This window comes from Chelonoidis abingdonii, unplaced genomic scaffold (assembly GCF_003597395.2).
Source record: "Chelonoidis abingdonii isolate Lonesome George unplaced genomic scaffold, CheloAbing_2.0 scaffold0617, whole genome shotgun sequence".
NCBI classification, from domain to species: domain Eukaryota; kingdom Metazoa; phylum Chordata; order Testudines; family Testudinidae; genus Chelonoidis; species Chelonoidis abingdonii.
Window position 1 is genome coordinate 25,844 of NW_027424878.1, and position 72,089 is coordinate 97,932.

At 44.3% G+C, this 72,089-nt stretch overlaps 1 protein-coding gene across 1 annotated transcript; it reads right to left on the reverse strand.

The window, feature by feature from the left end:
- Positions 1-16,225: 16,225 nt before the first annotated feature.
- LOC116832157 (cytosolic phospholipase A2 gamma-like) lies at positions 16,226-50,030 on the reverse strand (the record flags this gene model as incomplete). The annotated part of the gene is made up of 13 exons (XM_075061418.1): positions 16,226-19,585; positions 26,772-26,943; positions 28,002-28,156; positions 29,807-29,902; positions 33,666-33,791; positions 34,187-34,309; positions 37,776-37,835; positions 39,441-39,494; positions 43,577-43,601; positions 46,244-46,442; positions 48,059-48,201; positions 49,519-49,635; positions 49,956-50,030. Coding segments are annotated over 13 exons (1,509 nt in total), but the record flags the coding sequence as incomplete, so codon positions are not given.
- Positions 50,031-72,089: the final 22,059 nt, after the last annotated feature.

The following is a 72,089-nucleotide window of genomic DNA, read 5'->3' on the forward strand; positions in this document are numbered from 1 at the left end:
CTTGAGACCATTGCTCCTTTTTCTGTCACCTGCCACCACCGAGAACAGCTGAGCTCCATCCTTTTTGGAACCCCCCTTCAGGTAGTTGAAGTCTGCTATCAAATCCCCCCTCACTCTTCTATTCTGCAGACTAAATAAGCCCAGTTCCCTAACCATCTCCTCATAAGTCATGTGCCTCAGCTCCCTGATCATTTTGTCGCCCTCCGTTGGCCTGTCTCCAGTTTGTGCACACCGTTTCTATAGTGGGGGGGCCAAAAACTGGATGCAATACTCCAGATGTGGCCTCACCAGTACCAAATAGAGGGGAATAATCACTCCCTTCGATCTGCTGGCAATGCTCCTACTAATGCAGCCCAATATGTCATTGGCCTTCTTGGCAACAAGGGCACACTGCTGTCTCATATCCAGCTTCCCAACCCTGTAATCCCCAAGTCCTTTTCTTCAGAACTGCTGCTTAGCCAGTCGGTCCCCAGCCTGTAGAGGTGCATGGAATTCTTCCATCCTAAATGCAGGAATCTTCACTTGTCCTTGTTGAACCTCATCAGATTTCTTTTGACCCAATCCTCCAATTTGTCTAGGTCACTCTGGACTCTATCCCTACCCTCCAGCATATCTACCTCTCCCCACAGCTTAGTGTCATCTGTGAACTTGGTGAGGGTGCAACCCTTCCCATCATCCAGATCATTAATGACGATGTTGAAAAACCATCCCCAGGACTGATCCCTGGGGCACTCTGCTTGATACCAGCTGCTAACTAGATATCGAGACATGTCCTGTGTCTCTTCATTCCATTAAAAACTCCCATACTCCTAGACCTCTTCTCTTCTAGCATGCCTCCTTGCACCACTGTAAGAGATTGAGCAATGCATGATAGACCTTTTCAGTCCTGACCAGTGATTTTCAGTGCCTCAATTTCTGAGTGTTCTGGTTGAGACCCATTAAAATGTCCTGGTTTTCAGAGGGTGGCCAATAAGAACTTTCTGAAAATGTGCCTCAAGTTGGGCACCCAAAACAACAAGGAACCTGAAACCAGACTGAAAATTTAGGATCTACTATAATATTAGTAGAGTGGCAGCTGTGGTAGAATTAAAGTGGAGACACTTGCTGTTTAATAGATTACCGGCATACTTTCTTGGATTGTCTTGAAAATTGCTTTGTCTCATGAATGGCCAGTGTAGGGTTAGTGAGCCAAATGTGAGGTCACTTAAACAAGGGGTTCTTGAGATAATTACTCCCTAATAAATAATGTCATCGATTTTTTTTCTGATTCTTCCAACTTTGTTTGGTCCATGCTTGGGGCTAAATCCCTTAGTTTTTTTTTACTATTTTTCAGTTTGCATCACCTTTACTCTGCATCACCTGGTTTTCAGAGAGTTAAGTTTAGCCACTTTAATCATTCTGGAAGGACATGAGTAAGTCCTGGGCAATTACTTCTGTTTTAAGGAAGTTTGGGGCAGTTAATACATAAAATAGGTAAAAGAGATGTGGGTAAATATCTAGATACATTTGTGGCTGAACTAAGATGGTGTCATTTTATCTAAGTCCATCACACTACATTGCTTTCCACCAGTTGAAGAGCTGAAATATAATTAAGTGACAAATGCAGAAAATTACAATTATCATGGCATTTGTCAAACATCACTCTGACCATTCTGCATGGATGTTGTTGTTGCAGTGGCACTCTTTGTGAGTGGAAGGATCAGAAGCTAGTCCTAGAAAAAATGGGGCCAGTTTCAAAATTCAGATCTCTATCTAGATAAGGATTGGGAAGGCGTGAATTTTCCAGTCTTTTTTTTTTTCTGGATCCAGGAAACAGCCATGAAATTAGAGCTAACTTGGAGGGAATCCTTGAGAAAAGAAAGTTCACCAAAACCTGCAGGTTTTCTGGAAAATAAAATAAAATATAAATATAAAAAACAAAAGATTATATTTTGACATTTTTTAAATGAAACATTTTGATTTTTGCTTCAAGCTTTACTTAAATTTTATTTTAAAAAGATTTAAAAATTCAAAAATGAAATAAAATTTGACCCAACATGAATATGTTAATCAGTTTGCTGAAAAAATAAATAAAAACATTGTTTCAGGTTGAACTGAGCCATCCTCCTTCACCTTCCACCCCACCCAGTTTGACCAGTGAACCAGAAAATCAGTTACTCACATGGCGGCAGCTGAAATCCACACCAAGATCACTTTCAGACTGAGAAATGTCCCCTATATCACACATATTATGGTGGTGCCTTTGGCGGTTCCATGTTTCAGGTTGCATGGTGATATGATTTTCATTTAAAACAGGTGCTAAAACCCTTCAGATAAGTGACTATACCTAGTCACTTAACTGCAAATGCACAGCAGTACAGGGACTTAAATTACTGAGAGATATTACTGGGCCTAGATTCTGCCTCCAATAAAGCCAATGGTAAGCTCGAATACATTTCAATGGGGCAGAACAAGGTACAGGAAGAACAAATATGTACTATTTTTATAGGATCCTTTTAAAAACTCTCTTTAGTGAGCAATTCCTGGACATTGTTTATAAGACTGCTCTCAACAAACTACAGGCCTAAATCACCACTGGGTCACCATAATTTTCCACCCATCTAGATCCACTAAATCCAGGTCCAATAGCTAGCAGAATTTCATAGGTTCATAGAGTCAGAGACTAAAAGGGACCATTTTGATCATCTAGTATGACCTCCTGGACAACATAGGCGAGAGAACTACCCCCAAATAATTCCTAGAACAGATCTTTTAGGAAAACACCCTAAAATTAAATTAGTCCTAATTTAAAATTGTCCATTATGAACCTTGGTAAATTGTCACAATGTTTAATTACCCTCACTGTTAAATATTTATTTCCAGTCTGTAATTGTCCAGGTTCAACTTCCAGCCATTGGAGCGTGTTAGACCTTTCTTTGCTAGATTGAAGAGCTCATTATTAAATATTTGTTCCCATGTATGTACTGTGACAAAGTCCCTCCTCTACCTTGGTGGGTCTTGCGCTTATTGGCAGATGTGCTCACCTCAGTGATCTTCCCCACAGTTTGAGACAACGTCCTCTGTGTCTGATCAGGAGTTAGGAGGTTTGGGGGGAACCCGGGCCCACCCTCTACTCTGGGTTCCAGCCCAGGGCCCTGTGGATTGCAGCTGTTTATAGTGCCTCCTGTAACAGCTGCACGACAGCTACAATTCCCTGGGCTATTTCCCTATGGCCTCCTCCAAACACCTTCTTTATCCTCACCACAGGACCTCCTGTACTCCTCAGTCCTCCAGCAGCACACCCTCTCACTTTCAGCTCCTTGCGCCTCTTGCTCCCAGCTCCTCACAGGAACAGGGTGAGGGGGAAAAGGGCAAGCTGGGAATAGGGTAGAGGGACCACGGGGATAGCTGCAGGGCTGGGCAGGACTATCAGGGCTGCAGAGGGAAATAGGTGGGGCGGACAAATGTGGCAAAGGGAAGGGGTCAGTCCAGGGGGAGGGAGGAGGTGGTGCACTCACAGGCACTTGTGCAAAAGTCAATGCTTGGCTGCTGCTGCTGCAGGTCCAAATGGTGGAAGTGGGCGTGGTGAGCCGGGCGAGCAGCTCAGTCCCAGAGGCAGGAGTCCGAAGCAGAAGGAAAACAGCCAGCGGGGGTGGTGGAGGGGGCAACAATGGTGGTAGGGGTGAAGGGGAACACAGATGGACCGGGGGCAGGCTCCACACCACACCCCCGGTGTCCCAACAGACTCAGTACAAACCTCCACCACAAGAGCACAGCTTGAAAAAGACTCAGTCCAGAAATGCCCCTTCCACAGCATTACACACATGATCTTCCAGCAGCAGGCGTTCCTCTTCTCCTTCTGCTCCTCCCTCTCCTCGGGGCACCAACAGTTCCCCAGCAACAGCCACAGTACCCCCAGCAGCTCCAGGTGGTGGTGGTGGTCTGGTGTCCAGGCAGGAGGGACCCTGCTCAGAAGATAGTGGTAGTGGTGGAGGCGTCCTCAGTAGCAAGGGCTGGAGCTGGGGCCCCTCACCCCCCTCCTCGGGGGAGCAGGCCAGCAGCTCCCCCGCAAAGAGGCTGTAGGTGGAGTAACAGCAGTAACTGAAGTTGGGGGGAACCACTAGCCAGTCAGCAAACAGCTAGCAGAGAAAGGGGTGGGTGCTGGTGTCTAGCCCAGCCAGGGGAGCAGCAGGAGCAGGAACAGCAGCAGCAGCGAGGGCCCAGCGCCCAGCAGGAACAGCAACAGCAGCAGCCCTCTCCCTTCTTCCTCTACAGCAGAGCGGTCCTATTGGTATCCAGGGAGGGTCGCTGGGCAAAGCCCGCCCACTTCTAAAGGACCTCCCCCCAGCCTAAGGGGAGCACCCACAGGTCTGGGACACCAAGCAATTACGTGAGACAACTAATGAAAAAACAGGATTGGGAGTGAGGTCATAGGGCTAAACTAAGGGAGCCTGATGGGGACACCAAGCAGAGAACCCAGACAACGCCCACTTCTCCTCGAAGGCGTCAAGGGAGCCAGTGGACGCCGCCCAGAGGAACTCTGCCCTGATGCGTGAACGGACGGAGGAACGGAAATAGGCCCCACAGTCGCAGGAAATCCCGTCGGCCAACCTCATCTCCCTGGTGGTGTAGATGGCTGGTTTGTCCAGGGCTAAGAGGAGGTTGACAAGGAGATCCTGCAACTTCATGGGGCCACGGATGGGAAGTGTGTAGATAAAAAGGTGAGAGGAAAAGTGCAACCAAAAATGCAATAAGATATTCAAGAGGAGCCGGAACAGGGGCTGCAACCTGGCGCACTCCAAATAAATGTGCGCCAAGGTCTCCTTCTCGCCACAGAAAGGGCAGGTGCTGGGACAGGGGTGAACTGCACCAAGTACATGCCCGTGCTCACGGCCCCGTGAAGAAGCCGACAACTGACATCCCCGGGGGCCTCGGGACCAGGGCAGAGTACAAGCTGGCCCACCGGGGCTTCTCACCCTCGAGAGGTGGCAGGAGGTCCCGCCATTTGGTATCAGGGCGGGACGCGACGGTGAGGTAGTGAAGGGTGTGGAGCACGAGCGTCTGCAGATGTTTCTGTGGTGCAGCCTGGAACAGAACCGGCTGCAGATCGTGCAGCCAGCTCGCAGTGAAAGGGTGAGGAGGCCAATTGGGTCCACGGGGCAGGGGCCCTATAAAAATGTTCACGGGGCCTGGAGTGGAGGGTAGGCGGGGCGTGCCAGGAGAAGCGGGAGGAGCTCCGGGCCCTCCTCCGCCCAGGTCAACTGGGTCAAGAGCTCTGGCCTGGTGGTCGTAAGCCTGAGCAGCAGGCAGTAAAGCGGCCTTCACCTCCTGAAGTACACGCTGGGGTGTACGAGGTTGTGACGATGTGATTCTGGCGGGACCCAACTGAGAGTGCCAAATCAGGACCAATTGCTCAAACAGGGCAGTCACAGCCCAAGGCTGGGGTTTTTCCACCTCTAAGGCAAACCAAACCAGCCAGACAAAAAGGACTTCGGTTTCACCCCACTGGCTAACCACAAGTCACACAAGCAATTTCCTTAGGACACTTTCAGTCTCCCAGTATCACCACCAGTGCCACACGTCTGGGATGAATGGTTATGAAAACCACAACCCCGAGTAAAAGAAAAAGGTTCTCTCGATCCAAAGGCCAAGCCCCAGACCAGGTCAACATACACATCAGATTCTTTACCACAATCACGCTTGTTGCCAATCCTTTAGAATCTAAAATCCTAAATGGTTTATTCTAAAAGGAAAGATAGAGGTGCAGCGCTAGATTGGTTAAATTTGCTCAATTACATACAGTAATGGCAAAGTCCTTAGTTCAGGCTTGTAGCAGTGAATGAAGTTAACTGCAGGATTAAATCCAGTCTCTGGAGGACATCCCCGCTTTGGATGAGGTCATTCAGGTCCTTGTGTTTAGAGCTTCAGCTTGTAGCAAAGTCCTCCAGAGGTAGAAGCAGGATTGAAGACAAAATGGAGATGAGAGCTCTGCCCTATATCGGACTTTTCCGGCTGTAAGAACATCCTTTGTTCCTACTGTGGATAAAGTTACAGCAAATGGAGATTTGCAGTCACCATGGGCAGTTTTGCTCACTCCGCTAGAGTCACAGGGTTGTCTCCGCCTTCTCTTGAGTGGTGTCAATTGTGTAGGTGATGGTCCTTAATGGGCCATCAAGCAGGCTAAGCAGAGCTGACACCAGCCTGTCTGGGACTTTTTCCAGTAACACAGAACAAGTTTGAAATACAGACAATACACAGCCAATATTCATAATTTCAACTACAGAAATGATACAGACATATAGACAGCATAATCATAACCAGTAACCCATAACCTGGTCTTAGTCACCTTATATGACCCCCTTTACATAGCATTTGGTGCCACTACAGAACCTTGGTTGCAACTCATGTTCTATATGGTCCCAGTTTATATCAATAACATCACAGAGGTCTAAAGAGCCCCATGCGCTGAGCGAGCGTCAGGGGATCCAGCCAGTCTCCCCGGTCGACGCTGTGCTGGGCCACCTGCTGCACCTCCGGGTCCGCATGGAGGGGCTTGTGTTTAATCTTGTCAACGTTTACGCCCCGACATCGGGCCCGGAGAAGTTGTGTTTTTATCAACAGGCGACCGCCTTCCTCGGCTCCCTGGATCCTCGTGAGTGCCTGGTCCTGGGAGGGAACTTTAACACCACCCTCGAGGAATGGGACCTCTCGGGGACCGAGCGGTGCCCGGCAGCTGCAGGCGTCCTCCAGGAGATCATCGAACGCCACTCCCTGGTGGACTTCTGGCACGACCACCACCTGAACGTCTCGACGTTCATCTTCGTCCGGGTGGAGGCCCATCAGTCGCGCCACTCCCGGCTGGACCGCATTTACCTGTCGCGTTTCCACCTTTCCCGGGTCTGCTCCTCCAGCGTTCGGCCGGCCCCCTTTTCGGATCACCACCTTGCCACCGTGACGGCCTCTCTTTGTGTGGAGAGTCCGGGACCGGTCTATTGGCACTTTAATAATAGCTTGCTGGAGGATACAGGCTCCGTGGCATCCTTCCAGGAGTTCTGGCTGACCTGGCGAGGGCAGAGGCGTGCCTTTCCCTCGCTGCGGCAGTGATGGGATCTGGCGAAGGTGCGCACCCAGTTCTTCTGCCGTGACTACACCCGGGGCACCAGCCAACAGAGGGATGCGGTGATAGGGCAGTTGGAGCGGGAGGTCTTGGAGATGGAGAGGTGTCTGGCCGCCAGCCCCAAGTATCCATCCCTCTGCGGAGCATGCCGAGAGAAGCGGGAGGAGCTCCGGGCCCTTGAAGACCATTGGGCCCGGGGTGCTTTTGTTTGATCCCGCATCCACCTCCTTTGGGACATGGATCACAGCTCCCGCTTCTTCTACACCCTGGAGAAAAGGAGGGAGGCCAAGAAGCATGTCACCCACCTCCTGGTGGAGGACGGCAACTCCCTCACTGATCTGGCGGAGATGTGCGAGAGGGCCAGGGCCTTCTACGCCACTCTTTTCTCCCCGGATCCGACCAATCCTAATGCTTGCAGAGTGCTCTGGGACGGACTCCCAATGGTCAGCATGGGTGACCTGCACCGGCTAGAGCTGCCTCTCACTCTGGCTGAGTTCTCGGAAGCCCTCCGTCACATGCCCACCAATAAATCTCCGGGCATGGATGGGCTGACCGTGGAGTTCTACCACGTGTTCTGGTCACCATCTGGGCCGAGTCTTTGCAGAGCAGGGTCCTCCCTCTCTCGTGCAGGTGAGCCGTGCTCTCCTTATTGCCAAAGAGGGGGGACCTGGTCACCATCTGGGCCGAGTCTTTGCAGAGCAGGGTCCTCCCTCTCTCGTGCAGGTGAGCCGTGCTCTCCTTATTGCCAAAGAGGGGGGACCTCCCGCGGACTTACGGAATTTGGCGTCGTTTTCTCGCTCCTCGCACGGAGTATAAAACAGTTTGCGAAGGCCCATCTCGATTGGCTGGAGTCCGTGCGGCCGATATGGTTGCAATCCCAGACAAGACGCTACACCTCCTGGGCTGCTGTATCTTTAATAACTTGTATCTGGTCCAGGACCTTCTGAATAGGGTTTGCAGGGATGGTCTGTCATTCGCTCCTCTTGTCCCATGGATCAGAGAGCGGTCGACAGGGTGGATCACGCGGTATCTCCTGAGCACTCCTGCGAGAGCATTCCGACTTCGGACCCCAGTTTGTGGGGTTTCCTCTCAGGTGATCGTACGCTTTCTGCGGAGTGTCTGGTCGGGCTTCAACTGGACTCCCGACTGAGCCGGTCCTATTCGGTCGAGGTTACCGGGGGTGCCCCCTCTCGGGCCAGCTGTACGCTCTGGCGATTGAGCCCTTCCTCTGTTTCCTCCGCAGGAGGCTGACAGAGTTGGTGCTTCGGGAGCCGGACCTGTGGCTGGTCCTGTCGGCGTACGCTGACGATGTGCTCCTCGTGGTCCAGGACCCGGGCGATTTGGCGCAGGTGGAGGCTTGCCAGGCTGTGTACTCGGGAGCCTCCTCCTCCTGAGTCAACTGGGTCACTATCTATGTATCATAACCTATTGTATATGAATCTATCTATCATCACAAACTATTGTGTATGAATCTATCTAGCTACATCATCATTATCTACTGTATATCTGCTTATTTGTCTAATAATTATCATGTATGATCTATCTAGGAACATTTTACCAAATTAAACATCCCATTGCAGGGCTACATTCAAAAAAGGACTTGGCTCCTAGCTACCATATTACACACCAGAAGTCCAGAATCAGGCCCCACTAGGAGTCATCAAATCCCCACTTAACTGTTCCTGAATCCTGAAAATGCCTTATCTCAGTCTACACCATGTTTTGGCAGTAAGAGTTCCCTAGGTGCCTCTTGGCATGCACACAGTTGCCCTCCTCTAGGCATACAGATGCCTAAACCCCACAGCAGTGCACAAACTGGGGGAAGACAGGCATTCTACTGCATAGCTCACCTGTGGGACCCACTGCTGCAGGCTGTAAAGCTGCGGACTGGAGCCTGGGTCTGTGAACTCAGAGGGGAGTACTGTAGCCATAATGCTTCTCACTCTTGTTCTGTATCTCTTTCTGGCCAAATTTCCCTTTAATTAGCAGTGGAAAAGCTTCAACAGGAGGATTGAAGCTGACACCCCTGCACTATGACACTATCCCACTGCCCAGTGATGAGGGCCCTCGCCTCAGAGGTAGCAGATGTCTCTTCAAATCCCTTCTCCTTCTGAGGCAGTGAGGGGACTTGACCTGGGGTCTCCTCCATGCTAGCTGACTACGCTGACTAGTGGGCTAACAATTCTCAGGGAGGACATCTTCCTCCTTCTCGCACCAAGGCTCAGGCTCCACAGGTGAGGTAGATAGAGGAATAGCTGTCTTTCCCAGGTTGGGAATCACTCTGGGGCTTAGGCATCTGGACACCATGATGGTAGTTTCAGTGCACATGCCCCAGAACTGAAACATAGACACCCAGGGAAATTTTACTGAAACACTTTGGTGCTGAGGGAGTTTAGGTGTTACAGTGTTCTGCATCAGCTGAACAAGAGTTTTGTGAATCCCAGCGGTGTCTAACTCTAGGACTCAGGCACTTACAGGGAAGTTAGATTCACAAAGGAATTTAGGCACCTAACACAAGGAAACTAATCCCTCCCTGCTGCAAAAAGTTCTAACTGGTCACAATGAACAGCCTTGCTGGAAATGTGCAAGTCAGAGCCAGGCAATGTCTTCTGCCATTCATGAGTATGAGCCAAACAGTGATGTGGTTTTAAAACTCCTTGGTGTAGGAGGACACAGTCTGCTGGATCTCCTTCAGAATCCTCTCCTTGTTGCTGGATACGTTCATCTTCATTCTACTGAGAAGTTCTTTGATATCGTCCTTTGGGTAGGACAAATTAGAGGTGAAAAACTAGTCTCTAAAATGCTCTATTTCACCTAGAAATAAAAGAGGTGAGTAAGTGCCAAAGAGAGGAAAACAATGGTACTGCTTTTACACTTTGACTGCTCCCAGAAGCATAAAATCCAGGTACCTAAAGAGGTAGAGGAACAACATGGCCAACTCCTGAGATTTTCATAGAATCACAGAAATGTGCGGCTCAAAGGGACCTCAACGCATCACTAAGTCCAACTTCCTGTGCTGAGGCAGTATCAAGTGAACTTAGACCAACCATGACATGTGTTTGTCCAAGCTGTTCCTAAAATCTTCAGATGAGGATTCCACTAAGTACCTTGGAAACCTATTCCAGAGTGTAACTCCTCTGAGAGTTAGAAAGTTTTTTCCCAGTTTTTCTCCCCACAAAAAAATAACATGTGACCAGATGACTAGCAACATAGACAATAAAGGAGAAGGGGTGCAGATCTGATAAGTAAAGCACATATCACAGATTTTCTGAACAATTTGAATGAATTCAAATTAGTAGGGCCTGATGCTATTCACCTGACATTACTGAAGGAATTAGCTAAAGAAATCTCGGAGTCACTGGCAGGAGAGGTCCTGGAAGGCTGGAGACAAGCTCATCTTTAAAAAGAGGGGGAAGGGAGAGCCAGGGAACTTGAGAACCTACTAGAACAATGGCTAAAACATTAAATTTACAAATACCTGGAAGACAAAGAGGTGATCACTAGCAGCCAGCATGGATTTACCTTGAATAAATCACGCCAAACCAGCTTGATTTCCTTTTTTGACAGTGTAACTGATTTGCTGGATAGGGGGAATGCAGTGGGCATAATATAGCTTCAGCAAGAGTTTTGACACAGTCTCATATGGCATTTTCATAAGTAAGCTGGAGAAATGCGGACTCGGTAGGACAACCACTAAGTGGATATATAATTGGTTAAACAACCTCAAAGAAAGAGTAACTATTAATGGAATGATGTCAGATTGGAGGGAGGTCTCAAGTGGGGTTCCACGGGGATCTGTTCTGTGTTCAACATCTCTATTAATGACCTGGATGTAGGAATAGAGAATATACTGATCAAGTTTGCAGATGACACAAAGCTAGAGTGGTTTCCAACACTTTGGAGGATAGAGCTAAAATTCAAAGGGATCGTCATAAATTGGAGCACTGGGCTGAAGACAACAAAATGAAATTCAACAAAAACAAATGTAAAGTTCTGCACTTAGGGAAGAAAAACCAAATGCACAAATACAGAATGGGGGGTAATTGGCTTGGCAGCAGCACTTCTGAGAAAGATGTGGGAGTTGTGGTGGTTCATGACCCCAATATGAGTCAGCAATGAGATGCCTTTGCAAAGAAAGCAAATGCAATTTAGGCTGCATTAACAAAGGCATAGTATGCAAGTCACGGAACCTAATTTTAGACCCCTAGAAAGTCACTGGGATTCACAACTGCTGAGTTAGGCACCCAAGATCCTGTGCAATGAATGAAGAGAGACAGGCTCCTGGGAAAGTGATCCACAAACACTAACACACTAGGCTGGGAAACACCTAAGCTAGCCCAAGAGAGATGACCAGGAGAGGGGTCAGAGCTAAGCACTGAGGGAGTTCAGCATCCAAGTCCAGGCTGGAAGGATGCACTTGTCTCTGCTTGGGGTTCTCAGCTGTGACGACAGACACTCTATAGCCTGGTGGTTATGGCACTTACATGGGTTGTTGGGGGCCCAGCATCCAGTCCCCCTGCTCCGCTGACTCTCCAATTATTTATCCAAAGTGGAACAGGGGATACTGAGGGATTCCCACATCACAATATCCCCTTGTCCAGTGGTTTTGGCATTCGCCTGAGAGACGGCACATCCCTCTTCAAATCCCTTCTGCTCAGGCAGAGGGAGACCTTGACCGGCCACCCCATCCCAGGTGAGTAACATACAGGGCCGGCTCCAGGCACCAGCTTAGCAAGCAGGTGCTTGGGGCGTCCACTCCAGAGAGGGGCGGCATGGCCAGGTATTTGGTGGCAATTTGGAGGAGGGTCCGTCACTCCCACTCGGAGCGAAGGACCTCCTGCTGAATTGCCGCAGATCGTGATCGCGGCTTTTTTTTTTTTTTGCCTGCTTGGGTCGGCAAAACCCCTGGAGCCGGCCCTGGTGCCATAAACTCTGGGCTAAAAATGATGAGGGAGGGCACTTGGGGGGCCTGATCCTGCATGCCACACCTCAGCACATCTGCCACAGCCAAGTGAGGCAGAGAAACACCTCTCTGCATGCATCTGGAAGCCTGGGATGGGGCAGCAGTGGTCATGCCCAGAGACAAAAACACAGACACTGAGAGAAATTTTCTGCAAATCTTAGGCCCTGAGCAAGTGTAGGTTCCTAAAGTCTGGTGGCAGCTGAGCAGGGGTTTTGTGAATCCCAGTGAGGCCTGATTCTAACATTTCATTGGCTAAACCAGCAATGAGGCACCAAAGTCCCTTTGTGAATCTAGCCCATAGAGTTTTAGAAGAAGTGTACAATTAAGTTACCTGGACAATTTTTGTTGTTGAAGAGCGGGAAATGCATGATGGTCGGAAGACCTTTTCCTTTGAAGATGTAGCAGTCAGAGGGGTTATCAATGTCCTTAATCTCTTCTGGGTTTATTTTGGGAAATGGGATGCTATTTCTCTTACAGTACTCAGCAGTTTTCTTGATGGTCTGGGAAGAAGGGAAAAGGGATTTTAAAATAAATAAATAAATAAATAAATAAATAAATAAATGACCATGTCCACTAATAAAACATGATGCCACTAATATGGCCAGGCTAGAGAGTTCAAAATACCCCTAACCGACCGTGTAGAAACATTCCAAGGAGTCTCTAAGGAACCGACCAATCAAGGGCCTCCATGGAAACCAGACATGACCCCGTTTCTATATCTGTGTAGCCAGAATCTTTGTATAACAATGCATATACTGTGGCTGAGGTTTTCAAAAGCTCCTAAGGGATGTGGATGCCCAATTCCCATTAAAATTAATCCCTTAGATGGCTTTGAAAATCTCAGCCCATGGTAATGAACAGAAATCAAAACCCAGAACTTCAGCTCCAAAAGCACAAGTTTGATTTTTGTTTTGTTCTGTTTTCTTTTACATCTTCACCTATAGGAAAACTCTTGTTCCATGTAAACAAAGTAGCAAAGTGTTATAGTAGCTGCAGCCACTAGAGGGAGACAATATCACCTATGGAGCACTGGTGATACCTGAGGCTGAGGTTAGCGAGTTTGCAGAGTTCTAACTGAGTTATTGGAACTTAGTTCACATTTTTACTGACCCGTCTCGTCCTGCTAGAGCGCTCTTGGCTCTTTGGTGCTAACAGAAATAAAAATTGGTCAAAACTAATGACTGTCATTTAGCACATCAGCTAGGACTGTGATACACACAAGGGCACATCTGTGGAGTAAGCAGCTGCCATATTTACAGAGTAAAACTGAACTTCAAGGAATTTCCTCTTCCTCCATGATATCCAAAGGGAAATAAAGGTCAGGACTGGTCACACGCCTTTACTCCAAACCCAAGTGATCTTGCAGAGAAAAAGGTAAATATTCCCAGTGGATCCTATGTGCCCGAGCATCTCAAATTGTGATCCCCACAGTAACTTCTGGGAATCCAAATGACTGCTGATAACAACAGTGTAACCTCACTGGGTCACGGGCCAAGTCCTGGGTATTTGTGCAGTGCTTCATCAATGATTGGGGCGTTCAGAGATATCACAATAAATAATAAAAGTTACTTTGAAAGGATACCCGGAGCTGAAGTCAAAGGAGATGACCAGTTTTACTTTCCTCTCTGGGCACAGAATGAGGGGGTAGGTGGAATTTATGGCAACTTGCTTGTATAAGAAGGCCAGGGAAGCCAGGAGCAGTCTCTCTTTGCCTGTAGAGAAAGAAGGGCCTTGTTGCAGGGAGTTAGAGACAAGGTACCTGAGTGAAGCAGGGCTGGGGAGCTCTAGCCTGGAAATCCCCAGGGCTGCAGCCTAGCATAAGACAACAGGTACTGGGGGTTGCAGAGGGTAGCCCAGGGGTAGGCAAAGGCAGCAGGTCCAAAACCAAACCCCTTTGCCTATGATGAGGGGCTGATATTGCAGTCTGCCCCAGTGAACAGGGGCTAGATGGAGACTGGGCAGTAGTCAAAACTGAGGCAAAGTGGGGATAGCGGGTTGGGGGGTTTCCCAGGGGGCAGCACCCCAGTTAAAAGGGCACCAGGGTCCAGGGAGAGACACAGGGGCCAAGAGGACAGGTGGATCACTGGCCTGCAGACGGTGCTCCTGGCTGGCAGTGAGCTAATTCCCAAGGACAAACAGCAGGAGGTGCCCCAGGGGTGAGTCTGCATGTCTACAGTACCTCAGTGTGAGGAGGGAACCCTAATATCATCATGGAAGTCAATCAGCTTGGTCAGGCATGACTTGCCCTTGGTTAATCCATGTTGACTGTTCTTGATCACCTTCATCTCCTCGAAGTGCTTCAAAATGGATTCCTTGAGTACCTGCTCCATGATTTTGCTTGGGACTGAAGTAAGCCGGACCGCTCTGTAATTCCCCAGGTTCTCTTTCTTCCCTTTTTAAAATATGGGCACTATATTTGCCTTTTTCAAATCATCTGAGACCTCTCTGATAGCCACTAATTTTCAAAAATAATGGCCAATGGCTGTGCAATCACAAAAGCACCCTTGGATGCATTAGATCTGGACCCATGAAATTGTGCATGTCCAGCTTTTCTAAATAGTCCTTAATCTGTTCTTTCACCCCTGAAGGTTGCTCCCTCCTTCCCATACTGTGTTGCCCAGTGCAGCAGTCTGTGAAGCATTGAGTACTTCAGCTTTTTCCACATCATGTGTCACTAGGTTGCCTCCCCCATTTAGTAAGGGTCCCCCACTTTCCCTGACCACCTTCTTGTTGCTAACATACCTGTAGAAACCCTTCTTGTTACCCTTCAAATCTCTTGCTAGCTGCAACTCCAATTGTGCTCTGGCCTTCCTGATTACACTCCTTCATGCTCTAGCAATATTTTTGTACTCCTCCCTAGTCATCTGTCCAAATTTCCATTTTTTTTAAGCTTCCTTTTAAGTTTAAGCTCACCAAATATTTCACTGTTAAGCCAAGCTGGTCACCTGCTATATATGCTATTCTTTCAGCACTTCGGGATGGTTTGTTCCTGCACCCTTAATAAGGCTTCTTTAAAATACAGCCAGCTCTCCTGGACTCCTTGCCCCCTCATATTAGCTTCCTAGGGGATCCTGCCCATTAGTTCCCTAAGGGAGTCTAAATCCAAGTCCCATATTTTGCTACTCTCCTTTCCTCCCTTTGTGAGGATCCTGAACTCAACCATTTCATGGTCATTGCTGCCTAGATTGCCACCCACTTCTATTTCCCTTACCAATTCTTCCCTGTTTGTAAGCAGCAGTTCAAGAGGAGCATGGCTCCTAGTTCGTTGCTCCAGCATTTGTACCAGGAAGTTGTCCCCAACACTCTCCAAAAACTTCCTGGAGAGATGAGAGACCAGGATGCATTATGAGGGCTGGATGAGGAAGCCCAGCCTTTAGGGGAGAATGGGGACACTTGGAAAAAACTACAACTCCCAAGAGGCACTGCAACTCCCATTATTTGGATAAATTCTCCCAATCCTTAGACCCAGTCCCCAGTTTGCACTGCTATTTATCAGCAGGCTCAGCCAGGTTCAACTTTTTGCAAAATTTCTCCTGGGGAGCCGTGACCAGGCGTGAACATATTGTCCCAAACCAGCCTTTTTGAAAGCAAGTATCATTTAATCTCAACAGTAGGAATCAAAGCACACCACAACAATGGGGTTTTGTTCCCAAAGCAAACAGCTAATATTCAGCTGCCTTACTTGAAGTTGGGTTGGATTAACTTATCCAGAGATCCCACTTCTCCCTCTGGGAAGAACAGTCTCTATCCCTGCAGCCTCTGAGCTCCAGCAGCTTGGATTTTCAAACACTCCCAAAGAAGTTTCCCACCTGTCAGCCCTCCTATCTGCAGTCACCAGCCTGGTGGTGGTAAAACTTATAAGGCACTGTCCTTCTAACGGGTTCAGGTTGCCTTGAATGGCGTACGGAGGTTTGGGACTGTGGGTGTGTGCTGAGGAGTCTGGGGTGCAGAGGGAGCTTGGGCAGTGGATGTGGAGGAAGTGAAAGGGAAGACTGCCCCACCTTAGCCTCAGAGACACATGATAGACTGAGTGAGCAGCATGGTCAGGGAAGCGGCTCCCGCCCCGTGCCCAACAAAACCAGCTGCCTGCCTGGCTTCCTGCCTGCGTCTGTAGCTGCTTTTACACAACCAGTAGCACCTCGTTTCCTGGAGGAAAAACAGCCCTCTTAATCTTCCCTAAAATGACATGGCCCTGCCCGGCCACTCTTTTGCCACCCAACCCAGCTCCAGACCCCACCTCCAGGCAGCCCTCTCCCCATCACTGATCAGAACTGGAGGAGGTGCAGATCTCATGGGTGTGACTTTTCATCCCCGACCCAAATCTGACACTTGTCGTTGGGTACTGTACCCAAAGCATCCTGAATCCACCACCTTTAGTCGTGTCCCATCAGGTTTGGGTCAGGCAAAGGGCTCTACTCCAGTAGAACTATGGGATTACACAATTTTACAATGTTTTGAAGCAGCCAGGTGAGATAATACAAAGGCAGACAATGCTACATAGTCATAGCATATCTGGGGCGGGGGGTGGGGAAGTAATAAAAGAAAAGTGTCCACCTCTTTCAACAGCTGCATGAGTGCTGGACACTTGTTTGTTTGTTACAGTTCCAACAGACATCTGATCCCCTTGCTGTCATTGAGCAGCAAGCTGCTCTACATAGAGTGCATTGAAATGACTTACGGTGTAAAGCACAACTCAGCAAGAGAATCCAAAGCTGGCCCTTACTCAGGCAAGTAATTTTTTCTCACAAAGAGGCAAGAGGGGCAGGGCTTAGCACACAGCCCCCTCCTTGGCATCTCCCATGGGCTAGCTTGGTCACCTCCCAGCAAGGGGTGGCTTTTATGGATCCCATTCTTAGGCATCCATCCCTCCTCATTCATTGCACAGAAGCCTGAGCACCTCACTCAGGCTTTGTGGATCTCAGTGATTTTCTAGGCACCTAAGAGTTAGGAGTGGGGATGCTCAGCGCCTAATGGGTGGTCTACACTGAAAACTTACATCGGCAGCGCTACTACTCTCAGGTGTAGCCAAGCTAACCCCTGGTGCAAACAGCTATAGGTCAACAGAAGAATTCCTCCAGTGACTTAGCTACTGCCTCGGGGGGGCGGATTACCTACAGAACCCCTCCCACCATTGCAGTGAGCATCTACACTGAAGTGCTACAGCTGTGCTGCCGTAGCATTGTAGGTGCTGACATATCCTACGTCCCTTTGTGAATTTAGTCCTTTGCACTCTCACTTACTGTGGAACAATCAGACGGTGGTGAAACAAAGCCAGGCTATTTCTAGTACTGAGGCACACGAGATGAAAAATGATGGGAAATTATTGTTTGTTTATGTAATATTCATCACACAAAAGGAAAGAGGGTTGTAAAATGTATTGTCACACACAGCACAAGAAACATTTGGAAATTAAGAAGCAATAAGAAATTCACCATTATAAATAACAGGCCATATTCTAGCCTCTGTGTAAATGTGAAGTAACATCATCAGCTTCAGTAAAGTTACTCCACTCTTACCAGAGGTGTAAAGGAGATTGTATCATGGATCACAGCTCAGGAAAAAATTCCTTTCTTACTTCCATTCCTTTTCTAAACTAGGAGAACTGACAAAGAAAACTTGCAGACACATTTGTGTCCCAGGCAGCTGTAATATCATTCTGCACAGTGTAAGTTCTGTGTGATACTGTGTAGAGTGACCAGATAGCAAGTGTGAAAAACTGGAACATTTTTTTTTGGTGGTGTGGGGGTATAGTTGTGTATATAAGACAAAATCCCTAATATCGGAATGGTCCCAATAATATCAGGATGTCTGGTCAATCTAGAGTGGTGCCATGTGAGCACTGACAAACCATCATGTATGGATGTGTTTTCAAATTCTATGATAGATATATCATAACCTATTGTATATGAATTATCTATCGTCACACGCTATTGTATATAAATCTATCTAGCTACGTCATCATTATCTACTGTATATCTACTTATGTGTCGAATAAGCATCACTATCTATCTTTCTATCTATCTTTCTAGGAACATTTAGCCAAATTCATCATCCTCTAGCCAGAGCTACATTCACAAAAGGACTTGGCTCCTAGTTGCTATATTACACACCAGAAGTCCAGCATCAGGCCCCACTAGGGGTTACCAGACCTCCACTCAGATGTTGCTGAATCCTGTAGATGCCTTATCTCAGGCCACACCCACGTTTTGGCAGTAATAGTTCCCTAGATGCCTGAAGGTGTGTGCACGGCTGCCCTGTTCTAGGCTAACAGATGCCTAAGCCCCACAGCAATGCACAAACTAAGAGAAGAAGAGGTTTTCCTCTGCATAGCTTGCCTGTGGGGCCCACCACTGCAGGCTATAGAGCTGGGGACTAAAGCCCAGGTCTATGAACTCAAAGGAGAGTGAAGCAGTCATCAGGCTTCTTGCCCTTGCTCTCTCACACAAAGCCAAAATACCCCCCTCCCCTGCACCATGACACTATCCCACTGTCCAGTGAGGAGGGCCCTTGCCTCAGAGGTAGCAGATGCCTTTGCAAATCTCTTCTCCCCCTGAGGCAGACAGGGGACTTGAACTGGGGTCTCCTCCATCCCATCTGAGGATTCTAAGCACTGGCCTAACAGTTCTGAGGGAGGTCATTTTCCTCTTTCTCACGCCACGGCTCAGGCTCCCCAGGTGAGGTAGGCAGAGGAATGGCTGTCTCTCCTGAGTCGGGAATCACTCTGGGGCCTAGGAACCTGGACAACAAGATGGCAGCTGTAGTGCACATGCCCCAAGGCTGAAACATGGACACAGGGAAATTTCACTGAAACAACTAAGTGCTGAGAGAGTTTAGACAGTACAGGGTTCTGCGGCAGCTAAGCAAGAGTTTTGTGAATCTCAGGGATGCTGAAATCTGGGACTCAAGCACCTACAGGGGCATTTAGGTGCCTAAATCCCTTTGTGAATCAAAGGCCTGATCTATACTAGGGAGGGGGTCGATCTAAGTTATGCAACTTCAGCTACGTGAATAACGTAGCTAGTTGACGTACTTAGATCTACTTGTCATGGTGTCTTCACTGTGGTAAGTTGATGGCTGACGGTCTGTCGTTGACTCCGGCTGCACCTTTCGCCCTGGTAGAGAACCGGAGTTGATAGGAGAGTTGATTTATCGCGTCGAGACTAGACATGATAAATCGACCCCATTTGTTTACCCATGGATCCAGCTGGTAATGTAGACAAACCCCAACACAGTGAAACTAACTTCTCCCTGCTGCACTTAGGTTCTAAGTGGTCACAGTGAACAGCCACTCGGGAAATGTGAGTCAGAGCCAGGCACAGAATTTCTGTCCTTCGTGATCAGGAACCAAACAGAAATGTGGTCTTAAAACTCCTTGAGGGAGGACACAATCTGCTGGATCTCCTTCAGAATCCTATCCTTGTTGTTGGATACATTCATCTTGGCTTTTTTGAGGAGTACTTTGACATTGTCTTCTGAGTAGGATGTAGTAAAGGTTTTAAACATGTCTCTGAAGTGCTTTATTTCACCTAGGAATAAAACAGGTGGGTAAGTGCCAAATAGAGGGAAACAATGGTTCTACTTTTACACTTTGAGTGCTCCCAGAACCATAGAATCCAGGTACCTAAAGAGGCAGGGGAACAACATTGCCAACTCTTGAGGTTTACTTAGAATCACAGAAATGAGGGGCTGAAAGGGATCTTGAGATGTCACTAAGTCCAATTTCCTGTGGTGATGCAGGACCAAGTGAACCTAGACCATCCCTGACATTTGTTTGTCCAAGCTCTCCTAAAATCTTCAGTTGAGGATTCTACCATGTCCCATGGAAGCCTCTTCCAGAGTGTAACTTCCCTGAGAATTAGAAAGTTTTTCCTAGTTCCCCATCCCCCCACATACACACGAAAAAAAAAATGACCAGATGACTAGCAACATAGACAATAAAGGGGAAGGGATGCAAAACTGCATAAGTAAAAAACACATCAAAGATTTTCTGACCAATTTGAATGAATTCAGATCATCAGGGCCTGATGCTATTTACCTGATTGTACTGAAGGAATTAGCTGAAGAAATCTCGGAGTCACTGGCAATAATATTTATGAACTCATGAATGACAGGAGAGGTCCTGGAAGGCTGGAGACAAGCTCATCTTTAAAAAGTGGGGAAAGGGAGAGCTAGGGAACTTGGGAACCTACTAGAACAATGTCTAAAACATTAAATTTACAAATACCTGCAAGACAAAGAGGTGATCACTAACAGCCTGCATGGATTTACCAAGAAGAAATCATGCCAAAGCAGCTTGATTTCCTTCTTTGAGAGAGTAATTGATTTGGTGAATAGGGCGAATGCAGTGGACATAATATAGCTGGACATCAGCAAGGGTTTTGACACAGTCCTACATGACATTCAGATAAGTAAGCTGGAGAAATGCAGACTTGGTAGAACTATCATTAAGCAGATACATAACTGGTTAAACAACCTCAAAGAAAGAGTAACTATTAATGGAATGTTGTAGATTGGAGGGAGTTCTCAAGTGGGGTTCCACAGGGATTTGTTCTGTGTTAAATGTTGTTTAAAATCTTAATTAATGACCTGGATGTAGAACTAGAGAATATACTTATCTAGTTTTCAGATGATACAAGGCTGGGGGGTTGCCAACACTTTGGAGGATAGAGCTAAAATTCAAAGGGATCTTCATAAATTGGAGCACTGGGTTATAGACAACAAAATGAAATTCAACAAAGACAAATGTAAAGTTCTACACTTAGGGAAGAAAAACCAAATGCACAAATACAGAATGGGGGGTCACTGGCTTGGCAGCAACACTTCTGAGAAGGATCTGGGAGTTGTGATGGTTCATGACCCCAATATGAGTCAGCAATGTGATGTTGTTGCAAAGAAAGCAAATGCAATTTTAGGCTGAATTAACAGAGGCATAGTATGCAAGTCACAGGAGGTGATAGTACCACTGTACTCAGCGCTGGATAGACCTCATCTGGAGTACTAATTTTGGTCACTAATGTATAGAAAGGATATACAGAAACTGGAAAGGCTCCAGAGGTGAGCAACAAAGATGATCAAAGGGATGTGTAGATGGGTGGACTCGCCCCTGCACCACCTCCTGCTGGTGACTTTGGGAATTAGCTTGGTTCCAGCTCCAGAGTGCCCTCCGCAGGCCAGTGATCCATCTGTCCTCTGGCCCTCGTGTCCCTCTCTGAACCTAGTGCCCTTTTACATGGGGTGCTGCCCCCTGGCAGTAACCCCTTTCTCTCAGGGTCTCCCCTCCTCAGGGAACGCCCACCCTTTATCCCCACCTTGCCTCAGTATATGGCTACTGCCAGTCATTGTCTATCCCCATGCCCTGGGGCAGACTGCAGTATCAACCTACTAATCATTGGCAAGAAGGGTTTGGACCTGCTGCCTTGGTCTACCCCTGGGCTGCCCTCTGCAACCCCCAGTACCTATTAGCCCAATGCTATACTGCAGGCTGGGGCTTTCCAGGCTGGAGCTCCCCAGCTCCTCTGCCTTTACCCAGCCCTGCTTCACTCAGGTACCTTGTGTCTAGCTCCCTGCAGCCAGGCCCTTCTCCATCTACAAACAGACAGAGACTTCCCCTTGGCTTCTGGCTTCCCTGGCCTTCTTATAAGGTCCTGTTGCTCAGTATGGGGCATGGTCCCAGCTGCAGCCACTTCCCCAAATAAGCCCAGCCTAAAGGCTGCTTTCTCCAGCCACAGCCCCTTCCCAGGGCAATTTTTAATCCCTTCAGGGCAGGAGCAGGGATCCACCCTGCTACAGGATGGAATGCCCTTGACGCCTTCGAGGAGCACTGGGTGCTGTCCAGGGTTCTCTGCTCTGTGTCCCCGTCAGGCTCCCTTCTTAAGACCCTTTAACCTCACTCCGTCCCTGTTCTTTTATTAGTTGTCCCCTGGAATCAGTTGGGTTCTGCAGCCCTGTAGATCCTCCCCTTAGGCTGGGGGGGATCCGTTAGCAATGAGTGGGCTTCCGCCCGCTCAGTTCCCAGAAACCCAATAGGTACAGGATGGAATGCAATCCCTATGAGCAAAGGCTGAAGGAACTGGGTATGTTTAGTGTTGAAAAAAGGAGATTGATTGGGGCATGATATCAGTCTTCAAATACTTAAAAGGCTGCTGTCATAAATATAAAGGGAAGGGTAACAACCCTTATGTATACAGTAACATAACCTCCTTCCTAGCCAGGGGTTTTTTTTGTGCTCTCTTTGCTGGTTCCCTCAAACAGGAAAACCAGTTCCTAACAAGATCCTGAAATTATACATCTAAAATTACAGAAATTGTAAGTAATAGCAAGAAAATGCATTAGATTAGCTTTTGTTTTAGCTTGTGAATTTCCCCTATGCTAAGAGGTAATTTTACTCCTGTTTTGTAACTGAGAAGCAGAGTCAGACGGGAATCCTCTGTGGTTTAAATCTTTTTATTTAACCTGTAAAGGTATCTTCCATCCTGATTTTGCAGGTGTGATTCTTTTATTTTATTTTTTTAATACAATTCTTTCTTTAAGAACCTGATTGATTTTCAGTGTCCTGTAAACCAGGTCTGTGCTCACTTTGTTTAGCTATTTGATTAGTATATTATTCTCAAGCCTCCCTAGGAAAAGGGGTGAAGGGGCTTGGGGGGATATTTGGAGGAGGTAGGGCTCCAACTGGCCCCTCCCTAAATGTTTGTTTAAATCACTTGGTGGTGGCAGCAATACCGTCCATGTACAAGAAAAGGAATTTTTGCCTTGGGGAAGTTTTTAACCTCAGCTGTTGGAATATAAACTAAGGGGGGTTTTCATGTGGGTCCCCATATCTGTACACCAGAGTTCAGAGTGGGGAGGGAACCCTAGCAGCTGCCATGAAAAAAGATGGAGCAAAGTTGTTCTCTCTTGCCACAGAGGGCTGGATAAGAGGCAATGGGTTCAAACTACAGCATAACAGATTTAGATTGAATCTCAGGAAAAAATCCTAATTGTAAGAATGGTAGGACAATGGAATAAACTGCTTAGGAAGGTCATGGAATCTCCTTCACTGGAGATTTTCAAAAGGGGGATGGGTAGCCATCTGTCCAGGATGGTTAAGACAGAATAAATCCTGAATCTTGGCTGGGGGTTAGACTAGATGACCCTTGTAGTCCCTTCTAACCTTATAGTTCTATGATTCTAATGGTGAACCTAAATCTCCCAGTTTCCATATTAAGCCCATGACTTCTTGTCCTATCTTCAATGGACATTGAGAATAGTTGATCCCATCCTCTTTATAAAGCCCTTAACATATTTGAAGACTGTTATCAGGATTAGATGAGGATCGCAGCTGTTATTTATATTTTCAAAAGTAAGTTTCCAGTCGCTACGTTTCAGAGAAAAACCTGAAAATGTGACACTAATGCACTGTAAAGGTGCAGAAACCAGCAAACAAATACAAATAACCAGACATTTAATGTTTTCTTAACAATTTCATGATTTTAAGCCCATCTCATGCTTTTAAGGAAGCTTAGCTAGCTAGCTAGCCAGATAGATTGTATTGGGATAGCCTATCTATCTATCTATCTATCTATCTATCTACACTGGTGTGATTGACTGTGTAGCCCACAAAGGCCCTGAAAGGGTTAACTTGGGCCAATTATGTTACCTGGCTGCACCTGGAGGAAGAATCAGACTTAACTGAAGGTGAGTGCCAGCTGAGGAAGGTGCTAGGTGAGCTCCACAAAGGCAGGAGTTTCAGCGAAGAAGAGGGCTGCAAGGAGCACCTTGCTCTGAGTTAGGGAGTAGAGAGATATGGAAGAGATTTGGCCCCAGGGATGGTCTCCTGAGTTTGAAAATCTGGCAAGAGACAGTGAGAGATAGCAACTACTGAAACAAAGCCGGCTCCAGTACTAAGCCCTGAACAAAGGGCAGGATTTGGAGAATCAAGGAAGAGCCCTGGGAGCTGCTCAGCAGAGGAACAAAGCAGCAAGGAAGGATGAGAGGCCAAGCCTGAGGAGGGTAGAAATCGGGTTCAGTTCATCCTTTTGACTTGGGATTTTTGTTACGGGATTCCAGGGGAGATCCTACCCCTGAAAGAAGGCTGAACCTAGAGAGGTTTGGAGGAAGAAGGCCTGTGAAAGGAGCAGGCCGTGATTGTTGGTTATAGGGCCCCTAGGCTGCAAACCGGTGGAGTATGTGGGCCAGGGTTCCCCTACCAGCCACAGAATGAAGTCCTTGAAAAGGGGACAAGGATGACTGGAAGCCATGTGGTAAGGTTGCTCAAGCTCCCTAGGACTAGAGTTGGTGACAGAGACCTGATATAAGGACACTAGACTCTTTTCTGGGACCCTGGTACACTGGACTGGGTGGATTTAAATTATGACCTAACCCAAAGGCTGAGCCCTGGGAAAAGGTGGTCCACCAAGGTGACCATCAGCTGGGGGCTCCAGATGGGGAAAGAGACATTATGCTCACACCTGGCCATAAGAAGATGCTCTACAGATGAGTCCTTGTCCCCATCTTCACTACATTTTGGGCTGCATAAGTAATGGGCAATGCCAGCAGATCGAGGAATGTGATCATTCCCCTCTATTCGACATTGGTGAGGCCTCATTTGGAGTACTGTGTCCAGTTTGGGGCCCACATTACAAGAAGGATGTGGAAAAAAATTGGAAGGAGTCTAGCCGAGGGCAACAAAAATAATTAGGGGGCTGGAGCACATGACTTATGAGGAGAGGCTGAGGGAACTGGGATTGTTTAGTCTGCAGAAGAGAAGAATGGGGGGAATGTTACTGCTTCAACACGCTGAAGGGGGTCCAAAAAAGATGGATCTAGACTGTTCTCATGGTACCCGATGACCAGAACAAAGAGTAATGGTCTCAATTGCAGTGGGGAGGTTAGGTTGAAATAGGAAACCTTTCCACTAGGAGGGTGGGAAGCACTGGAATGCGTTATCTAGGGTGGTGGTGGAATCTCCTTCTTAAGTTTTAAGGCCCAGCTTGACAAAGCCCGCACTAGGATATTAGTTGGGATGTCCTGCTTTGAGCAGGGGTGGTACTAGCTAACCTCCTGAGATCTCTCCAACCCTGATCTAGTGACACACTCCTCAGTTATCTATTTTATTCCCTTCCCTTTGCAACACTAGGAAATACCAAAGATTTTTCCAGACACGTTGTTGCTGGCAGCTGGAAATTGATGGGAGTTAGTGCCCAAGTCCTGGTGAGGATCTGCAATTACATGACATGCAGCAGGTCAAAGCTGAAATCTGTCCAATGATTACAAGGGAGTCTATCTATGTAATTCACAGTTGACAGGCCAAGAGGAATGGTAAGGTGACACCAGTATAGTTCCCTTTCCACTCCCACTGAGGTGACCTGTTCTGCCACATCTCCTCTCAGTTACAGAGAATGGAAATCTAGAGAAATTCATGCTATTTGAGTAATAATTTAAAAAAATTAAAACATTGATCATAAGAACTGCACCTTTGTCTTGATTAAGCATAACCAAAAGGGCTTAGTTTCTGACCGCAGGGTGACTCTCAATGAATTGAAAAGCAGCACATTTAAAACAGGTGGGATTATTTTGCTGAACACATAAGTGACCTGTGGAAATCATTGTTGCAGGGACTACCATTGGCCGATCACAATAAGATTGTAGGAAGTGTTGGATATTATGCAAACATCCATGGATTAAAAGAGAATGCAAAAGATATAAACCTTTTATAAAAGAGAATGCAAAAGATATTAGCCCATACAAAAACTATTTCCCTGGGAAACGTTTATTTGTAATTTTTTATTATGGGGTTTTGTGCCCTTCCTTGTGACTCATGTAGTGTTGGACACTGTCAGAGTCAGGACAGAGAGCTAGATGAACCCTGCTCTGGTAGACAGTGGCAATACCTGAGCTCCTCTGCTCGTGTCCACCAGTGTCAGCCAGGAGAAGCTCCATTTCAGTCAGTGAGCTCCGACCAGACAAATGGGGTGAGGTTTCACAGCAGAACTCAGGTGTTGGGTTACTGAGAGTCATGGTGCCTCTAGAATTTTAGACCCCTATAAAATCACTGGGATTCACACAGGCTGAGTTAGTCGCCCAGGCTCCTGGTGCAATGAACGAAGAGCGACAGGCTCCTGGGAAAGTGATCCACAAACTCAGCACTCAAGTTCAGGCTGGAGGAAGGCTCTTGTCTCTGCTTGGGGTTCTCAGCTGTGATGGCAGACACTCTATAGCCTGGTGGTTACAACACTTACACGGCTTGTGGGGGCCCCAGCATCCAGTCCCCCTGCTCCACTGACTCTCGAATTATTTATCCAAACTGGAACAGCTACAACAGGAGATACTGAGGGATTCCCACATCACAATATCCCCCTGCCCAGTGGTTTTGGCATTCGCCTGAGAGAGAGCACACAGGGGCCTGATCCTGCAAGTGATGCCTCAGCACGTCTGCCACAACCAAGTAAGGCAGAGAAATGCCTCTCTTCGTGCATCTGGAAGCCTGGGATGGGGCAGCAGTGGACATGCCCAGAGACAGAAACACATACACTAAGAGAACTTTTCTGCAAATCTTAAGCCCTCAGCAAGTGTAGATTCCTATTGAGTCTGGTGGCAGCTGAGCAGGGGTTTTGTGTTTCCCGGTGAGGCCTAATCCTGACATTTAGGTAGCTAAACCAGCAATGAGGCACCAAAGTCTCTTTGTGAATCTAGCCCATAGAGTTTTAGAAGAGAGGTGTACAATTAAAGTACCTGGACAATTTTTGTTGTTGAAGAGAGGGAAGTGCATGACGGTAGGAACATCTTTTCCTCCTTTGAAGATGTAGCAGTCAGAGGGGTTATCAACGTCCTTAATCTCTTCTGTGTTTATCTCGGGAAATGGGATGTTATTTGCCTCACAGTACTTGGCAGTTTTCTTAATGGTCTGGGAAGGAGGGAAAAGTGATTTTAAAATAAATAAATAAATAAATAAAATGATCATTCCCACTAATAAAACGTGATGTCACTAATATGGCCAGGCTAGAGTTTTAAAAATACCCCTAACCTACAGTGTACAAACATTGCAAGGAGCCTCTAAGGAACTGACTAATAGAGGGCCTCCATGGAAACCAGACATGACCCTGTTGCCATATCTCTGTAACGAGAATCTTTGTATAACAAAGCATATATTGTGGCTGAGGTTTTCAAAAACTCCTAAGGGTTGTGGATGCCCAGTTCCCATTAAAATTAATCCTTTAGGTGGCTTTGAAAACCTCAGCCCATGGTAATGAACAGAAATCAAAACCCAGAACTTCAGCTTCAAAAGCACAAGTTTGATTTTTGTTTTGTTTTGTTTTTTACAAATTCACCTATAGGAAAACTCTTGTTCCAAGTAATCAAAGTAGCAAAGTGTTATAGTAGCTGCAGCCACTAGAGGGAGACAATATCACCTATGGAGCACTGGTGATACCTGAGGCTGAGGTTAGCGAGTTTGCAGAGTTCTAACTGAGTTATTGGAACTTAGTTCACATTTCTACTGACCCCGTCTCGTCCTGCTAGAGCGCTCTTGGCTCTTTGGTGCTAACAGAAATAAAAATTGGTCAAACCTAATGACTGTCATTTAGCACATCAGCTAGGACTGTGATACACACAGGAGCGTATCTGTGGAGTAAGCAGTTGCCATTTTTACACAGAGTAAAACTGAACTTCAAGAAATTTCCTCTTCTTCCTTGATATGCAAAGGGAAAGAGAGGTCATGACTGGTCACATGCCCTCACCCCAAACCCAAGCGATCTTGCAGAGAATAAGGTAAATATTCCCAGTGGATCCTATACGCCTACACATCTCAAATTGTGATCCCCACAGTAACTTCTGGGAATCCAAATGACTGCTGCTAACAACAGTGTAACCTCACTGGGTCACAGGCCAAGTCCTGGGTATTTGTGCAGTGCTTCATCAATGATTGGGGCGTTCAGAGATATCACAATAAATAACAAAAGTTACCTCAAAAGGATCCCCATCGCTGAAGTCGAAGGAGAGGATCAGTTTCACTTTCCTCTCTGGGCGCAGAACGAGGGGGTAGGGGGAATTTATGGCAATGCCGGCATTGATCAAGTGGATGAATTCTTTGTTGGTCAATCCAATAGATTGGGCTTTACCTGCGAAAGTGCATCCACATATTGCTTTAGGCTGTGATTTTTCCAAGGGGTCACAATTAGTGAGGTGCCCAAAATTCCGTGTGCATTTTCAAAGGTGCCTAAGCTGGCAGATAAACTCATAGTGGGATTTTCTAAGGCACTTCTGTCAAGAGTAAGGACCCAGAGCTAGCCTGCTTACATGCTAGCTTAATGCCCCCCACTCCCTCCACAACAGTCTAACCAGCACAGTTGGGCCCCCGCTGAGTGGCCTGATTAGTCCAACCACCCGACTGGCTGTGTGGATCTGCAGACTTGCTCTTATGACCAGTGGCAGGGTGCTGCCAGCTCAAAGCATTCACCCATGGCTGCAAGAGCTCCTGCTTCTGCCCTGTGCCCAGCCTTGCTCCCACCTTGCCTTGCTCCAAGTAACTGGCTCTGATTCCTGGCCTCTGACTCTGCATTTGACCCTCGGCACTGGCCCCCTGCCTTTGACTCTGGCACTGATCTTTGGCTCCGATTCCTGGCTACTGATGCCTTCTGTCACCACTTGGTATGACTCCTGTTCTAGCCGTTAGGCATGAAGTCCCCCATCATGGTCACTGTCAGGCACTGAATTCCATTTGAAACTAGTGGGAGTTAAGTGCCTACCCTGCTTGAGTGCTTCTGTAATTACCACAAAGGGCCAGACTTGCAAAGGTGGGCTGCTGCCTAAAGATACAGAGAGAGGCCTGGTGGATATTCAGAAGTTCCGAGAGCCCAGATTGATAAAGGTATTTATGTACTTCTGCTCTCAGGACTTAAAAGATTTTGGAGATTTTCAAAGGGATTTGAGAACTTAGGAGCCAAAATCCCATTGGCCATCTATAGTCCTAAATCAGTTTGGTGTTGCAGTGCTGACCACATCAATGCCTAAATACCTTTAACAATCTGGGCCTCGGTATCTGAATCCCATTAACTCCAGATGTCTATCAATATCTTTAGGCACCAAAACCTTGCCCTGAGCCTCCTTGAAAAACCTCAGCTCTACTTTTGTGAAATTAGTATCTAAACCAGCTCAGTGACACATGGGCATCATCAACAAACACATATTTGAGCCAGCGTTTGGTAAGTCTCCATTTTAGGAGAATCCCGGCTGCCTTATAAAGAAGTTCTGACTCAGAGCAAATTCCAAATCACATTAATACCTAGCACTTCTACTGTTCGATTGTTTTTACTTTAAAGAGTAAAATACACTAGCTCACAACAGAGTGGAGCAAACACAGCAACAGCGCACTGACAATTATCTGTCAAACAAAAGCCCCACATTCCCTTCAGGTTTCATTTGAAGTCTCCTTTATTTACTTCCCATGAACACTCAAAAAGGCAATTGGAGTTGGTCAAAAAATGAAAAATATCTGCCCCCCTGCCACAAAAAAAGCGTTTAAATTTTAAAATTGTTTCATTCCACAACCCTCTGCTGCCTCCTGCAACCCATTACACAGTATAGCTGCCCCTTTCCTGTCTCTCACCCTCTGCTGCCTTCTTTGCCCATTATACAACACTGCTGCCTTTTTCTCATTACTTTCTATTTAATCTATTCTCTGTCAAAACAGAACCTGGACAAACAAGGAAATTCATGCCACAGATGTAGAAACAAATGTGGAAAATGCAATTCAAATGGATTTTGCTTACTATCTGTGTACAGAAAGTTGTTGGTGTGCCCCCATGTCCAGTAGCAGATACAGGTCACGGTTTTCCATAACAATTGCCATACACTCCATATATATTCTATTAGGCAAGAAAAATCACAATAAAAATCAAAGCTGAAAATAAGTACAATGAAATAGCTAGGGGAAGTCTGCAGACTGAATTTCTTTCTTCCTCTCAGTTGCTAGTAGTTGTGAGTAGGGGCAGAGGCAGGTATTTGTTGATAAAAAGGCACTCAGGTAGCATAGTGCCCCTTGCAGGGCAATACACACAGAGGTTATTCTGCTTTGGGGCAGCTGGACTCAGCCTGTCTGATTTTCTAGCTCTCAGACCAACTGACAGACACTATGCTGCCAGGATGCAGGGACTCTCACTTGCTGGGCTGTTAGGAGTAGGTGCAGCCCCCACTGACAATGGATGTTTCTTTGCATTTTCGCAGGCATAACTGAGGACCAGTTTTGGTATGACAGGACTTGGAATGGGGCTGGGGTTTGAGGAGAAAGCAGTGGGTTGGGAGTGAATGGGCTGGCCAGAAGACTGCTTGGGATCAGGGGAACCCACAACTCCAAGGTCTTTTCACAGAGAAATTTGAAATGTTGGGGTTTGTTGTGAATCAAGAACAAAATGGATTAACTGATGAAAAATATTCTCTTTTAGAAATAAATCTTTAACTTAGTTGAATTACCAGACCTAGAACACCTGACATTGTGCTTCTTACTATGCTTGTAAAAAAAAATAAAATAAATAAATTGTACTGTCAACAATTCTGTTGATCATTAATAAAAAGTTAGCAACTGAATTTACTTTCTCCAAAAGTAGGATTAGCCTTTGTTTACTCAAAGACCTCTAAGGCTGCTAGATACTTAACGGCCACACTCCTTCAATATGTATGACTTCAGGATAAGTTCTAAATGTCCTTGTGTTCTCTTAAATTACAGCAAAGTCCCTCTAGGCCAGATTTTAAAAGAAATATTTAAGCACTTAGTGGGATTTTTAAATCAGTGGGAGTTAGGTGCCTAGACGCTTTTAGACCTCCCACTCCAGGCTTAAATGCCTTTAAAAATTTGGCCCTGAAACTGTTAAGCACTCTTATTCAGCATCTCTATTTCTTTTGTGGGATTACTTATTTCTTAACTATTTTTAGGCTTGGAAGGATTAGGTTTTTATTAATAAATGTCAATTTCATAGGACACTTACGTGGATACAAAAAATCCCATCTATGATAACAGAAATTTACACAGGTAAAAACAGAAAAATACTGCTTGAGAACTCATTTGAGTTTCATAGAATCATAGAATATGACAGTTGGAAGGGACTTCAGGAGGTCATCTAGTCCCACCCCCGGCTCAAAGCAGGACCAATTCCCAGCTAAATCATCCCAGCCAGGGCTTTGTCAAGCCTGGCCTTAAAAACCTCTAAGGAAGGAGATTCCACCACTTCCCTAGGTAAGCCTTCACAGTTTGCAACACCCACCCTCCTATGAAAAGTTTTCGCAATATCCACCTAACCTCCCCACTGACTTGAGAGCCATTACTCCTGTTCTGTCATAAGGTACCACGAGAACAGTCTAGATCCAATCACCTTCGGACCTTCAGGTAGCTGAAGCAGCTATGCAATCCTCCTCCAGTCTATGCTCTCCGCTGACTAAAACAATCCAAGTTCCGTCTGCCTCTCCTCATAAGTCATGTCTCCAAGCCCTAATCTTTTTGTTGCCTCCACGGATTCTTTCCAATTTTTCCAGCATTCTTCTTGTAGTAGTGGGGGCCCAAGAACTGGCAGCAGTACTTCCAGAGAAGGCATGGGTTTTTCACTAATGTCGAGTAGAGGGGAAATGATCACATCCCTCCATCTGCTGCAAAACCCTCTGTACAGTCCAAAATGCATATTAGCCTTCTTCGGCAACAAAGGACACTGTTACTCATATCCAGCTTCTCATCACTGTAACCCCTAGGGTGCGTTTTTTCTGCAGAAGCTGCCTAGCCACTTGGACCTAATCTGTAGCAATGCATGGGGTTCTTTCATCCTAAGTGGCAGGACTCTGCACTTGTCTTGTTGAACCTCATCAGATTTATTTTTGGCCAAATCCTCTAATTTGTCTAGGTCCCTCTGTATCCTATCCCTACCCTCCAGCATATCTACCACTCCTCCCAGTTTAGCGTCATCTGAAAACTTGCTGAGATGCAGTCCACGCCATCCTCCAGATCATTAATGAAGATATTGAACAAAACTGGCCCCAGGACCAATCCTTGGGGCACTCCGCTTGATACCATCTGCCAAATAGACTTGGAGCCATTGAACACTACCCATTAAGCTCAACAGTCTAGCCAGCTTTCTATCCACCTTATAGTCCATTCATCTAGCCCATACTTTAACTTGCTGGCAAGAACACTCTGGGAATTCGCAGTTTGATTTAAGTATATTTACTTAATATATTTTGAAGTGTGGTGTGATAATTAGTGTTGATGGCTACAAAGCTTGAACTTTTTGAATGTCAGTGCATCCAGTGTTAGAAGACACATCCTCATAGACTTTCAATAGGATTTTGGTGGCAAAGAACCTGAGGGCCTTACATAAGAACATATGACTGGCCAGAGGGAATGAACAGAACAGGGCAATTTATTGACTGATCTATCCCCTGTCATGCTGTCCCAGCTTCTAGTAGTCAGAGCTTTAGGGATACCCAGGTCATTGGGTTGTATTCCTGACCATCTTGCCTAATAGCCATTTATGGACCTAGCCTCCATGAACTGTTCTAATTCTTTTTTGAACCCAACTGCCTATTAATTTCATTGGGTGACGCCTGGTTCATGTGCTATGTGAAATGGTAAATAACACTTCCCTATTCATTTTGTCCCCCACAAATTATGACTTTATAGAGCTGTCATATCTCCCCTCATTTGTCTCTTTTTCAAATGGAACTTTCCCTCTCTTTTTAATCTCTCTTCATACGGAAGCTGTTCCATACCCTTAATCATTTACGTTGCTCTTTTCTGAACCTTTTCCAATTCTAATATATCTTTTCTGAGATGGGGCAACCAGAACTGCATGCAGTATTCAAGATGTGGGCGTACCATGGATTTATGTAGAGGCAATATGATATTTTCTTTCTTATCATCTATCCCTTTCCTAATGATTCCCAACACTCTGGGGGGGTTTTTTGTTTGTTTTTTTTGTTGTTGTTTTTGAGTACCGGTGCACATTGAGTGGATGATTTCAGAGAATTATCCACAATGACTCCAAGATCTCTTTCTTGAGTGGTAACAGCTAATTTAGACCCCATCATATAGAGTTGGAATAATGTTTTCCAATATGCATTACTTTGCATTTATCAACATTGAATTTCATCTGTAATTTTCTTGTCCTATCACTTGGTTTTGTGAGGTACCTTTGTTAAGTCCTGATTTGGACTTAACTATCTTGAGTAATTTTGTATCATCTGCAAGTTTTGCCATTACATTTTTTTCCCCTTTCTCCAGATCATTTATGAATATGGTCAACAGCCCTGGTCCCAGCACAGATCCTTGGGGGACACCACTATTTATCTGTCTCCATTGTGAAAAATGACTATTTATTCCTAGTCTTTGTTTCCTAACCTTTAACTAGATACTGGTTATCATAAATTTTTGGTTTTCTCTCTTAATGTGAGGGGAGAAATAGTAGAAGAAAGAGATGACACACTTGAAATAATGAATTATGGAGGGAAATAGTTAAATGACCAATTTTCTTCCTTTTAGGGCACATCTGGTTCTTTGCTCCCACATCTAGAGCAATAATTTGGAATGTCAATGAGCTGGAAGGCTTTGAGAAGCCCCATCTAACTGAGAAAAGTTTCTATAAATCTTGCCTCCAAGTTCCTTTTCAAAAATACAGATGAGTTCAGCAAACTCCAGCATTCTCTCTTCCCAGCTCTTCAAATCCAAGGTCTCACTCATTTCATAGCACTTCAGGTAGGAATACTTGCTATTCTCCTCTGCATAAATAATGGATAAAATGAGGTTTGGGACAAGTAGTGGAAGGTTTATTAGATATGTTTAAGGTTGCAGGAATGTTCAATGGGGTCTAAGGCAGTTTTGGTGCCCTGCTTCATTTAAAAGCAATAGGATTTGGGGTCTTAATTCCCTCAGGCTCTTTTGAAAACCTCAGCCTGTGTGTGTTGGAACAGCCCTGAGGATTTTTAAAAATATTGGCAAATACATGGATGTTGTCATGGAAGTGAGCATGCCACAATTTATTCACAGCAATTCATGGGAGCTGCCATTACCAAAGGCACCAAAGGAAATAGACTTTGGACCCCTTTTGAAAATCTCATTCTTAATGACTAGACACAGGGAGAGGAGGTAAATTTAGTCCTGCTGGTTCACTTGCCTTTCAGGACCTCCTTCAGCTGCCTTAAGATTCTCTTGCAATCTTCCCCAGCTGAGGCACGAACGTGAAGCTCCTGGAGGAGGAGGAGGATACTCCGATGAAGTACACTAGTGTAATCAGTACCTTGGAGGAAAAAGAATATAATGTGGCCAGCAGGCAGCTGTTTGTCCTGTAAGCCCCTGGGGATGAAAGGAGGAAAGACTCGTCCCCAGTGCCCAAAGTCTCTTGAGAGTAAGGATGCAACAGCCAGTGTAGGGTCAGACACCTGGCTGTGGAATCTGTCTGTACCTGGTGTCCTAGAATGTCACGCCCTATGCCAGTGGAAGAAGGAGGGCAGTGGTTAGAACTCACCTCTCAATGACACTTGGCTCACGGTGTGAGCTACCTGGGGCTGATGTGGGCTTCTCACAATTTTTTTTTATTTATTGAATGAAAAATGGTTGTTCAACCAAACTGGCAACTGGTTTGAGGTTTCAGCTGCTTGGTGCCGACTAAGCTCTGAGGAGGTCATTTGGACCTCCTGGGATAAATGCACCCACCACTACTAAGCATCGTCCCATCTGGTCGTGGACTTACAGCTCTCAAGGAAAGTTCAGCTCCATCTGTCAGGCAGTGGAGGTGGAAAAGTAACCACAACCACGCTGCCAAACCTGCAGTCATTGGATTCTCCAGAGGTACAAGCAGAGAAGGGTAGGGGGAATTTCCCCCATGCACCAGTGTTAGCTGGTTTAAGGTTTCATGTTGACTAAGCTCTGAGGAGGCAATCTTTGTCTACTGGGATAAGTCCACCTACCAACAAAAGGCACTGAAGCTAACACTCCTTGTAGAACTCCTATAAGAAGCAAACAAAGAGCCCATTAGTATTGTTGAATTCCCATCTCTCTGATTACCATCTCACACACCCTCCAGCCCATCAAAAATTCAGGCATCCTCACCCATCCACCTGATTAGTTCAACACCCTGTTTGAACTCCCTTAGCTCTCCCTTACATCAAGTTTAAATTTCTTTTCCTCGCCCATAACTCCAATCTGGCCAACTCCTAGAATAGTTTCAGGATCTCAGTTCAAGAAAACTCCATGTGGAGTTGGGTTGCAATGGTGAATGGAGCCCATAAGAAGTCACAGCTCAGACTACACTGCCAGTTCTTCAATTGCTGGATCTCGCTAGTGAATGGTTATTCCTATTCACGTTCCAGTGCTCTCTGCTTTAGGGTATAACTGCTTGGGACTGGGGCATGCTAAGGAGACACCCAAAGCCCCCTTTAGATCAATAGACACCTGTTCTGGACACTTGGTGTATCTAAGGAAATGTCTTCCATTGAATACAGCAAGCTGTGTGCAAAGTAGAAGTTAACAAATTTAATTTTGGGATTAGAGCTGGTGATGAGGGCTGGGAAGGAAGCCTGAACTTCATGACTTCACAGTAGACTTGGTTACAAATTTCCTAACAGCACATTCTGCATCAGAAATGGCTATTTAATCAAAATTTATACTTTCCATGAGAACATGTTGATTTTGACAAATTGGAACGTATCAATTTTGGTTGAAATTTGGAACATATTGCTTTTGATGACATTTCTTTTTGGTGAAAAGATAATTGAAACAAAGTGTTTTGATAGGTCAAAATGTACCTTATCAGAATGGAGTGTTTCAATTTTAGCCCTCAATATTTATTTTTTATAGGATATAAGGTCACATTTTTAAAAAGTCTAAACCAAAACAAATAGTATCCACTTTATCAAAAGGGAAAGCTTTGATTGATCTGAAAATATTTTTTCCAAACATTTTGAAATTGTTTGGTTTCATTCTGATTAAATTTTGAAATGTCAGAATTTTCCTTCTGCAAAAGATTTAACCAGCTGGACTTCACAGGGACCTCTTTGGAATGCCTTTTGCTTGCAAACCTCCCACCACAGGGAGATCAGAAAAAACATTTGGGCTCTTTTCCTGGCTCCCCGCTGACTCCCTGTCTGGCCTTGGGGTAGTCAGTTAGGGTCAGATTTTTAGAGGTATTTAGGTACCTAGTGTTATTTTCAGAAGTACCTAGTTGCCTCAAAATCAATGGTTTCAATGAAAGATAATCACCTAGATGCTTTTGAAAATCCCATTTGGTGCCAAAATATCTTTAAAAATCTGGACTGTAGGCTGAGATTTAGAACAAATACTAAGGGAGTTAGGTACCCATGGAGGTCAGTGGCATTTGGGCACCTAACTCTCTTTATCTTGTTTGAAAATCACATCCAAATGACTTAAGGTGAAGACTTTCAAAGGCACCAATGGGAACTGGACACTTGGCCAGGATTTTAAAGGTATTGATATGCCTAAATTTGAAAATAGGTGCCTAGTGTGATTTAAAAAAATAAATTCATTAATGTTTATTAAACTTCATTGTTGTTGGCAGTATTGTTATATCCGCATTGGCCCCAGGATATGAGAGAGACTAGGTGGGCGAGATAGTATCTGAAGGACAGCAGGTCTCTTTCATTACTATTCATAGCTTCTCAGGCCAGAAGGATCATTGTGATCACCTGTTCTGACCTCCCGTATAATACAGGCCAGAAGAGAACGTTGGGAATCATCTGGCATTTGCTCCCCATGTAGTTACTTATAGATATTTATAACACTATAACAAGATCCAATGGGTGGACATAGAAGCTAGACAAATTCACACTGGAAATAAGGAATACATATATATATATTTTAACAGCGAGAGTAAGTAACCATAGGAAAAACTTACCAAGGGTCACGGTGGATTCTCCATCTCTGGAAATGTTTAAATCAAGATTGGATGTTTTTTTCTAAAAAGAACTGCTCTAGTAATTATTTTAGGGACTTTCTTTAGCCTTTGTTATACTGGAGGTCAGACTACATGATCTCAGTGTTCCCTTCTGGTCTTGTAGGCTATAACTTTCTTGTGGAGAGTTATTTCTGCCCTTTTTGGTTTAGCATATATCTCACTGGAAATGGTTTAAGCTAATGTGAGAAAACCACACTTACACCAGAACAAGAGTGTCCACATGAGGGTTATTCTGGTATACTTATAGCTGGGTAACGGGTAAAATTTCCCATGTAGAGAATGTCACATATGAGCTTTCAGGGTGATTTTTTTCCGAGCAAGCATTTGTCAAACAGAAACTGTGAGTGTTAACATTCATTACAAAGGAGGAATGAGACCCATGAAAATCACATATGCCATTAATGGAAATGGCTTGTTTCCCCTCTGGCTCAATCTATGCTTATAAGGCATGGTCATGGGAGTGAAAAAAAAACACATTTCGCTATGCCATCTCCACTCCGCCCCCTCAAAAAAACCTCAGTGTAGATGCAGTTATGAAGATGGAAGAGTGCTTCCGTCAATGTAGCTAATGTTGTTGGGGGAACTATTAATCATATACTGGCAGAAAAACTCCTTCTGTCAGTGTATGCTGTATCCACACCGCGAGGGGCGGGGAGGCTGTAGTGAAGATGAAGCCTCTCAGAGAGGTGCAGATCAGAACTATCTCTCTTTACGTCATTGGAGTCATGTCAAGATAAAGTCAAGGTGAGTTCTTAAAAAAACAGCCCATGATTCCAGAAATACAATGACCCACCTGCTTTACCTACTGCATACCGATGTTCTCTTAGTTTTCGGAATTTTTCCTTAAGATGGTCTTGCCAATGGAAAACAGAACAGGTGTTATAAGTCTTTTCTCACAGCTAAGGACACTAACCATAGGAAATCACATTTGGGTTACAAAATGTAAAGCTGATTTTGTTATGATTTGAATTGGTGTAACTCAGAAGTAAAGTGGGAAAAAAAACAGAATTTCTAACCTCTGGGATTTGTTTTCATCTCAAATTGGTTCAGAAAAGTCAAAACATCTAAATATCTTGAAGAACTGAAATTGTAAAATATTTCAATTCAGAATTATCAAAATGACCCTACTAAAATATTTTCTTTCAACAACAGTGAACCATTATAAGGTAACAGAAAATGATATAAATAGATCATATAAAATATAAGGTAATATGTGACATTTTTAGCTACCTAGCTAAAAGAATAAATAAAAGTTAAAAGTAAATGAAAAGATAAAGTTGAATAAAATGATAAGGTCAGAACAAAATACTCTATTTTGGTTTTTGAAGCATTTTGAATATTTTCCATCAAAAATTATCTCGGAAATGACACATTCCCACCAAATTTTTTAATATGATTTTCTGGTGGAAAAATGTTTAGTCAAAATGTTTGATGTGGCTGTATTCAGAAGTAACTCCACTGACTTCACTGGCAGAATTTGCCCTAGAGCTAAATCTTTGCAAAATCAGATTGAAGTTTGAAATCAGGATTTGATCTAAACTGAGAGTTTCAAAGATGCCTAAAGGAGTTGAATTTCACAATGCCATGGATTCGTATAGTTTGAGATCAAGAGGCCATGAAATTTCAGTTAAAGTAAGGCACTACTCAGGAGACTGAGCAGTTGTGTGCCACAGGTAGAGAACAGGAAAGACTGAGGTGCACCTGAAGCAGAGGTCCTGGCAATGGCAGGGAATGATTAGGTGAGATGTGCTCATATAACCTCAGCAGGCAACCCACAATCCATGTTGCTGAGAAATGTTAAGAAAACCCCATGGGTCCTGCCAGTGTAATCCGGGGGGAAATTCTTTCCTGACCCCAAATCTGATGATCAGTTGGACTAAACACGACTCACCAACCAGGCATTTAAAAAGAGGATTCTCAGTACCACATCAGAGCATTGACCTACCCCATCTGTATCTCATCTTTAGTAGTGGGAAAATAAATAAATAAATAAATAATAAAACTGATTACAATTGTTCATAAGGGAAGAAATTCCTTCCTGATTGCTGCCAGTGACTGGCTGAAGCCCTGAAGCATGAGATTAGATGATGTCCAACTCTTATCAACATTAATGAAAATTAGGATCCAAATCCCCTCATCAATTAAGAAAATCTCAGCCCTAGCTATAATAATCTGGAAATTATCTGGAATGCTGGAGATTACGAAAGGCAAAAATGAAAGTTGGATGCTCGGTCTCCCTTTGGCATACTTGAAAATCCAACCCATTCACAACTGGCAGACACCCATGAGCTACTTTAGGCTACTGCTAATACAGTGGCTGTTTGACACACGACAGTATCATTGTGATAAAGAGTCAGGCACTGGAATCATTGCTATAGAATGGTGTGGCGATGCCTCCATCGGGGACCTGTTCTGATTCCACTGATGACACTACCTTCAACACCAGAAATGTCAGTACCTATTAAATATTTCTTGTTTGCATCCATACTTCCAAGGGCGCTTCCCCATAAGGCTGAAAACAAGAAGGAAAAGACCTTATTTACCATAGTGCAGCTAAGAAAGCATCAAGGCGTTTCCCTTTAATACAATGTAAGGAGTTGCCTGGACAGGAGCCCCATTAGCAGAAAAGTCAAAGAGGCACTCGCAGGCCAGTCTCTCATAGGTTATGTGTTTTTGGAACTTTGTTCACATATTGATCCATAACTGAGAAAGTTTATTGTGAGTAGAGGTGGTCAAAAATTTCAAATGTAATATTCTTCGTATCAGCAAACATTCTTTTGTCAAAATTTGAACTTTCGTTGTGAATTTGTTGATTTTTAACAAAATTTCATTTAAAAAATAAATGTAAAATGAAGCAGGTTGACCTTATCAAAACAGAACATTTCAATGTTTCATTTTGAAATAGCCTTTCATTTCCAAATTAATTGGATTGTATAATACAATGTAAATGAAACTATAACAGACAACATTTAAAGAGTAGAAATAGGAAGGCAACATTTTGATTTTTTTTACAGAAATGGAACATTTCGATTCACCTGAAATGGAAATCATTTTGTGGGAAAGGTTGAAACTATGTGTTTTAGTCCTGATTCGGAATAGAAACTAATGTTCAGATTTCCTGAGGAATGGTAATACCAACATTTGACCAATCCTAATTATGAGTATTGGTATTTGCAATATCACACTGCCTAGGTGACCCAGCCATGAAGCAGGACCCCATTGTGCTAGGCGCTGGACAGACACGAGACAGAAAGACAGTCCCTGCCCAGAGCGTTTGATAATTTTTGGAACATTCCTGCCCAGTAGTGAGTTGAGAGCTAGGTGAGACAGGGCAGCCTCAAGAGGCAGTAGTGGTCTTGACAGTGGGTGTATTAAATCCTGCTAGGCTTACTGTTATTTCAGGATCATAGAAATGTAGGGCTGGAAGGAACCTTGAGTTGTCATCTTGTCCATCCTCCCTCACTGAGGCATGACCAAGTAAATCTGGACTATCCCTAACAGATGTTTGTCCAACTTCTTTAACACCTCCAGTGACGGGGGCTCCACAAACTCCCTTGGAAACCTGTTCCAGAGCTTCACTATCCTTAGAGTTAGAATGTTTGTTGTTTGTTTGTTTGTCTGTTTGTTTGTTTTCTAAGAATAATTAATTGCTGGATTTGTCTTCCATTAGGAGATGCATTTTGAAGTACTGTCAAAAGTACTCAGAGTCTAGGATGGGCTGTGTTTGATTGGTATAGTACAAATTTGTATGAATGAATGAATGAATGAATGAAGCTGGAATTTTCAAAGTGAATAAGGGAGGTGGTTTTAAAAAGTACCTAGCTGACTTAGAAGCACACATCACCCATTGACTTCAAATGATCCTTATACTCCTAAAACACTTACCTCCTTTCAGCAAATCACAAATTCAAAGCCTATGGAATTTGTCTAGGAGTTGGGTACATAACTATCTTTTGTCCCTTTGAAAATCCCCCTTCCCCCCAACACAATTGCCTAATCCTTTTAAACCTTTTGGAAATTCCCAATCTAAATAAATAAATATAAAAGTCCAAGACATGCAAACACTGGATTTTAACTAATAGGAAGGTGAATGTTCCTCCCTGGGATTTTCAAAGGAAACTGTGGGAGTTAGGTGTCCAAATTCCACTGGAATTCAATAAAAGTTGGGCTTCCTAATTATCCTAGGGATCTTAGAAAATCCACGCTCTAGTGACAGGGCAGTAGCTTAGACATAGGAGACCTGACTTCTATTCCTTTACCTTCCATTCCCAAACTTTATGACCTTAGAAAAGCCATTTCCCCTCTCGATGACTCAGTCTCCTGCTCTGTAAAGTGGGTATGTTGATGCTCACCAAACTTTTGAAAAGCCTGTTTAGATCTGTGGATGGGATATGTTATGTATACAAAAACTAACCATGTTTCAGGAGGAGCTAATTGGGTTGAAGAAAAGATGAGCTAAGGGTGAGCAAAGGCGGTTACATGTGAGTGAATGTCATGAGTGAGGTGGAAATAGGAGCGAGGGTACAGAAAGAAGATGGGGGGGGAAGAAAAGCTGGATAGATACAAGCAGCTGGGAAGAGAGCTCTGAGACTAGGATGAGACCTACAGGGTTGAAACATTCCAAGCACGTCTATAATATGCTGCATTCGAATAACAGGGTGGACCTGCAATATCTATCTATCTATCTATCTGTCTATCTATCTATCATCAAGGTCTGAATGAGCTCTACCCTGGCAGCTAGTGATAAGCTGGAGGGAAAAGGTTCCAGGACATAAACACACCTAATCTGCCAAGGTATCCTGCCCAAATGATCAATTTTGTCTGGTATTGGGTTACAAATCACTTCAGTATTGAATGCAGGTGTCATGAAATGTTGTTATCGTGATTGTATGAGTAAAGGGCAGCAGAACTGTGCTTAGCCTGCCCTTATTGCGGGGGTCAAGCCCAAATGAACTGAACTACGCTCACTAAGCAGAGTTTCCAATGCCAGATCCCAGTGGGGAGAGGGTGTAGGAGGGTTACAGGTGGTTCTTTTTAGAGGGGTGGGCTCTGTCTAAGAGTCCTAGGCAACACTTGACCTGCCCCTCTCTCCTTTTTAAATGTAGAGCTGATTAGGCTCAGTTGAGAGCGTTTTGTTTTGGTAAGTGATCACTAGAACTAAATCACTAATAATCAGGTCAAATGCTCAGCCTTAGGGCTGCTAGGGGACAGTGTTTGGGGGAAGAGACGGCCCAGTCTGCACTAGCAAGGACATTCCCCCACTAGCTGCTGAAGTCACTGGGAGCCAGGTGGACCCCAAGAGACTGACTCACAGAGGTCACAGTGGGAGGCAGAAGGTGAGGATGCAGGGCCATCAGCAACAGAGCAGACAATGGCAGGGGTGCAGTGAACTGTGGCATGAGAAAGGACAGCAGGGGCACAGAATGAAGGGCAGCAACTGTGAGCCAGTTGCAGCGACAGCAGCAGCTGAGGTATTGCTCCACATTCTCCCTCCCTCCAACCGCCCAGCTGGGAGGTGAGCTCATGTGAACACACCTCTGAAGTCTGGGTCTCCAGGGACCAAGGACAGCAGCTGTGAGCAGTATGAGGTGGAGGGAGAGGGCAGTGGTGTGTTAAAGGAACATCTGTTTGTTGTTCACGGCAAGGTGAGAAATGGTGGCTCAGGACACTGCCCAACTTACTCTGGAGTGGGAGTTTAGCTCATGGTCAGATGTGTTCGAATCACAGTGGCGGTGTTTTCCCAAATTAATGCCGGGAAAGGTAAGAAAGGTAAGAATTGTTTAGCGCAGAAAGACACAAGTTTTGGTGATGTTCCCAGCAATTTGTCCCTGACTAATTAGTTCAGGCCAGGAATTATAAAGACCATTTTTGTTGAGACCATCATCATCTTTGTCATTGTTCCCTCATTCTACTGTGCACTGTATGGACAAACAACAGAGTATTTACAGTCCATGGTGGAGACTTTCAAATGGGCCTAAAGGAATTAGGCACAGATTTAAAAAACTATTTAGGCACCTAAAGATGCAGATCAACACATAAAGGGCTTTTCAAAAGCAACTAAGCAAGGTAAGAGCCTTAGGATATATCTATCTTGGAGAAGGAAGGTCAGATTACCAGCTCGAGGAGACATAGCCGCATTAGCACAGTATGAATATTGGAGTATTGCAGCGGCAGGAGCAGAGGGAGGGGTAACCCCACTGAGTCGTACCTAGGTCTCCATCAGAACTCATGTGGGTGTGCCTCCTCCAGCTGGAAATTACACTTCCAGCTCCAGTGGAGACAGAGCCTCAGTTCCATCAAAATTAATAGCAATTAGGGAGCAGCAAAGCCAGGCAAAAAGCTTTTAGTGAATAGTAAATTCAGTGAAAAATGCATTTTAAGAGCATTGAAATTATTTGTGAATTCAGGTCAAATTTGGTGAATTCTTTCATCTGAGAAAAAATTGTGAAAAGTTTAAATTGTTTATTTCAGCTGCTTTGAAATGAAACATTTTAACTTTTTTCTGTTTTGAAATGGTATTTCGTTTGAAAAAAGTAAAAAACAAAAACAAAAAACCCAAAACAAATAAAACCTTAAAAATGACTTGAAACCTACCAAAAATAGTTTTGGATTGAATAATCTTTTAGAGAAACATCCAATACTTATTTAAAAATTTTCAGCAATGAAGAATCTACTGCAATCCTTGATAAGTTGTATCAATAGTTAATTACTCTCACTGTCAAAAATACACAAAAATACACCTTCTTTCCAGTCTGAATTTCTCTCACTTCAACTTCCAGCCATTGAATCATTTTAAACCTTTTCTGTGCTAGATTAAAGAGCCCATTATTAAAAATTCAAGACCATGATTGAGATTTTCATACCTTTGAGCTCCCTGTTATCAATTCATATTCTAGAGAGTGGAGGATTTTGGAATCAGATGCTAGGCTGAGATTTTCAAAACAACCTAAGTGATTTGGAGGCCAAATTCCCACTAATTGTAAGAGAAAAGGGATATCCAAAACCCTTAAACAGCCTTGAACTCCTCACCTTAGAAATGTTCAGATACCACAGTGGTCTTTGGGAGCTCATGGTAAGAGGCTGAAATATATAAAGTTGTCAAAGGGTTTAGATAGCTTTAAAATATTTCAGAGTGGTAGCCGGGTTAGTCTGTATCAGCAAAAAGAACGAGGAGTACTTGTGGCATCTTAGAGACTAATACATTTATGTGGGCATAAGCTTTTGTGGGCTATGTCATAAACAGATAGTTAAGGGTTAATGTCGCTTTTACCTGTAAAGGGTTAAGGAAGTTTTCACCTAGTTAGCTGACACCTTGACCAGAGGAACCAATGGGAACAAGATGTTTCAAAAGGAAGAAGGTTTTTTCCTTTGTTTAGTCAGTTTCAGTTTCAGCTTGAGAAAAAAAAGATCAAGGAACCAGCCTCTTATCAGAGTAGTAAGTTTTAGAAGGAATAAATAGGTTTATGTTATTTTTTTGTAACCTGTCTTGTGCATTAAAGGAAGAAAAAATTGGGTATTTAGGCTTTTTTTTGGTGTAAATAAAGGTTTTGCTGGGGGACATCTTCTGTGTTTGGAATCTGTTGTTGTGAGAGTAGCTGGTATGCTAATCTCTCCATAGAGGTTTTTTCTTTTACCTTTCTTTTCTTTAATTAAAAAGCCTTTTTTTAAATAACCTGATTGATTTTGCCTGTTTTTAAGATCCAAGGGGGTTGATCTGGATCCACCAGGAGTGGTGGAGAAAAGAGAGGGTGGTTAATTTCTCGCTTGTTTTAAGATCCAAGGGTTTGGATCTGTGTTCACCAGGAAATTGTTGAAGTCTCTCAAGGCTACCAGGGAAGGAAAGTAGTGCTTGCGAGTGGTGGCAGCCAGACCAGATCTAAGCTGTTATTGAGCTTAGAGCTTCTCAATGCAGTCCCCACATCTGTACACCAAGTCAGTCCATTGACGCAACCCACTGCTAAATCAGAGTGGGGAAGGAACCTTGACAGGCTAAAACCACTTCATTGGATGCATCAGTAGAAAATACAGTAAGAAGATATATTATACAAAGAGAACATGGAAAAATGTTACAATTCTGCAGTTTCTGTTTGGAGTCTTTTTTTAATTTTTTTTTTCTGAGAATTGCACCTTTACATTGTAATTGAGTAACCAGGGAGGTTGAAGTGTCTCTGACTGGTTTTTGAAATGTATAATTCTTGTCGCCTGATTTTGTGCCATTTATTCTTTTCTGTGTAGAGACCTTCTGGTTTGGCCAGTGTACATGGCAGAGGGGCATTGCTGGCATATCATGGCATATATCACAGTGTAGATGTGCAGGTGAACGAGCATCTCATAGTGTGGCTGGTGTGATTAGATCCTATGATGGTCCTTGAATAGATATGTGGACAGAGATGGCAACAGACTTGTTGAAAGGATAGTTTCTGGGTTAGTGTTTTTGTTGTGGTGTGTTGTTGCTAGTAAGTATTTTCTTCAGGTTGGGGGCTGTCCTGTAAGTGAGGACAGGTCTGTCTCCCAAGATCTGTGAGAAGTGAGAGATCATCCTTCAGGATAGGTTGTAGATCCTTGATTGATGTGCTGAGAGGTTTTAGTTGGGGCCTGAAGGTGACGGCTTTGGCCTTCTGTTACTTTCTTTGCTGAGTCTGTCCTGGAGTAGGTATACTTTTGAGTATTCTTCAGACTCTGAAAGCTGAATAACTGAATATTGAATTAATTTGCAAATGGACACCATTAAATTAGACAATTAAAGGCTGGGAAAGGGATGGGTCATTACACAAATTAAAAATTATTTTCCTATGCTAATTTTTCCCCTACTGTTAACTCACACCTTCTTGTCAAACGGTTGGAAAATGGGCCATCCTGATATATCTCTACAAAAAGTTTTTTTTTCTCCTACTGATAATGGCCCACCTTAATTGATTAGTTTCATATAGTTGGTATGGCAACACCCATTTTTTCATGTTCTCTGTGTTAATACATCTTCCTACGTATTTTCCACTGATGCAATCCAAATGAAGCTGGGTTTTAGCCACAAAAGCGTATGCCAAATAAATTTGTTAGTTTCTAAGGTGCCACAAGTACTCCTCATTCTTTAAAATATTAGCAGGAGTTAATATGCTTCCACTCTTTTGCTCCTGAATCCCAAGTACTCGGAGAGAGTGTGTGTGTGTGAGAGAGAGAGAGAGAAACAAAAACAAAGGAACATATTAAGTAAATCCAGTGATTTTTTCACTGGAACCACTCTGGATTTACACAGCAACCCACCAGCTTCAATGCAGGATAGACAAAGAAAGACGCCCAGACATCAGTCAGAGAGAAGAGTTCATCTTCAGCCGCCTGTGTCGCAATAGTAAATTCCTCTTGAATATCACATGGAGGTTTGGAAAGTGTATCACACAGGCATTCTTCCAAGACCTGCACTTTCTCTGTCCAGTCCTTCTCTTGGTAAAGGAAAGACATGCACCTTCAATGAACCAGAACAGATATGGCTGAGACTGAGGGAATAGGATGGGGAGTTCCCCCTCCCTCTTTTAATCTTCACACTTCTTATTTTTCATGCCAGGTAATCTAATTATCATCCTGGCATTGTAACAAATCTGTGACTTAACAAGGACTTCATCCACGGCTGTCTGTCACCATGTCCACTGGGAAATTTATGGCAATAACAGGGATAGACCTAAGATTGTCTACTGAAAGCCAAGGTCCCTGCCACTCTGAGCTATAGAGAAACTCCATTATCTGCTTCTCCAGGACCTGTGATCCAGCTAAGCAATTCTGATTTGACCTAATAGAGAGCAGTGGTGAGTGCACTAATCCGGCCATAATAGGTATGACAAGACACCAGGGCCCTTCTTGAACCAATGGGGAAACTACAGGGTAGTACAGAGAGTATGACATGGAGAGAAGCAATTAAGATCTCAGCCAGTAAAGGACAATGGTAACACACACACACACACACCCTGCCCATTTCACTAGGCCACCCTCACTCATCTGTCCCATTTTCTGCCACCCTCACCTCGATGGGGTGACTTTCAGAACAAGGTGAGCAGCAGGCATAGAAACTGATTCTGGCCCTGGTTGATCAGCTAGAAGTGTCAGAAGATTTTTCTTTCCCATCTCTTCCTCCATGGTCAACTCTACTCTTCTTCCTTCCTCCCAAGCCCCAATTCAGGAGACCTGTTTCGCTCTTTCCTGTCCTTTCCTCTGTGTATTCCCCGTCTCTTGGTAAACCTCAATGAACCCCAAACCCTTAATACCCCCCCCACAGATTGCTCTTTTCTCACTGTTTCCATTGCTGGAAGCCTATCCTCTGTCACCTAGGTTGCTATAAACATTGCTTCTCTAGTCTCCACTGAGCTTCTTCAGCTCTTGAGTCTACCCAGAATGTCCCTGCATCTTCTAACCATGTAATCCAGCATCTTGAGTCCCTAGGGTCAGATCTTCATGCCTGGCCAGGAGGCAGATGGCCAGTGAGCAGGCACTGGGTTAAGGCTCAAGACACCTGCGTTCTAGCCCCAGGTCTGCCACTGACCTGCTGTGTGACCTTGTGTGTGTCACTTTACCTCTGTTTCATTTCTCACCCATTTCCTGGCTACTTAAAGGTGGGATTTCCAAAAGTCACTTACGAACACAAATCCCATTGCAAATCAAAGGGTGAATCATTGAGGGTGTGTCTGCGCTGCACTCAGAGGTGTGACAGCAGCATGCGTAGACAGACCTTTGCTAGCTTTCATCAAGCTAGCTCAAGGGAAAACTGCAGTGAAGCTGCAGCAGCATGGATGTCATGTGGGTGAGCTGTGTGGGTGCATACTCAGGGTTCAAAGCAGGCTGGTACAGCCCGTGTTGTAGCACCAGAGCTTCACTGCTATTGGTTTCCAAGCTAGCAAAGTTAAAGCTAGCTCAGGTATGTCTTTGCTTGTTACATCATGCCCCCTGATTGCATTGCAGGCATAGACCTAGGTGCTTCTTAAAATCTCACTCATATGCCTTCAAAATGTACCTAATTGATAATAAGAATGCCCCAGTGACCACGAGCTGGGAAAAATTGGAATATTTTCCCTTCTACTGACATGCACCTACCAGGTGGAACCCGATACCCCACACAGGTACATGACAGCATCCAAAAGGCCCTGATTCTTCAGCTCCACCAAGGTTCCCAGAAGGGCTATCATGGCCCGCAGACCTCCACCTGATCCTAGGACAGCGATATTGGGCATGTTATCCTGGGGGAGAGGAAAGAGGAAATGACAAATGAACTAGGAATGATGAGTGATCTCTGTTATGCAGCTCTTGGTACAGGTTCATTTAAGAAATTCACAGAGAAAGCTTTAACTTACTAGTGCTCTGTACTGTGCTCCGTGTTCATGCCCCTTACTCTCCATGATTAACAGGCGTGAGTCTGTTTGTCTGAACAAATGTGTGTAATGTAGGAGGACTAGTCTTTGTGTCAAGTTCCAAGGCTGGTTTGCCTAATGTTAGGAAGCATCCTTATCGGGTGCCCAGTGACCTGTGTCCCACCCTGAGCCAAGAGCAAATGCATCTTATCTTCATTTTCAGTCATAATCACACAGTGGCAGCATAGTAAAACATTGGAGACTGAACCTTGAGCACCAAAAAACCCAGGTCACTCTCTCTAGTGCTGAAGGAAGAATATTGTGAGGAGGAAGCAACGGTAGACTCTGAGACTGACATTTGCAAAGCCCTCAGAGGAGAGATGTTCCCAAATATGTCACGTCTACAGGAGTTTGCATCCCTCCAAGGACCATCACTTTTCAATGATGGGCAACGATCCTGGGAAATTCCTCACATATCTCCACCATGCCAGTTAACAGAGTAACCAGAGGGGGTGGGTAGCAGTAGTTGGCTTTTACCCTCTGTGCAGTTCAACAAGCAGATGGGGCTGTGGTACATGTAGGAAATACGTTACACAGTCACTATTCATTACTGATATTAATACTAAGTCAGACCAGTATCAATAACTCACTCAATTCTCTATCCCTCTAAGGCATTTTTTCTCAACCTATTTACCATTGTGGGCCACATATGCAGCTCTCTATGTGTTATCTGCGTTGGGGGTTGAGAACCACTGTTTGAATGCAAACTGTGCACTACAGTGACAGCTCTAATACCCCCTTCCCCTCTGTTCTCTTCTGCAGGCTTTGTCTGGCTTCAGAATCACAGCAGTATATACAGCACTGATTGAATTCATGTGCACATGGAGCCCTCTAAAGATTAGCCCCAGGAAGTCCCTTACTGCATTCTAAGGGTATTAATTCTTTAGCCGGAGAGGTATGGAGCTTGTGCTTCTAGAATAGAAGGCTCCCAAGTCTGAGTCCTGTCAAAAGTCATAAGGTTTGTATGTCTGTGTCCATTGGTTGCCACCTGGTGCTTTGGGAATGTTGTATTTCAAGGGGACTATCTCCATGGGGCAGGATTTCGGAGGCATTTCCTCCCACTGTACCAGGCATCTCAGTCACCATCCCATGTGGCTAACATGCTAGATTGTTCTCCTTAGCACTATGGCCAGCATAGGCCCCTACCTCATCATAGGCAATGCCAAGGCTCTTGAGGCACTCCAGAACTTTTGCTTTTCTGTTCCCAGTGGCTTCTTTCTCACCCTCTGAGAGCTCATGGGAAAGCCGGACACGTACATCATCCTGCCAAAAATAAAATGCCAATAAAATATCTCATCTCTCCAAAGGCTGCAAGGGAGTGGAGATGTAGGGTCTGGGTGCAGATATCACTGGTCCCTCAGAGGTTACCCAGGATTCACTCTTTATACGTGTATGGTGGCTGTACCTAGAAACCTCAGCCAAAATCCGAAGTAGAGCTGGATGAACATCTTATTTTTTTGGCTCACTGGAAGTTCTGAGAAACTGGGTCAAAACAAATCCAAAAATTGTGATGAACTTTGTTAAACTGAAAGAAATCCACACTGGGTCGAACAAAACAAGTTTCTGTATGACAAATAAATTACCTGTTTCAGTTGAGATCTCTCCATAGCTTCTCCCAAGTTTCCTCGTAGAGCTCTTGGTGATGTGGAATTCTTTCTTCAGTGGCAAATGGACTCTTCAGGGAGCGCACAGAAGGGAGGATCAAGTCACCTCTAATAGTTTTTTTCTTCTTTCTGTATCTGTTTCAGAGAAAAGGAACATTTAGTATAGCCCCATTGGGATATCGAGTGGGAATTGCAAAGGAGTCTAAGGGAGTTAGGAGCCCAAATCCTACAGAATATCAGCCTGCAAATGTAAAAGAAAGTAAGCTAACATGGAGCTTGGTGGTTCAGAGGTTCCACATTCCAAATATAAATAAGAAGAGAGGGAATGTGGTTGGTGTATCAGGTTCAGATTTAAAAAAAAATAAAGGAAAAACCTAGAAATAATATTGCTTTCCTGCTACAACCAAATGTGATGATGGCTCAGGTTCCCCAACCTGCCCTTCTGATATAATTAGTTATAACTAAACATGGAAACAGTTGTTGTGGTTAAGATGCTTTTCAAAAGATGCCATTGGAAAAGCAGACTCTCAGATCCATCAATGTCTGCCAGCTGGAGCCAAAACGGTTGCAAGGTTGTGGTTAACAGAATTGAGGATTCTTGTGAATGTTCCCCTCTAGCCCCGAGTAGATGCTGAGTCGCAGTATATATCATGCTGAGTAGCGGTTGGACCAGTCTGTTATCTATCAGGTAGCTCTTATATTGTTATTAACCCAACGATACAAGACTGCAAGTCATAATGAGCAAGCAATGGCATCCACAGTGCATGGGGAACTGCTAGAGCTGGTTGTTAAAATTCTGATGAGAGATGTGTTTTGCTGAAGTTTGCCACTGTTGTCAAAATAAACACTTGTGGGGCAAGTCCTCAACTTTTAGAACTTCCTGGCTTCCTGCCAGCTTGCCAACCCACTGCCTCAACATGGTGCTGAATGAGCTGGGCCTTGAGGCTCCTGGAGCTAGATTGACAAAGGGACATAGTCATCTGGAGACTGAGCATCACCACACCTCAATTTTAGGCACCTGACAAATCATTGGGATTCACAAAGCCTGAATGGGGAGTGCGAGAGGCCTCAGAATGGGATCCACAAAAGCCAGCCCATTAAGATAGCCAATAGGAGAGCATATCTGAAACACTGCCCCCCGTAAGCCAAGGAGTTCGGTGCCCACTTCAGCTTAAGATTGTCGGCTGTGAGCCCTCGCCTGGAGTCCACTGCCTAAGGCATTTCATGCTAGCTGTTGAAGTGGGGAGGAGATGAGCCTCACTCATACTTGTTGGCCCCACAGCTAGGGTACTCACCTCAGATATAGGAGTACCCCATCTGCCAGAGGAGAAGAAGGGATCTGTATCTCTCAGGTGATTGCCATAACTGATGAGATATGGAATATTATGAAGCAGGGGGTCCCTGCCTAAAGTGGTTCCACTCTCGATGAATACTTTGTCAGGAAAGCAAAGGGTACGCTTTCAAGCCACCAGGCTATAGAGTTATTCTCTCTCACTCTACTTCCCCCTTACCTGCTTTATTTATCCAAAGTAAAACAGCTTCAACAGGTGAGATTGAGGATTCCCTAGATCAGCCCGCGCTATAGTGGTTAGGACAAGAGGTAGCAGAGCCCTGTGCAAATCCCTTCTCCCTCAGGCAGAGCAGGCACTTAAACAGGGCTCTCTTACATCCCAGGTGACTCCCTGAACCACTGGACTAAAAATGAGGAGGGAAGCTGTTGAGTTTCTACCCCTAGGGGATATTTTGTGTGGTGTTTGGCAAGCTCAGAGTGCGTCTGCTGGATTTTCCCCTTCAAGTGAGTTAAGCAGAGGAACACCTGTCTTCCGCTGGGTTTTGCATCACTCTGGAGCATATGCATCTGATACCCAGAGTGAGGTAGCTGTGCACATGCCCAGAGGCAGAAATATATGCACTAAGGGAACTTCTGCTACAAAAATGTAGGTGCTGAGCAGGAGATTTATGAATCTCAGTAATGTCTACATCTGGGATTTGGGCCAGTGTGCCAACTGGGGGGAATGGGGAGGGTGATCCCCCCCAAAAAGTTTTTGCATTTGCTCAATGTTGCATAGTCCACAGGGTCATCAGGGAAGGGTCATGTCCCAACTACTTTTAAGCAATGGTTCTCTAGTAAATCAGTACAACTGTTCTGGTGGTATGGGTGCAATGCCACTGAAATTTGATTCGGCCACCGTTCTGTACAGATAAAGTGGCAGCCAGGCCTAATTTCAGAAAGTGGTGTAGCAACCTAGCACTTGGCACCTGTGCGGCCAGCCTTTCACAGTCCTGGCTCCACAGGTATCCTGCCTGGTTGGAAAACAGGGAGGTGACAACCTGGAAATCCTGGCTCACCATTCTTCAGTGGCCCAGGTTCTGGCACCCTACCATGCAGATTCCCCTGGGAGCAGGGGGTCCAGGATTCTGAGAGTAGGCAGGTCTTGGGCAGCCATCCCCGCAGACTGCTCCTGAGCTAGACTCCATTCTCTCCCTTGGAATATTTTGAAATGTTGTAGGTTTGTTCCTCATTGTGAAGTATCTAAATCCTCTGCCACACAGAATTACCTCCCTCTACCCAGCTCACGGTACTGCAGAAAGTTACACACTAGGTGGATGACATGGGACATGTTTGAAACGAGGAGAGCAGGAAACTAGCATGGATAGTGGGAGGTGGCTCATGTGAGGCTTCTTCCAAGATGAAGAGAGGCCACAACAAGGCAATGACATTTGTCACCCTGCAAAAGCACATTTCTCCTGTGTTGGGCCCCTTGCCCTTCCCTGTTTTGGGGTGGAATCTTGTGCAATTCTTCCCCTTCTGGTGCAAGAGTAGGTACACTACCCTGTGTACAGGAATCACTGATCACTCTGCAGGTGTGATGGGACACGCTAAGTTAGACACACTAAAGAGGACGGTACAGAAACAAATGTTGTTTGGAATAAATGGAACAAGAGAGTAATAGGTGTTCACATGATCCTGTTGCTGCATGACACTAAATAGCTAAAACATGGTCTGAGTTTTGAGTACAGAGACCTCAGCTTGGTTAGTTCCATGGCAAACAGACCATTAAAAATTGTTAGAACTATTTATTAAAGATACAGAAGAAGAAGGAGAAAACACTATGCATTTAAAATATAAAATACTAAGATCTTTAGTTTAATAATGTTCTTTGTTCCTTTTCTCTTTGGCTATGGAGATTTTGTAAGGAAACCTCTCTGACAGTTGTTTATAGGATCATAGAATATTAGGGTTGGAGGAGATCTCAGGAGGTCATCTAGTCCCACCCCCTGCTCAAAGCAGGACCAACACCAACTAAATCATCCCAGCCAGGGCTTTGTCAAGCTGGGCCTTAGAAACCTCTAAGGATGGACATTTCACCACCTCTTTAGGTAACCCATTCCAGTGCTTCACCATCCTCCTAGTGAAATAGTGTTTCCTAATACCCAACCTAGAATTCTCCTACTGCAAATTGAGATGATTGCTTCTTGTTCATTTGTTTAGGTCACTCTGGATCCTATCCCTACCCTCCAGCATATCTACCTCTCCTCCCAGTTTAGTGTCATCTGTGAACTTGCAGAGGGTGCAATTCATCCCATCATCCAAATCATTAATAAAGATGTTGAACAAAACTGGCCCCAGAACCGACTGCTGGGGCACTTCACTTGATACCAGCTGCCAACTAGACATTGAGTCGTTGATCATTACCCATTGAGCCTGACAATTTAGCCAGCTTTCTATCCACCTTATGGTCCATTCATCCAACCCATACTTTAACTTGCTGGCAAGAATACTGTGGGAGACCATATCTAAAGCTTTGCTTTTTTGGCTAATTAGACCCATTTGGCCATAATGACTTGTCATTCATTATTGTGTCTCCCTGTGGATGAGTGTGCTGTAACTGTCTGCTGCCGTCTGATAGCCTCACAGAAATCGAATACATAAGCCACCTTTTAAGATACAGATTAAAAATTATACAGATCGTCCCCACACTCATCACAGGCTGATACATTTAAAGGACTCCAGGGATACATCTATACTGCAAAAAAATAAAAACAATTAATTCAGATCACAGGGGCTGGATGCTATTCTAAAGGCATTAGCTGAAGAAATCTCAGAGCCACTGGCAAAAATATTTACAAACTCATGGATGGAAGGAAAGTTCCCAGAAGACTGCAGAAGGGCTAACATAGTGACCAACTTTAAAAAAGGGGGAAAAGGAGAAGCTGGGGAATATAGACCAGTCACACTGACCTCAGAACCTGGGATGTTCCTAGAGCAGTATATAAAATATTCAGTTTGTGGATACCTGGAGGATGAAGGGCTGAGCGCTAGCAACCAGCATGGATTTACCAGGAACCAGTCATGCCAAATCAGCTTGATTTCCCTCTTTGACAGGGTAACTGATTTGGTGGATAGGGGGAATGCAGTGGATATAATATACCTGGACTTCAGCAAGGATTTTGACATAGATAAGTAAGCTAGAGACATGTGGGCTTGGTGGACCTACCAGTAAGTGGACACATAATTGGTTAAACCACCACAAACAAAGAGTAATTATAAATGGAATTTTATCAGACTGGAGGGAGGACTCAAGTGAGGTTCCACAAGGATCTGTTCTGGGTCCTGTGTTGTTTAACATCTTTATTAATGACCCAGATGCAGGTATAGAGAGCGGTCTCTTCTAACCCTATGATTCTGTGATTCTATGAAATGTGCAATGCATTCCCTTCAATTGTATTCTTTCAGCGTTCATTATTTTAGTTTTTTGACTGATCTAGGCATTTCATAGTTTTGTTTCTCTCTTATGCTTAAATTTAATTCTGAGTCCTAAAATGCCTGACCTGTCCTGGATGGAGTAATTATCATTTTTACTTTTATCACCCTATTGTACTCTGTCATTCATTATTTAAAATGATACTATCAAATAACTATCTTTTCCTTGTGCTCACTTTAGCAGTGCCAGTTTGAAAAAAGAAAAAAATAGCTAAACACATAACTTTCAACACTGTGCAGATTAAGGTTGCTTATTTTCAAATAGTATTTTTAGTTATATCTGTAAAATAGCTTAAAATTCATATGAAAATAAATGTGGTTCCAAGTCTGATAGTAATAGTAATGATGGAGTCAAATGTTAGTGAGTTATGTACATAATTGTGACTGGTAAATATAAATGTCAAAATAATTAGAAAAATAAATGTCTGTTCTTAATAAAGAGAAAAAAAACTTTGTGTATGTTAAAATTAAGTAAATACTTTTTAGTGGAGTAAAAAACAACTGACTAATGTAGAGTAGATAATGACAGTAACACAGAGTGTGTCTATTAGAAAAAGAAGCAGGTTTTAGGCAGATTTCATTTATTTTATGTATCTCTGCTAAAGATAGTGTACAAAGTATCAAACTTGTGTTTCTGATCCCTGTGATAAAACTCCAGAACTGATACCTCAAGGTTTGGGATTGGGTTACTATGTTATCTCCTGATTCTTCTAAACTTACATATACATTTAAAATATGAGGAATTGGATACAGTTCCCCATTCAACTATTTTCTAAGTTATTTTCTTCAAAAACACCACTAGAGTTTTCAGGTTCCTAAGTAGCCCCTGGAATCATGGTTAAAATTGCCCCCCACTCCCAGAATCTGAAATGGCACCTCTGGTGAGCCAGAAGTGGCTAGAAGGCTGAGGAATGGCCCTGGCATCTGCCAGCAAGACGTAGCCCCTGTGTGACAATGCAGAGCCCAACTTGAGTGGCAGACCAAGCACCAGGTATCATGTGCTGCAGCTGCAGCACAGAAGTAAGGGTGGCAATACACCATATACCATGCCACCCTTACCTCTGTGCTGCTGCTGCCAACAGCGGTGTCACCTTAGAACTGGGCATCTGGCCATCAGCTGCCGCTCTCCAACTGCTCAGCTAGGGCTTAATTTGTGCAGGGGCTGAGCCCCAGTACCCCTTTCAATATAAATTGGTGGGGGGAAGAAGTGTGGCCCATAGTTGATGGGGTGTAGGAAGCCCAGGGAGGCCACAAGGGCCAAGGGTGATGGGGCGGCACCTACAGGGGCCAGGGACACCAAAGTACAAGTTCACCTAGGGTGCCATTTTCACTTAGGCCAGCTCTGACCATGTCATTCCCACCTCTCCCAGAGAGGGTCTGGCCAGAACCCATCTATACTCAGTTCCTGCTCCCAGCTAGATCTCTTTCATAGAGTGAGAGCTGGAGATCTGCACCCCACTTTGAGCTCCCAGTTGAGCTGGTCTTTCCCCTCTTAACCCCTCTCTCCATGACTAACACCTGTTGCAGGTGTGGTGAGACATAAGAACATTTGAACAGCCTTTCACATTATTTGGGTCTGACCAATGGTCCATCGAGCCCAGTATCCAGTCTGCTGACAGTGGCTAATGCCAGGTGCTTCAGAGGGAATGAACGGAATAGGCAATCATCAAGTGATCCATCCCCTGTCATCCATTCCCAGCTTGTGGCAAACAGAGGTTTAGGGACACTCAGAGCTTGGGGTTGCATCCCTAATCATCCTGGTTAATAGCCACTGATAGACATATTCTTTGTTACCCTTCCAAGAGTTTCACTATAGTAGGGTGGTCACAGTTCAAACACATAACGTCTTTTATTAACATAAAAATCCCTATTGCAGTTAGCTAGAATCACCACGAGTCGCAATTACATACAATCAGAGGTGAAGCTGAATTGGCAATGTCCTGCTTCCGATGGCCAGTCGTCTGCGGGTCCTCTGGGGAGAATGTTTTGCTAGCAATTCTCAGGCAGTATTTTCTCTCTCAGACTCTCCTTATCTCTGTGGTTTCCTTGCTCTTGTTATTTTTATAGTTAAGATTTTGGACATGCGCCAACACTGTGGTTAAGCACTTGCTGCTGCACTCAGTGTCATAATCTGCTGCTTTACCGCAACTGTCTATTTTTGCACAATTTGTTCTGCCCCAACTTGATATCCATATGATCTGCACACTACTGGTTAACAGTGGTAAAAGTTTGAAAATACAGTAAGTCTTGTTTTTCATCAGCATTTTCCATCAACTGTTCTGATTCTTTTTTGAACCCAGTTATACTTTTGGCCTGCACAACATCCTCAGGCAATGAGTTCTACAGGTTGACTGTGCGTTATGTGAAGAAATACTTCCTTTTGTTTATTTTAAACCTGCTGCCTATTAATTTAATTGGGTGACTCTTGGTTCTTGTGTTATGTGAATGGGTAAATAACAGTTCCTTATTCACTTTCTCCACACGTGGTTTTATAGACCACTAGCAGGTGAGAGGCGCAGGGGAAAAAGGCCTTCTGGCTTCTGGCAGAGGAGGCAATTTGCAGGATGGAAAAGTGAATAAGAATGTAATGCATAACAATGAAGAGGAAACGGGCAAGGCACACTGGGGAGCAGGAGACCAGAATGATCATTTCCACCAGAAGAAATTGTTAATAACATTGGGGCCACAGAAGCTTAGCTGGGGAACCATTCCTGCTACTAAAGCAGTGGCTGAGAAACCAGTTTTCCAGGAGGCAAATACCAGCTGAAGGCAGACTCTGAGACTCATCATAACTGTATAGCTGAAATGGTTGCATATGGCTAGATAATGGTCATAAGCCATGACTGCAAGGAGGAAGCACTCTCTGCAAGCCAAAGCACTTGTGGTAAGAAGAGGCCCTGAGATCTAAACCTTGGTATCTGAGACCTGGTATGAGGCCTGGGGCCTGAACTAAAGTAATAGTCAAGACTTTGCTAGCATAAAACAAAGTGAAGCTGTGAGCCAGAAGCAGGACCTGCTCACAGAATTTGGCAAGGATAGGGCTGATGTTGCATAAACATATACCTATAGTGTATTGGATACTAGAAATATAAACATGGCACCAGAACACTCTGATACAGGAACATTCCACACAGATAACAAGGAACAAGCTGACCCATTCTAAAGACCGGGGCAAAAGGCAGGCAAAGTTGAAATGTGAAAGTGGATGGGGGAATACCTCAAAACTGAAAACATTTTTTTTAAACAAAAATAGAGAAACAAGTGGAAATATTCAGACAAAATCAGTTGTTTTCTTTCAAAAATTTTCACAGAAAAGTCCCCCACAACTACTCTAACTGTGAGGAATCCGGATTTACCACATCCCTCATTGAATGTTTCACTTCTCCAAGCCCCAGCGGGCCTGAGCACCTTGAAAAGGGTCAATTCACCTCATACACTGCACCTGAAGGAGAGCTGGAGCCTGACAAAGTGTAAATGAAGAGGAAGCAGAGCTGAGCAGAGCCAGGCTGGGTTTCTAGTAAGACAGGAAGTTGAGAGCAAGTGGGGTCTTTAGGAGGAGATCTGCAGTCACTCCCCAGAGAGAAAGGGAGTTGTCTAAGGACAAAGAGGAGGTCTAGGGTCTGGTGAGAAAGAGGTGGCTGAAATAAAGACAGGGAGTAGAGGAAGCTCAGGCTGGTGAACTCAGAGGTGGGCCAGGAGACAGAAAGGTCAGGTAGGAAAGAGCCCAGGGTAACAGCAACAGGATCTGAGATTGAGCAGCCAGTGGTGAGTCCCGCTTTGTCACAGTATCATTCCATTCTATTTCCTTTAAATTTCGTGATATTAATCTAGAGTAAGTTATAAAGGTTTTAGTCATCTTTGGGGTGCTATAGGCATTGTTTATATTGGAAATTAATTATTTTTCCATGTGTACAGCACATTTCTTGGTTCATGAGCCAGGTTTGGTTGATTATTGTTACCTTACCCTTTTTTGCTAATAACAACATATATTTTGACTTATTTTATGGAATTCCCATCAACCTTTTTTTTTTACTGTAAATTCATAGTCGTTTGCATTTCAAATTGCTATTATTTTGTTTTAATTAAGGTTCCCCGATCCAATTGGGCTTCTCTTATTTATGTTCACCATTTTTCGAGTATCCACCTCAACCCATTTTCTTTTGGCACTATTTCATAATACCCTGTTTTATTTCCAATATATTTGAATATATGACCTGATACACTTCTTGCAGCTCTAGGTTAGCTATACTGGAAAGGCCAAGACTTCACTGGTGTATGGTATATGTATGCACTTGAACTTTTCCTGGTCTCTTGGAATGATTGATTCATATAGGAATAATAACTTACTGCCCAGTTAAGTGTTTTTTGCCAACTCTCTCTCTGACTTTGTTAGAATATATTTTTCCAAGTTTTTCCAAGATTTCTTGGGCTTTTATACACTTTCCCCCATGATAATTTGATTATTTTTTTAAATACATCAGAAGCAAGAAGCCTGCTAAACAATCAGTGGGGTCACTTTAGCACTTAGAACTGTCAAGAATGATTAGGCCATTGTGGAAAAAATAAATAATTTTTTTTCATCCGTCTTTATAGCTGAGGATGTGAGGGAGATTTCCCAACCTGATAACAAATCTGGGACCAGTACTATTAAACATATCTATGAATGATCTGGAAAGAGGGGTAAGTAGTGAGCTGGCAAAATTTGCACTTGATACAAAACAACTTAAGATAGTTAATTCCAAAGCAGACTGTGAAGAATTTCAAAGGGATCTAACAAAACTGGGTGACTGGGCAAGAAAATGGCAGATGAAATGTAATCTTGATCAATGCAAAGTAATGCACATTGGAAAACATAATCCCAACTAAAAGCAGCAGAGAATCCTGTGGCACCTGCTGCTTTTACAGATCCAGACTAACACGGCTACCCCTCTGATACATAATCCCAACTATACATATAAAAAGATGAGGTCTAAATTAGCTGATGCCTCTTAAGAAAGAAATTTTGGAATCACAGTGGATAGTTCTCTGAAAACATCCACTTAATGTGCAGCAGCTGTCAAAAAATACTAACAGAATGTTGGGAATTATTAGGAAAGGGATAGATAACACTGCTCTACAGCCAAAATGCTTCTGAAATAACTGTAGTCAAACTTTACCAATTCTGGGTCACTGAGAACGAAAATGATGCTTAAAATTGTTGATTGGCTCTAGTCTAGCTGTTGGGCTCCAGACTACAGCAGTGGAATCTCCTGGCAGGTGATGTTAGGGTTTCCATGTTCTGTGACCGTCAAAAGGATCTTGTCCCATTCTTCTTCATGGAAGGTGATCTTGTAGCCTGCAACAACATCAATGGTGTGATGGCAGCCCTCAACATCGTTCACGATCCAGATGAGTGGAGACTGTTCATTGATTCATCGAAGACGAGTCTTAAAGCTGTTTTGCTGCATAATGGCAATGTTTTGCCATCAATTCCAGTTGGTCATGCAGTCCATATGAAGGAAACCTATGACAACATGAAACAACTTTTGAGGTGCATAAACTATGACCAACATCAGTGGCAGCTTTGTGGCGATTTGAAGGTTGTTGCTCTCTTGCTTGGTCTGCAGACTGGATACACAAAGTACTGCTGTTTTCTCTGCGAATGGGATAGTCGTGCAAGAGATTCCCACTACATCAAGAAAGATTGGCCACTCCGACAGTCATTGGAGCCTGGGAGGAAAAGTGTTCAGCATCCACCACTTGTTGAATCAAGGAAGATTTTGTTACCACCCTTACACATCAAGCTGGGTCTGATGAAGAACTTTGTCAAGGCCATTGACAAAACACAAGCAGCTTTCAAGTACCTCCGTGGAAAATTTCCAAGGTTAAGTGAAGCTAAGATAAAGGAAGGTGCTATGTTGGTCCTCAGATTCGTGAACTTCTTCGAGATGATGCATTTGATCATGCACTGCGTGGCAAGGAAAAGACAGCATGGAAAGCCTTCCAGTTAGTGGCAATAAATTTTCTCGGAAACAACAAGGCAGACAACTACAGGTTGTTGGTGGAAAACCTCCTCAAGGCATACAAAAGCCTTGGTTGCAACATGTCACTAAAGATACATTTTTTGCACTCTCATCTAGATTTTTTTCCACCGAACTGCGGAGCAGTGAGCGACGAGCACGGCGAGCGATTTCACCAGGACATTGCAACAATGGAGAAACGCTATCAGGGCAAATGGAGCCCATCAATGCTTGCAGACTATTGCTGGACAGTGACAAGAGATGCTCCATTTAATGAATACAAGAGACAAGCCAAGAAGCACCAAGTAGACACTGAATAGGACTAAACTATGTACATAATAGTTTTTTGCCTTTTGTTTCATAATAAATTTTATTTATATAACCCTTTTGCTGATTTTTAAAGTGTTACATAAACAGGACAGGTGAAATATTATCATGTAAAGCAACCATAAACACATGAAAAGACCTAGGTTTACAATTTATGATTAAAACTCTACTATCTACACAATATACATAGACATAAAATGTAAAAACTTAAATATCTTAGAAACAGTAGCCAATCAGTTGTTTTAATTGTCATATTTGAATTCAACCCATCAAAATACATAATAAATACCACATTTTATCTCTGAAGCAGACGACTTCTCAAAAATTGTAGATCAGTGTAATCATACAGAAACAGGGCCGGCTCTACAATTTTCGCCACCCCAAGCAGCGCGTCGAATTGCCGCTGCGGACAGCAGGGGCAATCCATGTGCACTTAGAGCAGCAGGCGCGTTTCCACAGTGGCGGCAATTCGGCAGCGCTTCTATGTTTAGCTGAAGCTGCTGCAGACAGCTAAACATAGAAGCTGCTGCTGAATTGCCGCCATCGCAGAAACGCACCTGCCACCCTAACGGCACACGGCCTGCCCCTGCCGTCCGCGACGGCAATTTGGCGCGCTACTTGGGGGCAAAACAGCAGGGACTGCCGCTCCTTGCAGATTGCTGCCCCAAACACCAGCTTGAAATGCTGGTGCCTGGAGCCGGCCCTGGACAGAAAATATTATATTGTGTCTATATAAACCTTTGGTTTGTATAGATCTTGAAAAAAGATAGATCTTGGAATTGGAAAAGGCACAGGAAAAAAAGGAATCAAAATGATCACGGGTTTGGAACAACTTTATATGACGAGAGATTAACAAGACTGGGACTTTTTAGCTTGGAAAAGAGATGAAAAGAGGGAATACGATAGAGGACTATAAAATCACAACTGGTGTCGAGAAAGTAAAAGAAGTGTTATTTACTTCTTCTCATAACACAAGAACTATGGGTTACCAACTAAAATTAATAAGCAGCAGGTTTAAAATAAAAGGAAACATTTTTTCACAGAGTCAACTTCTGGAACTTCTTGCTGGAGGTTCTTGTGAAGGCCAAGACTATAACATTTTTTTAAAAGAACCAAATAAAGCCATGGAGGATAGGTCCATTAATGGCTATCAGCCAAGATGGGCAGAGATGGTGACCCTAAGCTCTCTTTGCCAGAACCTGGGAATGGGCAACAAGGGCTGGATCACTTGATGAATGCCTGTTCTGTCCATTTCCTTTGAAGCACCTGGCATTAACCACTGTTAGAAGACAGGATACTGGGCTAGACAGACTATTGGTTTGACCCGATATAGCCATTCGTATGTTATTATGCTTGTTCATTGTGTAAAAATTTGAGTAATGTAACAATTTTATGGCTTATTCTTCAGATAGGGTTCAATCACACAAACAGATTCAGTATTCACACAGCAATTGAGCCCACAAGCAGCAAAACAAAGCAAACATCACTGTATAATTCTTCCTTCCAAAAATTCATAGAGTAACCTGCAAAAATATAAGCAAACAAAAACAAAAATGCAGGACCACTAACTTAACCCTATATGTTAATACATACTGTGCATTTATTTCTGTGAATTGTTATATCTCGTCCTTTCGCAAGTATAGTTCGTAACTGTTTGTACCAAATTTGCCAGCCAGACCTTCTTTTGTACCCATTCAGGCATTTGTCTCTTTGGTGTTAAGGGGAACTCAGGAGTCCTCATAACTCAGCTTGTTATTAATTTAAAGAGGTTAATGGGATAGCAAAGAAACAATTAGCAATGTCCAGCGACAGCGAATCATTTATTCATGGCTACTACTCCGGTCCTTGTAGATGGAAGGCTGACTACAATTGGGGCCATAAGTATTGTAGCTTCATTAATTCTTCTATAATCAATCATGGGACACCATCTGCTTTCTGGTTTCCGTACAGGCTAGACTGGGGAGTTGTAGCAGCTCCCCAGTCTGGCATGTTTTGTTTTTCTGAGGGAAAATTCACTTTTTGACAAAATCACAGCAACAAACAAATAACAAAACCTTTCAGTTGCAAACAAAATAAAACAAAAAATATGAAATGTGGCTATGATGCCTCATAGGAGCTGGCTTATGGGTCATTCTCCTCTATGGACCATGTTCCCTGGGCAGACTGTTTCCCAAGAGGCACCACTTGCCGAGCCAGTATGGTGCATAATAGGTGTCCTTGGCCCTGGTTCATCATGGGAGATGTAGTTCAACTGGGGAATGTGGCCCATTGGGCAGACTAGGGGATGAGATACCACTGCCTACAGCCTCAAGGTAGTACTATGCTAACCTTTCCAAATTAAAAATATTATTTGGTTTTAGAATGAAACATCCACATTTTCCAGTTGTTTTGGTGAAAATGTTAATTTCAAAAAAAACAACAAGAACAAAAGCAACTTTTGTGCTGAAATACAAGAGAAAAAAGTGAGTCTCAGCTTTCAATTTTTTCATTTTTTTCAGAAGTTGATTTCCTCAGCTATCCATATCAGCTGCACCGATCTGTGGTTCACAAAGCCAACTGATGTGCACACCACCATGCAAGAATGAGGCAGCATCTTTCAGCGCAGGCCCAAGTGATGATAATACAATGTTTTCACCTGGAAGGAAACCTGAGCCTCTTCCACAGGGCAAAGCTTCAGAAAAGGGCAAAGGATTTAAAGGAATTAAATCAATCCATTTAAACATCAAACAGCCCCTTTTGAATGAGTTGGCATTCCTCCCTCAGGATTGCTAACAGGCATCCCGGTCAGTCAATGTGGGGAATGCACAAACCAGCCAGGAGAACCATGCCTCATGAAGAAACCAGCTAAACACAAGCCTGTCATGCCCTTACTCCAGCCAGAGAGCCATTATTCACATTAATAAATTGTGAGGCAATGAGAGTGAGTGAATAGAGCACTGGAGAGCAGGTCAGGAGACCTGTGTTCTAATGGCTCCTTTGCCTCTGTTTAGTCTCTCATCTCCTGCCTGTTTAGATTATAAACCACTTGGAGCAGGAGCTGTTTCTTACTATCTTTGTAAAGGACCAGGAAGAGTGGTGCCCTTACCTCAGCTATAGTATCAATAATACTCTAATACTCTCACAGGGAGTTATTGGAACAGTGCAAGTACCAACTCCAGCACAAACAAGCTGCTATATCCCCCAGATCAGATACAACACCAAAATAACAAGCCAGACAACAACTTAGCACTAAGATAAAGATGCATTGATCTTGACAATATCCTCCTGTGATACAGCATGGCCAGAGGGCAGCAGAAGAGGTTTAGAAGGGATCCTTATTCCCTGTAAGGGGAAGAAATTTTGCTATAGATTAACTAGAGCACCTGAAGCCAATTAGGGCACCTACTGTCAGTCACATGATAAAAAACCCTGCTTCAATCAGATAGTATGGGAGTTGGAGCAGAAAGGATTGATGTTGAAGCAGAGAACAATTTGAAGGAGTTGGAGCAGAGAGGAATCGATGTTGGAGCAGAGAACAGATTGAAGGGAAGCAGAGGACAGTTTGGAGAAGTGCTGCAATGAGCTAAGAAGTCGAAGACCTAGGTAAAGGGGCACCTGGCTTGTACAGAGGAAGGGCAGGAAGCCCCCCCACAAGCAGAAGGGCAGGAGAGGGAAGTAGCCCAGGGGAAGGAAGCGTCAGTTTAAGTGGTTTACCACTATCCTCAGGGCCCCTGGGCTGGGACCTGGAGTAGAGGGCGGGCCCAGGTCCCTCCCTCTCCACTCCCCACCTCTAGGACACTAGTGGGGCAGTTAACATTCCACTGCAGGGGCAAGAAATGGTGCCCTGAACTCCCCCCAAAGAAAAGAAAGCGCAAGACCCATCATAATAGTACCGGCAATTTGCCACACCCCCTCTAGTTAAATAAAAACTTTAAGCAATAACTCCCAGAAATCCATGTAGGTTTCCAAGTTGGTCTTTCTACTCCAGTCCTATATTCCATCACAGAGACAACACTCACAGTTGTATCTAGATTACCAATAAATGCAAGATTCATGTCCTTTAAGTCAGCTCTATTCATTTTGGAGAGACTATTTGTTGAAGACGGCAGTGTGTTGAGATCCTGGGAACACTCTGACAAAAAAAAATAAATCTTTATGCTGAAACACAGGGGGAAAAAGTGAGTTTCAGCTTTCAATTTTCTAATTTTTTGAGGTAGTTGATTTCCTCAGCTATCCATATCAGCTGCACTGATCTGTGGTTCACAAAGCCAACTGACATGCACACCTCTATGCAAGAATGAGGCAGCATTTTTCAGCACAGTGCCAACTGATGATTATAAAATGTTTTCACCTTGAAGAAAACCTGAGCCCCTTCCGCAGGGCAAAGCTTCAGAAAAGGGCAAGTAATTTAAAGGAATTAAACCAGCGATCGGCAACCTTTGGCACGCAGCTCACCAGGGTAAGCACTCTGGTGGGCCAGTACAGTTTCTTTACATACCATGTCGGCAGCTTCGGCCAGTCATGGCTCCCACTGGCCACAGTTCGCTGCTTCAGGCCAATGGGGTCTTGGGAAGTGGTGCGGGACGAGGGATGTGCTTGCTGCCGCTTCTCGCTGCCCCCATTGGCCTGGATCACTGAACCGCGGCCAGTGGAAACCTGCGGACATGGCAGGAAAACAAACTGGCCTGGCCAGCCAGGTTGCTTACCCTGGTGAGCCACGTCCGAAAGGTTGCTGATCGCTGAATTAAACCATTCCATTTAAACATTAGACAGCCCCTTTTGAATCAGGTGGCATTAGTCCCTCAGGATTGCTAACAGGCATCCCGGTCAGTTAATGTGGGGAACGCACAGACCAGCCAGGAGAACCATGTCACATGAAGAAACAAGCTAAACACAAGATTGTCATGCCCTTACTCCAGCCAGAGAGCCATTATTCACATTAATAAATTGTGAGGCAGCAAGAGAAAGAGTGAATAGAGCACTGGAGTGCAGGTCAGGACACCTGGGGTCTAGTGGATACTCTGCTTCTTTACCTTTGTTTACTCTTCCACTACCTGTCTGTTTAGATTAGAAACTACTTGGAGCAGGAGCTGTTTTTTACTGCCTATGTAAAGGACCTGGCAGAGTGGGACTCTGACATCAGCTATAGTATCAATAATACTCTAATACTCGCACAGTGAGTTATTGGAAACAGGCAGGGCCAGGCTGGGTTTCTACCAAACCTGGAAGTTGAGAGCAAGAGGGGTGTTTAGGAGGAGATCTGAAGTCCGCAGAGAGAAAGGGAGTTGTCTAAGGACAAAGAGGAGTTCTAAGGTCTAGTGAGAAACAGATGGCTGAAGTAGACATGGGGAGTAGAGGAAGCTCAGGCCGGTGAACTCAGAGATGGGCTAGGATATAGAAAGGTGAGGCAGGAAATAGCCCAGGATATCAGCAACAGGATCTGATTTTGAGCAGACAGTGGTTGCTGGACATAGGGTCCCATAGGACTGGGACCTGGAGTAGTTTGCATTGCCGGGTTCCTCTTACCAGCTACTGGGAAAGTGGCTCTGGACCTGGCTTGGCCTGGAAGACTGCTTGATGTGGCATAAGGAAGGCTTGTCCAGTGGGACTTTGACACTCTAGAGAGAAGGACTACATAGTGACCTGGCCATAGGGTTGAGTCAAAATGAGGAGCACCTTGAGATACAGAGATACAGAGAGGCCATGATGAGAGCAACTGTTGGGACGGGTGCCAGACAAAGTGAGTGCTAATCCTCAGAGCCAGCCACAAGGCAGCACTCCAGTGGTGCGTGAACCTCGTTACATCATCTCCAACACCTGATCTAGAAGCCCAAAATTTAGTCCAAGAATTTGTATTTGGAAGATAGTTTTATTTTGTTTTTATTATTTTGTATTTTATTAACTCATGTATCCAGAGATATTCTGCTGCAAAGACATATCTGGCAACTCTTTTATGTGATATCCTGACATGTGAGAGAGATGGATGCTCATAGCAACATAAGAATGGACATACTGGGTCAGATCAATGCTCCAGTGTCCTGTCGTCCAACAGTGGCCAATGTCAGATGTTTCAAAGGGAACGAACAGAACAGGGCAATTATCGAGTGACCATCCCCTGTAGGTCAGTCCCTACATCTGACAGTCTGAGGCTTAGGGACACCCAGAGCATTGGGTTGCATCCCTGACCATCTTGGCTAATAGCCATTGATTGACCTAGACTACAGGAACTTGTCTAATTCCTTTTCAAACCCAGTTATTCTTTTGGCCTTCACAACATCCCCTGACAACAAGTTCCACAGATTTACTGTGCATTGTATGAAGAAATACTTCCTCATGTTTGTTTTAAACTAGGGTGATCAGATATCAAGTGTGAAAAATTGGGACAGAGGGTGGGAGGTAATAGGTGCCTATATAAGCAAAAGCCCCAAATACCAGGACTGTCCCTATAAATTGGGATATCTGGTCACCCTGTTTTAAACCTGCTGTCTGTTAATTTCATTCAGTGACTCATAGTTCTTGTGTTATGTGAAGGAGTAAACAACACATCCTTATTCACTTTCTCCTCATCAGCCATGACTTTACAGACCTCTCTCATATTCCCCCTCAGTCTTCTCATTTCCAAGCTGAGCAGTCCCTGTCTTTTTATTGTCTCCTCATAAAGAAGATCTTCCATATCCTTAATTATTTTTGGTGCCCTTCTCTGTACCTTTATATCTTTTTTTAGCTGGGGCAATCAGGACTGTGCATCAGACCCCTTTCATGCTGATATTGTTTCTTCTTCTCTCTGTGCCTCAGTTTTTAATCCTTTAATGTTGTTATGTTTGTTCATTTGTTTGTTTGTTTTGCAGTGGTGGGTTTTGAGAAGGGATTTGAAGCAGGAGAGAGGGCTGTAGGGTTTGGTAAATTGAAGGCATGGACATTTCCTTAGGTTTCTCATGTTACTACAAAGGGAAGTTCTGCTGAACTGTCTTGAGACCTTCCTCTGACCTACGCAGAAAGATGAAAAAAAAAGAAGCCCTTGGCAAGTATAGTCTTGTGAAAAGAAGGGTAGAGGTGGACTTGATAGTCTACAAATATCTTACAGGCTTATAAAGAGGACATATATAATGGGTTCTCCGTGTCTACTGAGAAGAAAGATCAAGAAGTAATGGGCTTAATCTCCAGCCAGGGAGATTTAAGTTAGATAGTAGGAAAAACCTTTCTAACTATGAGGTCTCAGCCTAACTGCTAGAGTCATGACTTAACCACCAAGCTATGGACTATTCGCTTAGTCTCTCCTTTTGAAGTTGTTCTCTTGTGTATAAATAATTAAATATTCAGTAGGCCAGATATAAAGCAAGAAAGACTTCACAGTGTGGTGGTTAGGGCATGCAAGAGTGGTAGGAGACTATGTTTAAGTCCCTTCTTTATATTGCACAGGGATAGGAATTCTCTCCTAACTCCCTGGAGAGGTTCTAACATAATTGTATGCATCTAGGTGCTACAACCTTACCATAAAACAGCAAATACCAAAAGAAGCAAGATAAAGTTGCATGAGCTGGCATTTCTGCTGTTGCAACACTCACTTTCTAATCCTAACTTTGGAAAGGTTGTTCACTCATTGTGGTGCTTAAATGAGAGCCAGGCCCTTCAGAACAACTGGCCTCAACTGTGGAGCCTGAAAGTCTGTCTCCAAATGCATAATTCACCCCAACAGAGAATCCTGTGGAATAACAAATACAGTTGAAAGGATCATCATTTATTCATCATCCTTCAGATGAAAAAAGGAGGTGACATCTATCGAATGAACAAATCAATACAAACTAATCACTCAGCCACACTGCTTTATTTTCATCTGGATTAGCCAAATGGCGAGTCCAAAGGAATCATATGCACTCTACACATAAACTCTAACCACTTCCATTTTGTTCTATCCAGATCAAACTAGCCATGTTTTCTGTGAGAAGTCAGAAATGTATGGGCTGGCATCCATAGGGCCTGCCTTGCCTTTCTGTTTCTCAGGCTCCGTAGGAGGGGATTGAGCAGAGGTGTCAGGGCAGCGTGTCAGACAGAGAACACTTTGTTAAAGGCCCTCAGTGGGTTGCTTTTTGTTAACATATAAACAATCACGATGATCAAGTAAAAAATCAGTCAGGAGACTGGCCAGCCTCCTGGGCAGCAAGATCAAGGTGTAGCATAGAAGTGACATCTGTGCTTAATGCCAGCGAAGGTTTTACAGCTCAGAGACGGGTGCCGGCCGGCACTTGGGGGCGGGGCTCCCTGATGGCAGAGCTGCTTAGCATTCTGGCTTTTGTGAATTCCATTCTGAAGTGCCCATTTCCTGTCATTCATTGTTCAGAGAGCCTGAATGTGGAAGTAGGCCTGGTGAGACCCACTGATTTTCTACATGCCTCAAAGTTAAGCACATCAACACTGCTTCTTCATGCCACATCAATGTCACAGAGAAATCTGGGCAGGGTAAGTGGGCCCACAATGACAGCCTCCCTGAGGAGTGCGCTCTTGGGTGGTCAAAGAGGTCTATGAATAGCAATGGAATTGGGTTTGCCCTGATCCTCTCAACCATTCTGGCTGTGCAGCAGAGATGTTGCTTGGCACAGGCACTCACAGTGCTGTTATGGGTTGAATCATTCCAGGCCCTGTGGCCTGTGCTTAGAATTCAGTGCACACACAGACCGGTGGCCTCTGGCAGCCCCTTACCATGCAAAACCCAGGATGCCTGTTGCAATGGATTCACAAACTTTCTTAATTCACATGCACAGCTCCCCATAAACCGGGAAAGCAACGTGTGGTTGTGGACACTCTCAGTGGGGTGAGGGTTGTGAGAATAGGCTCAGGCTGGTTTCGGGAGGATGTGTGGCAAGAACAGTCTAGGGCCCCTGAGTTATATTTGGTGCCACCAAATCTACCAAAGGAGGCCCAGACTGGAGTGGGCCAGCTCAACACAGTCCATTGATCCAGCTACCAACTTGCTGGTGTCTGGGGGTAACAGGACTGACCTGCCAGCAAGCTTTCAGTGAACAATACTGGAGGGCGCTCATGATAATGCAGCAGCAGAACACCTGGGGTATGAAAAGTGCTGACACATTATTTTGCACCAGGGTGTCTGCAGATGTTAGGACTAGGTACTCTCCTTTCTTACCTGTCAAGTCTGGAAAGTATCAGTAAGGGGAGGCAAAACTTCTTTGGGGGAAATGCTCTAACCTAGTAAGCTACGGGAGTTCATACGGATCGACTTGCAATCCCTGCTACCAGAGGCTCCAACTGAAAATTAGTGTCTGCTTCTAGTGTACAATACCTTCTCAAGGTGTGTGGCAGTACAGACATGGACAGATAGAAAGACTGAGACAATCAGATAACTGACGAAATCTGTAGTGTTACAGTTCCACTCACCCAGCTGGTTTTGAGGTGCTCAGGGGAAGTATTTGAAGCTTAGATGTTACAGACGGTTTGCAGACAAGGATTTGGATGCCCCTCAGCCAGTATCTGTTGTTCGTGGTGGAACACTGGGTGTGGAGGAGGAATTGTCAGAGTGTTCTAGGAATCTCAATACACTGACATCTTCAACAAACAGTCTGTCCACAATGGATAGACCTGACCTAGATGACCTTAATCTTGCACTCATTGATAATCTAGGTACAACTATGCGTGTTGTCTCTGTGACGGAATATAGGACTGGAGTAGGAAGATCAGCTTGGAAACCTACATGGATGGAAGACTATCTGGATTCCTAGGAGTTATTGTTTAAAGTTCTTATTTAACTAAAGGGGGGATATTGTAATGATCAGTGCCTCTTTATTTTAGTGCGAAATTATTGTCTGGTATGTTATTTTGTTGTTGTAGCTGATCTGGGGTGTTTAGCAGCCTGACTGTGCTGAAGTTGGTACTTGCACTGTTCCAATAACTCCCTGTAAAAATATTAGAGTATTATTGACATTATAGTTGAGGTCAGGGCCCTACTCTGCCAAGTCCATTTCATAGACAGTAAGAAACAGCTCCTGTTCCTAGTAATTCATAATTTAAACAAGCAGAAGGTGGGAGACTAAACAGAAGCAAAGGAGCCATTAGAACACAGGTCTCCTGACCTGCTCTCCAGTGTTCTATTCACTCACTCTCACTGCCTCACAATTTATTAATGTGAATAATGGCTCTCTGGCTGGAGTAAGGGCATGGCAGTTTGTGTTTAGCTTGTTTACTCATGTATCATGGTTCTCCTGACTGGTTTGTGCATTCCCCACATTGACTGACCGGGATGCCTGTTAGCAATCTAGAGGGAGGAATGCCACCTCATTCAAAAGGGGCTTTCTGATGTTTAAATGGAATAGTTTTATTCCTTTAAATCCTTTGCCCTTTTCTGAAGCTTTGCCCTGTGGAAGGGGCTCAGGTTTTCTTTCAGGTGAAAGCATTGTATTATCATCACTTGGGCCTGCGCTGAAAGATGCTGCCTCATTCTTGCATGGTGGTGTGCACATCAGTTGGCTTTGTGAACCACAGATCGGTGCAGCTGATATGGATAGCTGAGGAAATCAACTTCTGAAAAAAATTAGAAAATTGAAAACTGAGACTCGCTTTTTTCTCTTGTATTTCAGCATAAAGGTTGCTTTTGTTATTGCTTTTTTTTTTAATGAACATTTTGCCCAACAATTTATGTTCTTCTATGTGTCTGACAATTTTATCCTGAGGAAATCTCAACTTCTGAGCAAAAAATTCAGAATAATTGAAAACTGAAGAACTGCAACGATTTTAATCTCTTGTATTTCAGCATCAAAAGGTTGCTTTGAGTTATTAGACCTTTTTTTTTTTTTAATAAGCATTTGCCCAACAAATTTAAATGTTCTTAACTAATGTGTCAGACAATTTTAAATTCCATTTACTATTGTGTCGAACTAATTGCACTGTAATCGACTTTAGACTTCCAGTCGATATTTAGCTCAGGATCACCTCTAGAGCCCTATTTAAATATTAGGCATTATACATTAGCTACTTCGCAACCATTGGTAACAGAACCGATTTAAAGACAGGTTACCAAACCTCTAGTTAAAATAG